A 72089-nucleotide genomic window follows, 5' to 3' on the forward strand; every position below is an offset into this window, starting at 1 on the left:
AGTAACTAAGAAAATTACAATTGACATGAAACACAATGGACAGTTTAAGTGGTCTCTCAGACATATGTACAGAAAGAATTGTGAACTGGAAGGTAGCTTGTAATGAAACTACACAAAACCAAGAGACAAGATATGAAAAATATAGAAGAAATATTATGAGATAGGAGAAAGGAATGGAAATGACAAACAACTAATTGGGCTCCCAGAATGAAAGAATAGGGAGAATATGAGAAAGGTAATATTCGAATAACAGATTTCCAAATAAATTCTCAGATTCATGAAGCACAAGAAAATCTCCAGCAAAATAAGTAAAAAGAAAATCTATGTCTACACAAAATCTAGTGAAGTTGCAAAACAACAAAGACAGAAAAAGAAGTGCATAAAAGTAATTCAGTTTCATTTTTTCAAAAGATAATAAGGAAAGAAAAGAGTATAAATTTTTTTAAATGGTGGTTACCCTGGCTAGAGTCCTGTACCTTCATGTCGCTTCCCTTTGCCCTCTTTTTGAAAAACCTGCTCTCAGGAACGTTATGACAAACCACTTTCAATAGTTTGGAATTTATCCTTTAACATATTTGTATGCAAGAGAAAGTAAGCAAGCAAGAAACACAAAAGCAAGTACTTAATTATGACCGACAGGTAATAGTATGTGATTTTAAAGGAAGAATGTTTTTTCCTCATTCTGAATTTACTTTTTTCCCATAGTTGATTTAAAATTGTATTTCATATATTTTCCCATAATTGATTTAAAATTGTATTTCATTGTTAGGAGAAAACACATTTGAATCTATATTATATCAATAATTAAATTGCATCTATAAACCCCAGCATAAACCAGTTCAGTTTTATGCCTCTCCTTTACGCTATATTATTTCTCAAGTCTAAAATAAATTGGAACCCATAATTGGACACAGGGAAAGCCCTACATGCTGGGGTTAATGGACCCTACTTTCAAGAGTAACAATATGTGTTAACATTGATTTCCATATGCCAGGCATCATGCTATGTGATTTACATAGACGATGCATTTGATCCTCATGACAATTCTCTGAGGTAGTTGCTATCTTTTTACACCATATCACAGATAAGATGATTGAGGCTTAATTCAATATTTTGCCCCAAATGCACTGCTCGTAAGGAAAGGATTCACAACCAGGTGTCTTGTTCCAAAAGACATGCAGTCAACCATTCTACTTCATGTCTTTTCCTTATTTAAACTGTAGGTTGTTTTCTATTTTTACCTCAAATTGTGTTTTCTTCTATAATCCATATATACACCTGTAATGAATACAAGTGACAAAAATGGGCATCCTTGGGTTGTCCCTGATTTTAGAGGAAAACTTGCAGCTTTTCATCATTGACTATGATGTTCGCTGTGATCTTTATTTTGTTGAAGTGCCTTCCTTGTATATCCAATTTGCTAAGAGTTTTTAACATGAAACGATGTTGAATTTTGTCAAACGCTTTTTCTGCATCTGTTGAACTGATCATATGATTTTTTTCTTTTTCTTTTTTTTTTGTTAGTGTGGCATATCATATTTATTGATTTGTCTGTGATGAACCATCCTTGCATCCTAGGAGTAAATCCTACTTGATCATGGTTTATTACCTTTTAATGTCCAGTTGAATTCGGTTTGCTAATATTTTGTTGAGGATTCAATTCTTACCCTTTAAATAGTTCAGTTTATTGTATATTGATTTTACTTCAATAAAGCTGTTAGAGATAAAAAGGGATCTACCTTTTTAGTAGCTTCAGTGGTTTTCTCAATTTAAAATAGGCACAATTATGTTGCCTCCTTCCTAATTTTAAAGAATGCATGAAAAGTGTCGAGAACATGCTGAGTGGTCAATGAACATTTGCTTTTGTTTTAAAGTATTTTGAAGTTTCTATTACGTTGACTTCTCTGTTCATTTGTACACTACTACTTCAATTTTTAAATGTATTTTAGTTTTTTAAATTACAAATGTATTTCTTAGGTGTCCTCTATTATGGCTGATCTCAAAAATGTATTTTCTATTCTTGCTTAAGGAATTTTTCTTCACCATCACAATAACGATAACTTGGCCATTTCCATTGGTGGCTATTTTCATTAAAATCGCATTACACTTTAAATTATTCTGAAGAATGTATATTATCACTATAAATGCATTTTCGTAATTATCATTGTAGTTATTTTTAACCAAAAATAATTTTAATGAAATTATAGAACAATTCCGTATTGATACGCCAAATAATTGGCTTCACTTAATTTTTGAAATTTAAATCTATTACTCAAAATTCCTATGCTACTTCGGATTTAATATGCCGCTTAAATATGTTCAGCAGAATTACCGCTTTTGAATTTAAAATTTCTTCTGTTATTGTTCACCATTTTATAGATTCTGCCATTTTAGAATGCTTTGGAAACACCCTATGCTGGATGACAAGCATCACTGCATTTAGTTATTAGAAAAACATTTTTTTTCCCTCCAGATTCACACAGAAGTCAAACAAAAGACCCAGCATAAATCATGGGAAGTCGCTCCTCAAAAAACGTAACAGTCTCTGCTGATCTTTTTTAGCATAGTTTATAGATGGGAATTAACACATCAAAACGAGTTCTTAATGAAGTTCTTTTTGTCACTATAAAATTACAAAGACACTGAGATTGTAAATGTGTTCCTGCAACAAAATGATCCGAATGCGTGGACTCAGCTTATTATGGTACCTGCTGTGAATATGGCTGAAGTCAAGAGGCTGATAGATGAGCTTTGCCTATTCGGGTCTTAAGGGCCTTGAAGTCACTTAGATGAATGACTGCTTAACGAGAGCAACATAACATTTTTGTACAGGACAAGAAATCTAGCTTGGCGCCAATAGACTGTGATGCTTGCCGAAACTCAATATTCACATCATGACTATTTAATTTATCTGTCAGTGACTTGCTTCTGATTTGCATTACTCCTATTTGGCATCTCTATGCAGGCAGCAGTTTTGTATTCAAGGTGATGTAGAAGGAGTGTTCTGAGCATTAGAAAAAATATTTTTTTCTAATCCTATTTTTATTTTATTGAGACATTTATATTTTAATTGATGTGGCTAGAAATTAGATATGGTGACATGTGAAAGAAAACCCATAAATATTCATTTCAGCAACTTGGCAATCTCAAGGTGGTTTAAATTAAGGTGTGGGATTCAAGTGTTAAATCAGCACATCAAACAAAAGAGGGTAAGAAAAAGAGATTATTGCAAACAAGTCTAATATTATACAGAAGAATACATTTTAAATTCTTATTTAATAGAATTCCATTTGCAATTAAACAGAATATAAATGCCATATTCCTATAAACTTTTTGAAATAGTACGCTCCTTTTAAGTTACTATAGAACTATATTAAATCATGCATTTATTATATCAAATATTTTTTGGCAGTGGTCTTGATATATAAGAGCACGTTTGATTTCATTCCATTCTAATAATCTATGTTTAAGATAGATCATGATTAACTTGTTTCCTATTGATACCATAGGTATGTTTAAACTTTGAGAAAACTGAGAACTGGCATACAAAATGATAGTTACAATAATACACCGTGATAAATATAACGTATTAGTTAGCTTAGGATGCCATAACAACATACCACAGACTGGGTAACTTAACAGAAATTTGTCACAGTTCTGGAGGCTGAGAAGTTCAAGGACAAGGTGCTGATAAGTTAGGTTTCATTCTGAGATTTCTTCTCTTAGTTGATAGATGGCCACGATCTATGTGTATGCTCAAATTACTTCTTCTTTGTCTGTTCAAGGACAGAGACCTCTAGGGCATCTCTCCTTATATAGACACTAATCTCATCAGACCAGCATCCCACCCTCATGACATCCTCTAATCTGATTTACCTCCAAAAGCACCATCTCCAAATAGCATCACATGGGCAGGGAGCGGGGATCGGGGGAGGGGGTTAGGGCTTCAACTTGTTAATGTATTAATTAATATAATACTTGAAGGGATGCAAACATTCAGTCTATAATGTGTAAGAAGAGATTGACTAAACCATTCTAAACATACAAGTTTGTAATAAACAATACACTGTTTTATCAATTATTATAGGAGGTTTCTGTAAGGAGTATGAAGATGTACTTGATATAATTCTTGCTCTGAGGGAATTTATAGTGGAGTGAAGAAGGAAAATAAGTATGGATCCAATTTTCTTATGAGTTGAATTAAATGCTATACTAGAAATACAAACTACATGTTTTCACTGCTCAGAAGAGGGAAAGATTGGGTTTGCCTAAGTCAGTCAGGAAAGGTTTACTGGTAGTGACACTACTTCTGCTTGCCCCTAAACATTGAGTGAAAATGTAACAGTACCCTTACGTGAGAGGATAGACCTTTGTGATTGAGATTAAACCCAGTTTCAAAAAGAAAAAAGCACTGCATGTTAATTCCATTTTCAGTATGACTCGTTACTTTTGCTGTTCTGCAAATTAATCACCGTACATACATATAGACAGCCGTAGGTAGGTTGTGATTGAAAATAAATCATTTTATTATTTGTGCTTTTATTCTCTTCTTAATACATATGTGATGGATTTTTTTTACTGAAATGTGTTAATACATTGATAAATAAAGTAAGGTTGTATGAGTTATGTAATAGGTAGCCATGTATCTATCCTCCTCTACTGTACGCGTGCGTGGCCTTGACAAATAGTATTGAGAAGGCTTTAAACTAGGATTATGAGCATGTTATTATACAATGTATAATCCCTAAATTTGAAACTCTAAAATTAGTGCTATCCTGGTTTGAGAAGACAGTCTGTTCTTAAAATTCCCACTTACCTCCTCGTTTACATATTTCTTTAAGATGAGAATTGAGGGACAAACAGAGTAGCTTTCTTGACTAACCAGTCCAGAATATATGCTGTGAATTTTAATTTTTCCCTCCTTGAAAAAAAAATGCATCATCATCCTTGCAAAACTGTCTTTATAAAATGATGCCAAACAAAAAGCAGAAAATTGTAATGTCACTAATTCCCCTCAGAGTTATTATTGTGTACTCTCTCAGTCATTTTCTTGACTGTGTATGTTTAACACAGCAAACATACAGTTTTGTGACCAGATCTTAATATTTGTGTTAACACCTTTTGCCATCAACATTCATTTACTATGTAGTCACACTATTTCATTGTGTCTATGTACTTTAAATTACTTGATTAATTGTATAACAGTAGGACATTGAAGTTATTTCTGTTTTTTTCTGTTATAAACAATCCTGTGCTCAACATTTCTATAATTAACTCTTTCACACAATTTGGCTTAACTCCATAAAATTGATTTCTGCAAGTGAAATTGCTGGACAAATATTAAGCACATTTTAGAAATGTTTATATAGTTCACAATTGGCCAACAAAAAGATTGTGTAAACCAGCAGATGAGTCCATATTGCTGGGAGCCCTCACTGGCTTACAGCATACTTCAGGTGACATATGTCTGTTGAAAGGTTTAGATGCCAGTCTTACAACAAATCTGATGAGTCAAGCATTCGTTGAGCTCAGTTTGGTTTGGTTTGCTCTCCCTGAATCTGTCTCTGCCTTTCCAACACCAAAACATTTAGTCAGTTTATAAAATTCAATAAACACATCAAACGTATTATTTATTCGCTGTATGGAAACAGATGTACTTGATATGATTATGAAGACATATTTGCAAAATTTCAAGTTTCAAACCTGAGTTATTCTAAATCATGGCAGATAACTTACTATTTCATCATTAAGTACCACTTCTTTCCTAATCAAAAAAGTCTTTCCCTGCTACTGTAATCTTACTCCCGGTAGACATGGCTAGAAACTGAAAAATGGCTGTATTCACTTCTAATGTGAGACTACCTGTGATGGCAAACAAAGCATCCGGTGGTGATATGAAGCCCTACTCTGAATCTTGCTTGACTTCTGTATGCTCAGTCGAAATTATTGTGTCTGTAGAAATTAATAGAACAATAATGATAGGGGTAAATTGAAAAATGTCCAGCTGCCTCCTATATAAAAGTCAGAGTTGAAACATCTACTAATTTAATCAGGCTTTAAATTTATTATTTAAAACATCTTGAAAAAAGAAATGTTTAGTATCCTATAGAATATATGGCAATATTTGCAGCATTTGAATCTTTGTGATGATTCTTCCAGGATTGGCTTAATATGATTTGAAGTGGTCAATTAAATAAGCTCTTCCATTGTTCTGGCTGAATAATGATTTGATTTTCCAAGCCTACTAATCCATTATTTTAATTAGCATTAAATTCGTAAAAAAAAAAAAATCCTAAATAGGCTTTAACGGATCTTCAAAAGCCTGAAATAAATACCACAAATGCAATTATCAGAAGGAAAGACAATAATAACTCTCATTTGGGTAATAAAGTAGAACTGCTTTCACAGAAAATAATTAGAGCAATAAACCAACACTTTACACGTAATATTTGGAAGTGTTTGAATGCCACTTAGATTCCTGTCACCCTTAGGAAGATACTTGGAAACATAGTTGACAAGGAGACATTTATTGATTTATTCAATCCATTCTATGGAGCACACAGAAACAGCAATGTAGTGTGAATTAGAAACCACCAAAAGGCTTTTGGAGACAAACCAAAAAAACAAAAACTAAATGTCCATCTATATTTTCAGAATGGCACTCAGAGCTCTTAATTCAAAGAAAATTGTACATATTCTGATATAGGAGGAATATAAGGCAGCAACAGGACAGGGGTGGTGAAATGGTTTATTAATATGTTTAACTACAAGTTATTGTACCTATTTAATATCACGGAAATCATCAGAATATGGAGAATTTGGGAAAGGAGACCTGCATTAATAGAGAAGTGATAATTACATAAAATAATAAAAGTATTAATACTTTTAAATGTGTTGTCCACATTTATTGTTTCCATTTTCTCATCACCTATTGACTTTTGACTCATCTCAACCCCCTTATTCTAAAATCTTTTTACTTTATCTTGACTTTTTCCTATTATCAACAGTATATAAACAGTAGTTTAGCTAAGCTGCTATGCATGTTTTAAATGGTTCTTTTATTGAAGATAAATTCTTAGAATGGTTGGGATGATACGTGCATCATGCAGGCACAGAATAGGCAGGTGAGCTTATAAGAAGCAGCAGACCTCGGTTTTCACTTTGAATATTTCAAAAGGATTCATTAGGAATCAAGAGATTGCTATAGGAAGGGTCCTCCAACGATTAGAACTACCTGAATCATCAGATTGGTACATAGTTATGTGGGAAGACCTCTGATTGGTCAGTTTGTCCACCAAAAGGAGGCTGAGCTGAAGACCCATGTGCATGAGATTTACTAAGGAGTGCTCTCAGCAGTTCCGGGCCTTGAGGGAGTGAGGCAAACAGGGTTCAGCAGGAAGAGAGGGTGAACTTTGTGAAGTTGCATGGAGGCCTCAGCTTATGTGATCGGCAGCTCTGCAGTTGGCACAGACATTTCTCGTTGTTCTGAGTTGAGGTAAGGTAGTTGAGCCTTTGTATGCCTGCACTGACTGGTATGGGAATGGGACATGACCTTGGGCAGGTCGCTCCTGTTGGCTGACAGCGCCAGCCAAAACATGGGCGGGGGGAGGTAAGCTGCTCGGTTCCCAGAAGGAGACCTGGGTGGCCTCAACCCCCACCATAAACATCTTCTTTCAACCCATATACCTTGAATGCTGATGTTCAATGTCCAGGCATGATTTTTTGTATGGAATACATTTTCATTCAACATTTTTTATCTTTATTAAATTTATTGGGGTGACATTGGTTAGTAATACATCATCTATATTATCTCATTGTGTGTTCACCTTCTGGAGTAAGTTCTCCTTCATTTCTAAATCATAAATTCTTATTATATCCCTTCCTTCCAATGGCCTCCTTCCCTCTCATTGACCATCTTTTTTCTTCTTCACTCTGTGTTGCTGAGGATTCAATATCTGAAGAGAGTTTGTTTCTAAATTTGGATTCTTCAACGTAAACAATGTAAAATAAATCAATTCCTAAGCATGATTAATATGCAAGTATTCCATTCGTAAGCATCATCTTTACTCTGAAATCACATCTCCTAGGACATCTCCAAAAAGAAAAAAAACAAAACAAAACATGAGACTTAGAGTACTTTGTGGTGTTACTTGTTGTAATTTTATTGTATTATTTTCTAAGAATCTTAGCACTAGAATTGTATTGCTGTTTTTTAACTCGTTAAGACACTTGTCCACAGCCTAGAGTTTCAGAAATTGCAGTGATGAAAATTGGACATTACTTGAAATTTTAACCCTTTCAAATATGCTTAGTGTGTAAAAACAAAACAAAGCAATACTTGTGAATACAGTACCATTTTCTCAATAGTCCCAAAAAGGGAACATAAAACTCAATAATCAAGCAGAAAACAAAAGAATTTCAAAGAGTAGTTAAATATAAATGTCAATTCATATTAGCATTCTGCTACACTTCAATAATTATTTCACAAATCTCTTCAAACACTTACTCAAAGGATTTCTAAATGAGGAGGTCATTAGTATATAACGGAATGTTTTAAATATCAGCATTCTGTATGAAGTCATGTCATATTATGGCACACTAATTTGTATAACAGGAGAAAAAATATCATATTACATTCATGACTTTGAACCTTACACATAAATATTAATGAAGAGCCTTTGTTTCCTTCCATTCAGAGAAAACCAATATTTACTTTAATGCTTCTTACTTAGAAAACAGGATACCATTTTGTCACCCTCATCAGCCAAAGCATTCATTAAACATGCATATAAGGCTTTTCTTTGGGGATCATCTGATATGGGGCTCAAATTCTCTCACCATGGTGGTATACGATGCAGGAAAAATTGCCAAAACAGAGCCTCCCATGCCCACAAGAGATACAGGGTTTAGGTACATGAACCCGTCACGTAATGGGACTATATATATTTCCGAGCCCAGATCAGGCTCTTCATTATCATTATTGTTTTAATAGCCAGTGGTTGTGAGAGTTACATATACTAAATAAGTCTCTGAATAGCATTGGCTAGAGAATTACTATTTCCTAGAATAAAATCGCTAAAGGGATTGACCAGAATCTGATGGAATTATACTAACTATGCCTACTGAATCAGACTTTTTCATTATTATTGAGATACAATCGACATATAACATATTAGTTTCAGGTATACAACATAATAATTATATTGCAAAATAATGACCACAATAAATCTAGTTAATCACCCATTGCGATACATAGATACATTTTATTTCTTTTGATGAGACCTTTTAAAATCTCTCCTAGCAACTTTTAAACATGCTATGTAGTATTAACTGTAGTCACCATGCTGTACATGACATCCCCAGAACTTGACTTATTTTATAACTGGAAGTTATAGCTTTTGACCACCTTTGCTCATTTGGCCCACCCCCTACCCCTCACTTCTGGCAACCACCCACAATAAAGTCTAGAATTCTTATCCAGTGATCACATCAACTTCTCATTATCTTACATCCCTCCAGGTATCACTACCCTTCTTATTTTAAGATTTCAGTCTATCATTACCTTCACTTTGTTTTAAATACTATCAATTTGTCTCCTCTTCGCTCTCATTATTTTCAATGGAGTAAATTCTATCCAGGAACAGTTCTACCAACCAACTTTTTCCAGCATCACAGACTTGTTGGAGAAAAATCACACAGCCAGCTCTCTAGTTGCTTTCTCATAAGATCACATACCACCAATGGGCATTCAATAGTCTTTTCCATATTTCTAAATGTTCGCAAACATAAAATCCCCAAGTCCCTTTCCCCTCTTTTCTTAAACCACCCGCCCATTCTTCACTCTCACTTTTAACTAATGATCAGTTCTACTTTATAGTTCATAGAGAAATAGCAAACCCCAAATGTGAATTCCCTCATCTTCTTACCACTGAACTGAGAAATCTAATTGCATTTCCAAACGTTTTTCTCCCATTTCCTGTTAGAATGGAGGTGATGTCCACCTTCCTCGCACCAAATGCCAGTCCTTTGTCTTGTGCTCAGAGCCATCTTTTTCCACCCAAGGATTTCTTTTCCTGAAAACATGACTTCTCCTGTTATTATGGAGGTGATGTCCACCTTCCTCGCACCAAATGCCAGTCCTTTGTCTTGTGCTCAGAGCCATCTTTTTCCACCCAAGGATTTCTTTTCCTGAAAACATGACTTCTCCTGTTATCCGTCTTTCACTCTCTACTGGTTCATTCCTTTTGTTCCCCTAAGCAACTACTATTCCATAACTAATCATGTTTATTAACAAAACAGCAAGAAAACTGTCACTTTACCCACAGTCTCCTTTTAAATACCGTTGTATTTTTTAGCTCTCTCTCGGTAAAACTTCTTAAAAAGTGTTCTTAGATGTGTTGCCTTGCTTCACTGACACAATTTCCTTCACCTTCTATTGACTTTTTGACTCAATCCAATCTAGTTTCCTTACCTATCGCATCATCATTTTTTTTGAAATACTAGTATCTTCTGTTACCAAAATGAAAGGGAACTTTCTATCTTAAACTTACTAAATCTCCTATGAAAAGTTACATGTTGACTACTCTGCTTTTTCTGTCTTTCCCTGGTTTCTATCAGCTCATAGATGATTATATTTCTATGGACATGGACCTGGGTCCTTTACTTTTTTTTTTTTTCCTATACTTTCTTCCTGATTATCTCATCTAATTCCATAATTTTAAATGCCACTCTATGGTGACAGTTCATTCATAGATTTACATTTCTACCCAAGATCTTTCTTCTGAGTTCGAGATTAATATATTCAATGTACTTTTTAACATTTCCAATGGGAAATCTCATAGATAACCTCAAACCTGTCCTGTTCAAAATGAAATACTTGATTCACAACACTGTTCCACCGTCAATCCACATGACTCCGCCATCTTAGAAAATGGAGCACATTATAATCTTTCCAATTGTTGAAGTCAGAAACCTAGCAGTCACACTTTCTCATAATTCACATACCCAGATAACCAACGTATCTCCAAATCTGCCTTCTACATATGCCCTGAATCCATGCACTTCTTTCCATCTAGTCTGCCTCAATCCATGTGTGGTCAACATCATGACTTGCTTCCCTTCATAAGAGTTATCATTTTGCCATATAAATTGGACCGTGATGCTACCCAACATAAAACCCTTCAACAATTCCCATTGTGTTTTTAATAAAACCTGAATATTTCATGGCTTTTTATGAATCTATACTCCCACTTTGAGGGAATTTCAGTCTCACCACACCCTGCAAATGGCCTTCACGATCCACCTCCATCTTGATTTTCACTATGCTCTCTAGGGTCACTGTCCTCCAACCACACTGACTCATTTCCTTCATCCTCTTCCCCATCTTAGGGGATTTTCAAACTGTACTAAGAACATCCCCACCCCCTCAGCCTGAATTTTACATAGTTTACTCCATTTTATGCATCAGATCTTGGTTTAAATATCATCTTCCTATATACACTACCTAAAACATAATCCCTCTGTTTATTATTATATAAAAATTATTTCATTAAAAGATTATCAAATTTGTAATTTATTTTGTTTACTTGTTCTTTCTAATTTTATTTTTTATATTAGTTTCAGGTATACAAAACAACATAATGATTAGACATTTATGCCTCTCACAAAGTGATAACCATTCCTCCAAGCCTACTGCCCCTCTGACATCATATACGAGTGTGTGTGTGTGTGTGTGTGTGTGTGTGTGTGTGTGTGTGTGTGTAACATTCAATATTAGTCTACTTCAGCTTCAGGTGTACAGCCCAGTGGTCATACAGTGATCTACACAAGCTATGAAGTTATCCCCCTGAGAAATTTGTTTATTTGCTTTTGTTTTATTCACTTTTTTATCACTTCTCCGCAAACCTATAAGTACTAAGTGTAGCAGTTAGGTCAATATTTTGCAACACAGTAATCCCAATCCCCTGGTTTCTTACCTTATATGCGCTAGGCACTTAATATTGGTTAAATGAATGACTATTATATGACTATTATAATCGTATATATTATGATAGACTATATGCTATATGTTTTAGTCTGTTCTGGATGTTACAACAAAATACCATAAACTAGGTGGCTTATAAACAACAGAAATTATTTTCTACAGTTCTGGAGGCTGAGAAGTTCAAGATCAAGGCACTGGCAGATTCAGTGTCTGGTGAGAGCTCCTTCCTGGTTCACAGATGGCCATGAGAGCACTGTGTGCTCATAGGGCAGAAGAGGGCAGGTAACAGTCGGGGTCTCTTTTATAAGAGCCAATCTCATTCATGAAGTCTCTGCCCTCATGATGTAGTAATCACCTCCCAAAGTCCCATATCTAAATACCATCATATTGGGAATTAGGTTTCAACATATGAATTTTGGGGAGACAAACTTTCAGTCTATAGTAATATGTATAGTAATATATATATTACTATAGACTGAAAGTTTATATAGTGTGTACATATATTATATATTAGTATATATACTATAGTAATATATGCTATATATATATATACATATATATGTATACACACACACACACACACACACACACACTATGTACTACATGTCACTAGTGTTTCCAGAGAGTGGAATGTTTTTACAGTAGATATATGATATGATGTTAGGTAGCACATGAATAACCATTTTTTTCTTATTCTAATAAATAAATATAAAACATTTTACATAATCTGTTTTATGTAATTATATATATTATATGGCAAATTATATATTATATAAATAAATTATATAATGAATAAAAAAATTAATCCTTTACTATGCTTAGAAACATATAGATGGCTTCTGAAGCCCAGGATTTTCTAGATAATGTCATGAGATTATTATTATTTTTTACTTTGAGGGAATATGTTACATAAGTTATAATGTAGGTGCAATGTAGTTCAGGTGCAAAATTTAAGAGTAGCATAGACTTTGGAAGTGTGGAGAACACTGGTCTAAGATAATGTGAAAGCATGAGGCTATGCGAAATCCACTTGGCTGAGCAGAAAGCGGGTAATTGAAGGTCTAGTGCATAGGTCAGTAACATGCTTTGGTAGATTCTATTATTATACGCAAGTGTGTACCGCCTATCCCATTCCGATCAGGCTCAGCCATGTGACTTGCTTAGAAGAATGAGAGGTGAGTTTAAGTTATGCTTTAAAAGAAACCAAACCAGAACATCACCATGACGTTCTCTTTACTGTCTGCCACAAGAACCAATGATGTTCCAGATGGAGACTGCTCTCTCAACCTGAGTCTCAAAATGAAGTGAACATGGAAGAATGCTGTTCCTTGTGAAGCATCTGAAATGTTTCTCTCCTTGCAAGCTGACACATCAGCCGGCCACAGTGTCATGGATGCTGGAGAAAAATCCCAAGGCTGTTGGATCAGAGACAAAGGAATTTATTAATCACGGTCGGAACAAAGCAAGGCTATCGTCATTTGCTCTACTTCCCTGAGCCTCCATTCTCACCGGTGACACCAAGAATTCCAGGGATGCCAGCCTACCCCGTGGGGTATTTGACAGGAGAGGAGCCACTAGTTCAGGGAACCCAAATCTTTTTAATGGCCTAACATTTGCTGTAGAGAAAGATATTACCTTCATTGTACTGGACATTAAACAAAGCTGCCATTTTCTCTGGAGGAGATGTATATCTCTGTCTTTCAAGGTTGTTAGCTATACATTCTTGAAAAGATAGTTCAATCAGTGCCTGTTGCAAGACATGCAAAAAATGCAAGAGACCTGTAGAGAACTGTCACGCAATACAGTCAAACAATTGATATGTAGTATGAGTGAGAATTAAATCTTTATTGTTGTAAACCCCTGAAATTTGGGCAGTCATTTGTAACTATAGAATAATCTAGACTATCCTGAATAGTATACCTAGATGTTTTGATTTCATAGGGATCAATTCCTAAAATTTATGAATCACGCAAGCCTCCAGAAATTAGAAAAAAAAATGTGTATAACTATATATAGATTCTTATTTTTTGCTAGGTAAAAAGTTTATAGCATTTATCAGATTTTGAATGTTATGCCTTCCCAAAAATTTTAAAATAGACTGAAAATATATTTGATAATCCCCAAGTGTAGACATTTTGACTTTTCATTGGTATCTAATCAGAAAAGAGGTGCATTAAAAAAATGTAAAAGGAAATATACATATGTGTGCTATGAAGATGGAAAGTCCACTTGGAAACTGGTAATTTTCCTATTAATACACTTATTTTCTGATTAATTTGTACTAATATTTTATTATATCCAAGAGTCCATAAAAAAGTTTAAGTGTTATGTTTGGAATATGAATGTTTCTTCAACCAATCTCATAATGTTCATTTGGGTTGTATTTTTCCCTTTCTAAAGTATTTGAGATCACACACACTGCTTATAAAATAAAATGACTGAAACAGGAAAATACAAGCCAACCATTTTTTTAGGTGCCTATAAGACAACCAATTCTCCCTTAAATTTCTTCGAATTATAGTCAGATTTCTCAGTAAAATGGTCCTGAGTAGAAGGATTTTTCTTTAAATCTAGAAGTATTTTAATCAAATTAAAAAGTCAAATAATAGTACCCGTAAGTAAATATATAGAGATGACATACATTTTTCCTACTGACCTTTGATTTAGAATATAGATGAGTGTGTGAGAGTGTGTGTGTGTGTGTGTGTGTGAGAGAGAGAGAGAGAGAGAGAGAGAGAGAGAGAGAGAGAGAGAGAGAGAGAGAGAGAGAGAATTCAACTCAAAAGCAGGAAAGGGAAATTTGTGTATTAGTACCTTGGGCTTTGGTGGCAGCCAAGTAATCCAAATCAGAGATCGAGTTTAGAGGACTTAGAATTAGTAAAGGGGCAGCGAGCAGAGTGAATCTCCAGTGAGAGGGACAAGTGAAGTCCAAGTCCATTAGGAAATGTGGAGATTGAAATTCCAGAGAGACGTGCATTAAGTGAGTGCAAAGGGCCTGAGGGAAGCCTGCCATCAAGGTAATGAGGCTGAGCCTGGCTCTCAGGTGGACAGGACCTGGGGCAGTGAGCTCCTCGGTGAGCAGTCAGTGGGCAGTTTTCTGAAACAGCGCTGGGCTCTCTGGCTCTGAACCCACCTTGTGAGAAGGTTTGGCCCTGGTGCAGAAGCACCAAAGATGGGGAAAAGAGTGTAGAGCAGGGCATCTTAAGATGGAGTTCCGCAATTTGGAGCAAATTATTATTTTATGTTTACGAGCTTCTAACTGAAGTTGAGCATTTTACTCAAAACGAATGTAAGCAAAAAACTACAAAAGTATTAATATTAGCAGTGCTTTTATCACTAATAGAAATCAGATATTTTTACTCGTATGTCACAATACAGTTGTATCTATCTTGAAAAATCTTTTATATTCACACTACTTTGATATTATGGCAGCTATCAAGCCCACCACTCGGTATTATTTAAAGTTAATAAACAAGTACATATGTTATTTCATCAAAACAGTTTCATAAATAACAAAATATGAAGTATTTACAATTTTAGGCATTGGATTGTTTTTACCTACTACATTCATAAGAGAAATATTCTGAATTTGTGTGAAAAGTTTAAAACTGACAAGTGCCTTGTGGAAAAAGTTGAAAATTCACAATTTGTTTTTTGTCAAAAGAACATGCTCTTCTTGCACATACACAACCTTATCAGTAATGAATATTTTCAAAATCACTGACAATATGCGAAGTACTCACGATTTCATCACTATCCTGTGTGGAAAGAATCCTGGACGAGGAACTCAATATTCAGCTGTCCCACTTCTGCCTCTAATAAATTCATTCCCTGAGCCTCAGGCTCTTCACCTGAGCAGACTGAGCTGGGTGATCTCCCAAGAGTCTTCCAATTCTATGATTTCATAATTTGAGTATTTTCTAAAAATAGTTATTTCTGGTTTAAATTTCATAGCATGATTGGTTTAAAAGAATTAAAAAATTTCAACTTGATATAAAATAACCACTTTGATTCAAATAGGGGAAATATATGTATGTATATATATGCATAGCTTTTGGAGTTAACACAAATTTGGAACTGCAAAGACTCATCTTCTTTGATGATATATGCAACCTACAGGCTACGTTAGTGTCGTCTCATGTTAATTCACAAAGACCAACAGCTTTGCAAGAACCTGCCTTTGCTCTCAGAGATGGACAATCTTTTTAAGAGAGAACTGTTCCGAGCTTAATGCTTCATGGGCTAAGTATCATGGCTCATGTGTGTCAAATAGATGTTTCCGAGAGTTGCAAGACCCATTTGACATTGTAATTAAATAACCCCTAAAAAAAATAAATTAAATTAAACAAATGCACCTAAGCTCCATGGGCTGAAACTGATTAGAGAGTAGCACTAAATTGTACCTATTACCTGAGCTTTAAGATATACATGTTAACGAAATACTGCAACTCAAGCAGTAAGTCAGATCTCTGCCCTGCCTTGTTCTCCATATTGTTAAATTAAAAAAAAATAATAATTGCCCCCCAGAAATGCCATGATCAGAGTATTTCAGACTGACCTACATGGACAATCTGAAAATCATCAAAGTAAGGATGGAAAAAGAATTTTAAGAAAGCATTTGAAACAGTTTCCTTCTAAAATGGACAAGAATCAGTGTTATCCAAATGAAAGGCCTTCAAACCCGTTAGCAAAGCAAGATGGAGTGAAATGCAGTTAATGTACCTAAAATTGTAAAATTGTTTTTCCAAGTGCCTTTCTTATTACATCTAAATGCAATTTCCAAGATAGAGGCATTGTAACACGACTCTGTGTGCTACGCTGTGTGTACAATAAAGCAGCAAAATTAATCCCTTCCCCTGATGACCTCTGGAAATGAAAACCCATTATAGTAATAATATTTGTACTTGGGTCTTGATGTTTTTTGTGCTGAATTTGAATGCCATGAAATGATTATATGCAGCGGTGGATGGGGACATATGTGCAGATAATTATATAAATGATCCTCTTTACATAGGGGCAGCATGACTTTTTAGATGGGGCAGAAACTAGCAGCAACCTAATAAAACTCATAATAATTTTCTTTACTGCTGAGGCGTGAATCTTCCTGTCCCAAAGGTTGATCAGTCATTTCACCTTTCACAGGGATGCAATAACAAAATTTGACTAGAAGCCCTGCAACTTTGGGACATGGCCGACCACACTGTATGCTTCTATCCTCACAATCTTAGCAATCCACTTGACCCGTAACAACCATCCTGGATAGGGTCAAGGATCTTACCGTGTAGCTTTGCCCGAAAAAGAAGATAACCTGCAAGATTATGAAGATGGGCTTCATATAATTGATGTGTAAAGCCAGGGTATGTTTCTCCCGTATCAGAGATTTCCCCGTGGAACCAAAACACTAAACTACCCTTGTGGACCCACCCAAGCCACTTCCCATGTTCCCTTAGTCAGGATAACTTCTTTTTTTAACCTGTGAAATGAAAGTTCCTTAGATTCTTCACACAATTTTGGGGAGGAAAAAATAAATAAATATACAATTTTTTCCTCCCCTGTTGCTTTCACTTTCTTAAATGTTTCCTCTTTTTAGCGTATTGCAAATTAGTTTTCACACCTTCTGCTGACCACAATACCTACGTTTAGTGTAACCAGTCATTTCCTAGAACAATACATTGCTTTTCCCAAGTCTTAGTCTACCTGGAAGCTTTTTAGTATTTTCTGTGTACCTCCCGTTTTCTTACAATTCTCTCCTCCTCTTTTTTCCATAGGCATTTGTTAAATGAATGAATGAATGAATGAATGAATGAATGAATGAATGAATGATTCAACTCTCCTGGTTGATCTTCTCTGTTTTTAAGTGTTTCTTCTGTGTTATCTGATGCGCCCCCATAGTTTTAATTTCTACCTTTATAGATAATGGTTAATTATCTTTTTCCACTCTGGGCCTATTTATCACATTCCATAACCTTAAGTCCAACTGCCTGTTAAAAATTCTCTGTGGAGAAACATCTATTCCAGTCCTCTGCCCATTTTTTAATTGGATTGTTTGTTTTTTTGTTGTTGAGTTGTATGAGTTCCTTTATATTTTCGATATTAGCCCCTTACTGGAGGCGTTATTTGCTTTAATTTAAAAAAGCACCATATGAGATAATCAAAGAAGTATAAATTAAAACAACTTATTTTTATGTCACGTCTATTTAAAATAGGTGTAAGTAAAAAAAAAAAAAATCTCTATATGATTTCATCACCATTAGATTACGTTCAATATGTCGCCTGACCTTCACGGTCCTGAATAACTTCTAAATGATCTGTTTTTGTTAATGCCATTCACATCTCCTTAGTCGTTCAAGCTCAAAATCTTGGTTTTATTCTGAGCTCTCTCTTTTCATTCAGAATTTCAGTTTTAAAGATTCTGCCTCTGAATTTCTCTTGTATGTTTTCTCTTGCCAACGCTATAGTTCAGGTCAACAGTATCTTCTTTCTCAGCCTTCATCTAATCACATACTTAGTTACATCTCTGAACCTCTGGTGCAAAACACTGTAGCCAGGATGCTGTCATTGCTCAATAGAAAGTGTATGAAATTAATGATTTTTCTTGCATAGACTCACTCTTTGCCAAACATCCTCTAATAAATCTTTCTTCCTGCAAAAAACAGCTCTGATAATGTCATTCTCCAGCTAAAAACAAAATCAAACATTGCGATAGTTTCACGTTATTTAACGTAATCCAAACTATTTTGTCTAGTACTCCACAGTCTTTCCCAACACTAACCTTGTTTTCTGAACAGTAATCCCATTGACCTTGCTCTCTATTCCTGAATTATTGCTATTAACCTGTTTAATCGTTTGGTCCCCAGCAAGACTGGAACTCTTAGGTAAATCATGCCACTTTCTTTTCTAGAGATATAGAACTTTGACTCTGACTCTAAGGCTGTGAGTTTGAGTTTGTACAGTTTCTAAGAAAAATGTACTACGAGCATGCACTCCCTAACTAAAAATTGGAATTCCTAGCATGTCACTCATTCTGTTTCTTTCTTTCTTTCTTTTTTTTCTGATTGTTATTTGTTCTAAATTAAACTTATTGGGGTGACAATGGTTAGTAAAATTACATAGGTTTCAAGTGTACAATTCCATAATACATCATCTGTATATCACATTGTGTGCTTACCACCCAGAGTCAGTTCTCCTTTCATCACCATATATTAACCCACTTTACACTCTATTTCTATACATTTATCACAGTACGTGTCTTTCTATTCATATACATCATGACCAGAAATTGCCATAAAATTTGAACACCAAAGTATACTTGTCCACCAAATGGAACTTGGCTTTCAGCACAAGAAATAAGTTAGCTTCCCCCAAGAGGGCGAATCCAATATACCAGGTCTTCCCTCTACCCTGCTTGCATAGCCTACTGTAATTGACTATGTCTGTAGATATCTTTCTTCTGCTAAATTATCTAGGACATGTTTTATTTCATTCTTATAACAAAGATAACAAGCCTCCATGGGACTAGAAACCCATGAAACTATAAACTTATTAAAGACAAAGTATGATTTGGTCTTTATTGTGTTATTTACTGTAATTTGTACATTATGTCCTACATGGAAGATACTCAGGTATTTATCCAATGAGCCTTATACCCCTTTCCTCATCTTTTTTTACCCTTACCCTTTACCCTAGATTGGACCTGCCTTTTTGTTCTTGACTTAGAGAGGAACTTGGTACAGCTACCATGGTTATGTTTAGTCCCTGATTGAAAATGTGTTCTAAGATAACTTTGGTATTAAGAAATGAAGGATCTCTTGAAGCTGACAGAGAAGATTGAGAATTATTAATGAATCTGAACATTTTGATGAACTTTGAGAATAAATTTGTCTTTCATAGGACATTGTGAAGTTGCTCAATAGTGCATTTTAAATTAGGGACATTCTTAGGCATGTGTAAAATTATTTTGTGTCTGTACAGTTAAATTCTCTGTTTCTTTTATGAGAACTTGAAAGACAAGGAGAATCACAGAATTTTAGGGGCACAATAACATCTTTCCATCAGCTAGTTCAAACCTTTCAATTTGCTAAAGAGAAAAAGTAACACAGGGAAATAGAGTGACTTCAAGGCCCAAGAAAACCAGAATTTGAACAACTGTAAGAAGAAAGTAGTAGGATTCATGGGTCACAAATGAGAAAGCACTCCAAGAGAAGTCCTCAAAATAGATAGTGTTAATTTCCCCTTGCTTTCCATTTCCTCCTTCCTAGTTGTCTCACATGCTCACCCATGTAAAGACTACATTTTGAAGGGTCCTTTGTAATAGGTGTGGTCACGTGATGGAAAATGCTTGGGTTTCCTTTCTTCTTTTCACACCTTTCTACCAATTGGAATACAGACGTGGCTCAAACTGAAACGTTAGAGCAACAAGATAGAAAAAAACAGGGAGCTCTGTTCAGAGCTGCCCACTGACCCCAGGTTGCCTCCTTTTATCAACTGTTCCATGAGGAATGATCTTGTGAATGTTCGAACCACTCTGTTTTGGATCTCTTTATTACTGTAGCTGAACATATACTGTAATACAGTCTTCAGGAAATCTGTGGAGACAAATAGAACAAAAGTTTAGGGGTGAGTGGGACCTTAAAAAAGTTAGGCAGAGTGTTTCCTTGAGTACTTGCAGTTCAAGGGCAATATCTCATCAACTGATTGTCTCGAAGTTGAGTTGTCATGTTTTCCTCCATTGAAACATCGTGCTAAAATTTTATGACAATGGGAGCAGCAAACTAAAATGTCAGAGATATTTATGCTTTCACACTACCTGCTCTTCTTCTGAAGCATATTAACTTTTCTTCCAAAATTAACTTATTCATTCGGTGCTCAGAACTGTTCATTCATTTAAACATGGGCTCACAAATAGTTAATGAATAATTACCACATAGCAGGAACTGTGCTGAGTGAATGAGACCACACCCTAATGTCCTCACATTTGATTAACAAAACGCAGTCATTAAAAATAATTAAAGTAGCAAGTCCAGGATCCATTTTTGGGAAGGGCAGTGCTGGAGTTGAGAATACGCAACATTTTGTTTTGAATTTGTTTCGTACAGAATCTGTTGTGACAGGGAAGTTCTCTTATGTTTCCCTTTATTTGGGAAAATCAATTAAATTTCTTGAAGCCATGGAAGGAGTGTAAAGACAAGACATCACCTTTCATGGTATGGTGAAAAGAATCACAGGTATGGAGAAAAACAGCAAGAGGATTTCGCGCACCCCTTTATCTGTAGGGCAGGGTGGGGAGGGGATGGAGAATAAATGAAGCCAAAACCAGAAGAGGAAGAGGAAAACACAGAAAGGATGTTTTAGGCTGTCTGCCCACAGAATAATGCCTGGTTTCCAACTGCCCTTTCTAGGTTAAGTAAGCATGTTATGTAATTGTCTGAGAGCATGATTGTCATAACGTTGAGTTTTAGAGCTATTGGAAAAATTAAATATGACGTGTGCGTGAATGGATCTTATGCAGGATATAGCCATTATAATAGAATAAAATGATGAATTTTATAGTTTAAAACTTGACTTCAATAATTCATATTAACTTAATGATGAGTTTTATATTCCTTGATGTGAAAATTCAGGAAAGACACCGAGTTAAAATGTGATTAAAGGCATATATTGTCTAAATATTGCTTTGTGCTTTTGAACTCTACTTATTATTCCTAAATCAATAATGATAATTATAATAACAATAATAATAGTAATGGAGAGGAGAGAGAAAGTAGAAGCCAATAGTCCTTCACACTCACCCCCTTTAAATTCATTACTATATCTGTACTGTAGGATGGTCTGTAAAACTGAAAGAAAAAAAAAAAGAGGATGGTAAAACACAACCCAACATAAGCTTGAGTAGTATCCACTGAGAGGAAAGTGCTTTGTAATTGGTAAACACCATAATGAAATATATGTTAATTCATATCGCAATGATTTAGGAGTCAAGGCCCATCTGTGTGAAACAAATATTACCAATAAAATGTTTTCCCACTTGCATCATCAAAGGATCAAATAGTGATTTCGATCACATTTCAGAAACGTGCCATGTGTTGAAAAGTCTCTCACTTCTCAAGGGCAGTGGCAGGTTATGTAGACATAGTTTCAGAAAGAATGGAGAGGATACTTTCAGGCAGCTCTTATTGGCTGATATTTTATTTTCAAACTCTTTTCGCTGATTTTTGTGGGTTGTTCTGTCTTCTAGCTCAGCATAGTTTAAAAAATGCTGTTGAATCTCTCTAGAATGTTATAGTGATTTCATAGTTTCTGATTTTAAAAGGCTGCTAATGGGACTGCTAGTTGCCAGTTCTCATATCAGCCTCACCCCTCCTTTCCTTTCCTTTAAAACATTTTTGGAAGGCTGGGATATCTACAGCTACTTCTTTGGGGGCACTTTGCGTCACAACTAAAAGTATATTATGAAGTACATCACTGCTCATGCAAAGATTGTTATTCATCATGCAAAAAAGTCTGCTTGTTAAAGCGCACATTTTCTGCAGAAAAATGCGATGGTAGGTGGACCATGTTCTCTATTGATGGAAAATATGTACCAGCTTACAGCTATGAGTCCAAAGGCCCAATTTACTAAAAATTAGCGATCCATCAGATTGATGGGCATAAAGCAATCTGCACTGTTGGCGCCTCGAAATTTCTTGCATCAGTCACCAGATCATGATTTACTAATAGGGTTTCAGGGCTTGCAAAATAGCACAACTCTAACCACGTATTAATATTTAATCTGGCATTTTAAGTGCACCTAACAAAAGACCCCAGAGCTGCTGACAGAACCCTAAATGGTGAATTTCTTGAAAGGGAATTGAACAGGTCCACAGTGATTTCGTGAAAAAGAGAAAAAGGAAAATAAATGGGTTCCAGTGTTTCTTATGTAGACCTCACAAGCCAGGGCTCCCATTTTTCTTAAAAGTATTTATCATGCATTTTAGATGCTTTATTAGAGAATCACAAGGCTGTTTCTGACAGCTGGCTGCAAAATCCACAATTAGATGACAGTAGATGCATTTTGGCTAATAAATTTTATATTAGACAATTTGCTTCTAAAATAATTCATTGACACTTCTAAAATGTTGCTAAATGAGAGAAGATTTAGCCTATAAATCACTTGAATCACCTTATTACATGCTTTTAAGCAACTGTATCTGTTCTGAAGCAGTAAATTGAAGGAGGTACTCAGCAGGCAAGTGGGTTTGCTTTGAAACCCTATTTTCAGGGCTTGGGGTAACCGTTAGTGCCAAATTCCAGAGCTAGCCAGACCAACTTCAAATGAGAGTGGCTGACTTTACCTGCTGATGCTATTGAATACGTATAATTATTACATCTAATGTATATGATGAGCATACGAAATAGACGTTGAATTGCTTCCATTTGTGACAAAAATATACCACACATTATGAAAGATGTTCCTGTAATAACAGGATGTTTATTCGTATACAAATGAGGGTTATAAGTGATGTTTCTTATCTATGGAACAAAACACAAAAGACAACTTATTAGCGAAAGATAAATTGCTTAGCGAGATCTCAATGAGATGCTAGGTTTGTCAAGAAAAATAATAATAATAAGAGCTTTTTATTTGCACAGACCAATGCCTTTATAATCCATTTAAAATAATATACTTGCCACTAGGTGGCTATTTCTGATCAGGTCATTTTACCATTTTAATTACATTTTTAATATCCTGGCTGCATAAACAAAGATAAATTACAAACCCTGCACAATCTGGCTGCTAGCTCAGGCATACTCAGTAATAATATCAGCTTTTGTTTGTGCCTCGTCTAATTAGATTCTGAAATCTCGGCTTTGTCAATCAATAATTTTAATTTTAGAATCGCCTTTTGATCTTGCATTTCATGTTTGTTTGGGAAAATGATCAGTAGGACAAAGCTGATAATTTATGCAGAAACAATCTCTCCGCGAAGCTACACCCTGCACATTCCTCCCCATCAACAGAAGCCTGCAGACTAAGCTTGACACCGGCCTAATTAGCATGCAGATATGTGTCGCCTCATTGGCAATTCAAATTGCTTTTTCATAATGTACCTCAAATTGTGCTACTCAAACATTGTATTTGATTTCCAAAGCCCCCTGGGCATCTCATAATGTCTGCCTTCATCCTGGGTACGAAGCTGTTATTGAACAATCTGCTGAGACGGACTGTCTTTTCAAAAACACCCAAACATCGTGTTTCTGGGACCAGCTTTTCTTCTTGTCAGAGAGCAACTTGTTCTTCTGCGGAAATCCTTGTGCCCATTTGTAGGTTGAGCGATGCTATGTGACCTCGTGAGTGGCTTCTCCCACGTGGTTGGTCTACAGAGGGCTGCACTCCTGTGCCAGTCATTTTGCAAGTGAGGGCGGATGTCTGGGGCACACGCATTAATATGCGGCGTGTAGCTACCTCTCTGAATACCAGTCTTCCATTCTTCATTAAACAAAAATGGCTGGGTTGCAAGAATAGTCTTCCCTTTCTCCCACACGCACACGCACACCCCTTCACGGTTGCTTTCTCGGGCACACATTCATGCACACAATCTTCTCCTGCACCCACACACCCACCCAAGACACCCAGAGCATGTCATTGTCAGGATTGAGTTGTGTGTGAAAGTTGTCTGCTGCACACATGACAAATAAGGAGATTCCAGCATACACTGGGGCTTTTTTTCCTTTTTTTTTTTTTTTGCCATGCAGCAACAAGTGGCAGAATCAATGGTGTACAGTTATTCAGCAATGTAATTCATTTCACTGGCTTTGGCTCCTAGCCAGATCCGCCATCTGTCTCTAGCTCTCCCTCTCCCCCTCTCTCCCTCTCCCTCTCTTTCGCTTGAATTTGTCCTACATTTCGTAATATTACGTGCCTGCCATCCTTATCCTATGCCAGAGGTACAACACCACTCTCACCCCCATTCCGGCGTGGACTTCTCTGAGTTCGCTGGCACTTGGGATATTCCATTTCAGTGCCATGGGAGGAAAAGCAGAAGCAAAAAGCAAAAGGATTAATGCAAAAATATATGTAATATATATAACGTTGTGGTATCCAACTGCTCCTGCTTCAGCCTTTTATCCAAAGCCTTGAGATGGATTTGCCTCATCCAGGAACTTTTCCTGCTTCGTTAGAGCATCTTCGTTCTCTTTATCAGATGCTGGCACGCCACACCAGTGCAGGCTCCATGGAATGCATGCCTGCTGTTGGATACTCGCAGAGCTCGGCCACCCAACACCCTCCTGCACTGGAAATCGGGGGACTCCTCCAGGATCTTATGCGTGCTTGCTGTTTGAAGCTGCAGAAAAGTGAATAATCAATTAAGTATTGATTTCTTGTAAGATTTGGTAAATTTCAAAGGCAAGACAAAGAGGATGGCTTAAGGAAACACTGCAGGGACTTGGCGTAAATTAGACGACTAACGGAAGCGCAGAATAAAATAACACCTCAACTGAAGATTTCCTTGGAAGAATTAGCACTAGCTATTGGAAGACAATGGTGGATTTAATCAAAACAGCAGGCATGCACAAATTTTACCCGTGAACCAGAAAAAGGAGCTAATTATAACCACCTTTTTAATGGAGCTAATTTGACCGAATGGATGCAAATGTGGTTTATTTATGGATGAAGAAGCAAGCCTTACTGCAATGATCTTGGGATCATCGTATCTGCTAACCTTTCCAGCTCCTGCTACCTTCAGTATATTTTTATTTCCAGAGAAGGTATTTATGTGTAAACAACAGCTAACCATGCAAAAGATTCATCGGAACAATATACTATGGATATAATTTTGCAGCCTCTCAGGATTTCCCCTAACTTGGGGGTTTTGCAACCTTTGCGTGCAATGGGTTATGGTAAACAATAAATGAATGATGTTAAACTGTTGTGATTTTTTTCATGTGTAGTTTATTCATTTTAGCTTTCTCAACATGTTGATTCAGAATTATTTGGCAATTAATCCATAATGAAAGGAAGGGAATTGTTGGGTGGGGTTTTGTAAATGCTTTTGCAGTCTTCTTAGAGATCGGAATGTGTAGGTCCCACCAGCCCATAAGCTCTATAATTATAAAAGAATGGTAAAAATTTTTGACGATTTGAAAAATTGGCTTTATAATGGGAACAATGTGTTATAATCAGGGAAAGGAGAATTGTTGTGTTTTCTCTCTGGGTAGAATGTTCTTGAGTGGTTAACTCCTCTGTTGCTGATGAGAAGTAAATATCTTCTCACTGGCAAGATGGAGAGGTGGTAATGACAGTGCTTTGTTCCTATTCATCCTCACATTTCAGACTAAAGTGCATTTTAAACATTTCCTTCTCCTTCCATTATTTTCTTTCTCTATTTCCTTTCTTTTCATCATTTTTTTTTTTGCTGTCTTACAATCTACGTTCCCTGAGCAACCATAGGAACCAAGTTACATTAAAGCTTCAACACAAAGACCTTGTAAGAATAATGAATCCTCATTTGCATTGACATTTGTATTCAGATTTGCCAGGCTATAAACTTGGCAGATCAAGCGGAATATTAAGTAGAGGCTTCCATGGTAAATTGTGGCTCTTGAAATTGCTAAGGCTCCCCCCAACCCCCCCACACACACTCTTTTCCTCTCTATCTGTGGTAGCAGGTGAAGTCTCATGACTAGTTGCTTCTTAAGAAGTGTATTGGCCTCTTCGTCTCGCAGGGTATGATGTCAGTTTCAAGCACGATAGAGAAAAGCCAGTAGTAGGTGTGCTAGCTGATGGTACCCTATGACGTGTGACTGGAGCGTAAACTCTGGAGGCTGGAGACCATGAGAGAGGCGTCCGTATGTGATTGAACGGTGTGGGAAAATTAATGATCACGTCTGGGCTAAGGTTTGATTTTCCTGGTATATTCAAAGCATACTAATCTCATCAAAATTCCCACTCATTTCTTAGAGTTTGTAAAGGTGATAGGAGGACCAAAGTAGCTCTTTACTCACAAAATAATTCAATTATGTCGTTCTGAGTCATTGGCACTGGTTTGCTCAGGCCCGTTCTTGAAATAGTTAAAATACCTTCTTTTAATAAGTCACTGTGGATTGTCTGATTCAATCCTTAGCTTTGCTTGATTCTGAAATGAAGGAATAATCATAGTTACTTCTGTGTAAGTTCAGAATTATGACCTCTCAGGTCATATCTACAATACAGTAAACAATGGGATGAAAACTGTAGACTTTAATTTCCACGTTTCGTCCCGTCCATATCATTTGTGCCAGACAAAGGAGTAACTGAAAACATTTGTGTGTGACTTAGTTAGCCCAGTGTCTCAGAATCTTGTCAACAGAGCCTAAATCTATAACCTAGTAACAAATCCTCACTTCTCGCCATCTTTTTTTTTTTTTCTCTCAAGAACCCTTCACTAGTAGGGAGCTATAAACGGTATTAGATCAGCCTCGCAATGCACTTACAATGGGCATCTTAACAGTGGCTTTCCTTTTCCATTTTTTTTCTTTAATTTAAATAGTGTAAATGATGAAATGCAGAGTGGGTCTACTAGGGACATTCCTTAATGATGTATCATAAGGAGTTGGGAACTTTTAGTAACTACTATAAGCAACTGACGTAAGTAACTCTTACTTTAGGTTGAGATAAAGGTTAATTGTGTTGGAGAAGTGAGAGGATGTTTCACAAAAGACGCTGGACTTATTTTAAATAATGTACTGTAAATATGTAGACTGAAGGATAGTAGTTCATAAGCTTTCAAAACTTGTAAAAATATTTATAAGAATCTTACAAAAAATGTATATTAGAATGATTTCTATGGATATATTACAGTACAATATATTCTAAAGTAGATATTAGCTATTCTTAATACTAAGTAACTGGATTTTAGAATCTAAAATGTAAAATGTAAATCATGACTTTTTGAGAATTACATGTTTGCATTCCACAATCTCATCTTTTCTAAGGGAAATAAACTATTAGATAATTTGATACTGACCACAACTATACTGAAAAAATGAGTATTATCATTATCTGGCAAAATTTAACTTCTGTATTTACTCTTTAGTGTGAAAAAGGTGGAAACATGGTAACTATCGTAGCATTACCTAGATCTAGAGCAGGCAGCGATAAACATTTTAAAAGAATAGTTGTCCTAAGAGGACTTCCTGTTAACACCTTATGGTGCAGTACATCCATCAACTTTATAACACAATGCGAGCAAAGGTTAGAGGCTGAGCAAAGACATCAGTACATCTTCTTAAACATACTTGCTATTTCACATGAATCTGAAACTCAGGTGACTAGGCTTCAAGTGGTATTTTTAGCAATGTGGATTGCAGGGGTAGGGGTAAGTTATGTATAGACAGCCTTTCCGTCGAAAAAGTAAAAATACGTTTGATTGTATCCAAAAATGCATTCGGTTATATATTCAAATAGGACTGAGACAGGAAGAGATTTATATTTATACCTTTCTTCAACACTGCCCATCAATTTGAAACTGTCTTCTTTAATAAATGCTAATGATTTGGTTGATTACATTTGTGCATGTACTTACCATGCAGTTTTGGGAATCAACTGCTGATGAATCTTATCAGGAAGAGAAATTATAGCATTAGCTCATTTGCTTTCTAAACAGCAGGAGTGAGAATTCTATCCAAAGTGACATGAGTGATACTGTTTTAACGTCCACACGGAAAAGTAGGTACTATTTCTTCCCTGCCTTCTCAGTGCTTCTTAGACCAGGCTTGCAATCCCGAGCTGTAGCGTCTCTCGTTTCTGTATAGGAATACACTTGGCTGCATATTCCAAACCAGAAAATCAGAACCAAAACCAAAAACAAATTCAAACACATATTTCAATTGAAGTACCTCAGCCAAGTTTGAGAAGGGAGCAAGTGGAATTGTACAGCTTTTAGCTCTTTTTGCCCTACGGTGGAAAAACAGCAAAATTACATGGGCGCAGAGCAATTTCACTATTTTTGTTTCTGTTTATACGAGAGGATTTTTTTACTAACGTAAAAGTTTGCATTACTGTAGGGTTCCCTCGCCCCATCACTTATTCAGCCCCTGTTATACTAACGGGCAAGGGTGACTGGCACAGGCACGATGCCCAGAGCCCAGGGCTGGCCTCCCACGGCCTGTCATCCCTGTCCTGCGCAGAGTAGCAGAGCCCTGCATGTGTTAGCCTGAGAAATTGGGCTTCTCTGAATTTAACATCAACACGTGTCGTTGGTCTCTTGTAGCAGGTTGGCTGAGGGCTCTTCCTTGTCTGTGAGGCACATAGCGTTGGGAGCCTGAGGCCACACCACACAATACACCTGTGCTCATGCTTTGACCTTGAAAGTCAGTGCAAGGTTTTCACTTCTGCCTTTGAGGGAAACAATCAGCAGTCCAGTCTTCACTGCATTTTCTTCATCTCCTTCTAGCCAATAATGAAGGGCACATGGCTAGAACCATAGATATAGACATAGATACAGAGATGTATCTTCCTATAGTTGAGAGGAAAGCTTTTACCCTGTCTCCCTGAAAATAAGACCTAGCCAAACAATCAGCTCTAATGCATCTTTTGGAGCAACAATTAATAGAAGATCCAGTATATTATATTATATTATATTATATTATATTATATTATATTATATTATATTATATTATATTATATTAATTATACTGGGTCTTCTATTAATTTTTGCTCCAAAAGACGCATTAGAGCTGATAATCCAGCTAGGTCTTATTTTCAGGGAAACACAGTAGATAGATCAGTAGATGATACATAGACAGACAGACTGACATGTATGTATAGTATGTGTACATGTATGTAAGATATATATCACTTTCCTCTAATCTTAAAGTAAATGCATCATTGCTGCTTAGGGAAATAGTAATAGTTCAATAACCACAAACTCAGTTACGAATGGAGAGTGTGTGTGTACACATACGGCCTATGTATTTGTGTACATGTACACAGCAAAAGTAGGTTTTGATAGTGTGAGTGCACAATGGACGTATGTATATAGATGACATAAAATTAAGAGATAGGAGAAGATAGAAAACAACCCAAATGCACAGGATCCATGAACAATTATTCTCACCTATAGTATGATTGACAGTCTCTATACTTAATTAAAAACCTGGGTTTAATCTTTATATCTAAATACTTGGTCTGCTCTTTTTATAGATGATTCACAGGACAGGCCATTCCAAGAGAGAATAGAGACACTGACTAATATTTCATTGATTTTTTTTTTTTAGCTTATTTGGAGGATTTTGTTTTAATCATGAAATGATACATGATATTTTGTGATGATTAAAATGACATCAGTGAATTAAATCAAGGTGCATTTCATTCTCTGCCTTAAGAGTTCCTTTTCATACTTACCAATAAACTGGACTGAGATTTTACACAAATGTTACCTGCTTTATGTTACCAAGTGTTAATGTAAAACATTTTAAACAATAATTTAAATAGTCCTTTTTTTTTTTTTTATAATATCCCTGGGCCGGACTTACTAAAACCTTGCTAAGCATAATAACACTCACAAAGGTCCCTTAAGGAAACAGCTAAAACATGCAATTTTTATTTCAGATTTATTATTTTGTTCAAATTGGACTACAGATATTCTTTCCCAACTACCTCAGGTATAAGATCAAATATCTCTGCTGCTTGGCTCTGCATAATAACTCACCTAAATCCAGTTCCATGAAATAATCGTGGATTTGCTTCTCTCTTACCTGTTGGATATGGTGATGTCAGTAGGAGACCCTCAATTTCAGGACCCAAGTTGAGATTGACTCCCTCTCAGAAAACAAATTTCCTAATTTTCTTATTCTGATTCATCTCTACGATAGTAAACTAGGTTAGTCAGCTATGATTTCGATTTCAGGGGTGTGTACCTAAATTTTAAAATGCCATGCAGCCACCTCATAGATTCCTCGGGAATGCTACAGACTTCCCTGTTTCTACAAGTATTGTTGCTGGGCTGGCTCAGTGTTCCATCTTTGACCAACAGCTGTGCTCTGCATTCCGTAGTCCTCTCCCTAAATGAATTCACCTTTTCCTTCTTCAAAAAACTACTTCCTGTTTGGAATATAATTTCACACTGCCCTTTAGCCTTCTATTCTTCTTACCATGGTTCATGCCTAAGAATATCCTGTTTTACTTTGAAAATGCTAACACTTTTATGAAGTGTTTACTAATCAAGTGGGTAGATAGGTGACATGATTTCCTCCACTTTCAAACAGCAAAACTTAACAGAAACCATGAGCTACGTGTCCGTGATACATGTATTCATTTGCATGCCCCCAGGTCATTATGGGAGCTGTGAGATGTTCATAGATATCAATCAAAATACCCCCAGGTGAATGTTTATGTTCATTTAGGTATTCTCCCCACCAACACAGATTCATTGAGGCCCTCTTGTGTAGCATGCATTTTTGTAGAAACTATCTGACTGTAAAGGTGAATGAGACAGGTAGGGTACACCAACTCTGAAAGTAGCAAGCATTAGGAAAATCTGTCTGGGAAGATACACAAAAACTTGCAGTCAGGCATTCTGTCCGTTCTTATGGATAGATGAAGGGCCTTTTGGGCTTCGAATTACAATTTGAAACGTTTCCTAAGTACAATATGAACTTCCCATTCCACTTTGATTTGGTAATCATATTGTAGCTTCACCATCCTTAGCAATGACAGCTTAGAACAGATGTTCTAAACCTTTTTGATCTCAGAACCACTTTACACTATTAAAAATTACCACGGTGACAACAGCTTTTATTTATGTCTGTTATAGTTATTGATAGTTACCATATTAGAAAGTAAAATAGAAATTATATTTCCAAATGACTTATTAATTGGTTAAAAGTAACAACTACAAATCCAGCGATTGTCAACATAAATAATATAGTACACTAAGATAATCATATTTCCCAAAATTAAAAAGCAAGGAAAATGACATTTTATTATTCTTTTATAAATCTCTTTAATATGGGGCTTAACAGAAGTTGCTGAATTTGCATGTCTGCTTTTACACTCAGTCTTGCAATATGCTATTTGGGTTGAGGACCAGGGGAAAATCAACCCTCTCACAAATCTGTAACTGGAAAACAGAACATTTGAGTAGCCTTTTCAGACAATTGTGGATATTTTTCTTTCATATACATACCAAATATCAACAAGTAATAATTTCTTCAAAGTGTGTTGCAATGTGGAATCTGAAACCATATCAATGAACTTTCTCATTCTTTTATATGTTAAAATTAATTATTTATCTTACATTCTTAATAGTTAAACATTTTCCAAGATTCTAATTTCTTGACAGCTAAAATTTTCTCAAGAGCAAATCATATAAATTGTTTTTCTTGGTGTTACACACTTACTTAGTTTATTTGACAGTAGATGTGTTTCTAGACCCAGTCTGAATAACTGATAGTTTGTAGGCCATGAAAAATGGGGTTACTGCAGCTCAAACTCAGACTCAATCACATTAGTGCTAGATAACCATTATAATTTGTACTTCAGTATGCAGCAGACATTCTGCACAGGTGCTTTCCATTGTTTTTTCACGCAGAGTGTTAAAAAAGACATGTAAATAACAGGGGATATTTAATGAGAACAATTGCTTTATCAAGGATCAAGGACTTTGTTTGTTTGTTTGGTTCACGTATATGACCCTGAAGAATACAAGACTTTCAACACAGTTTGGTGCTGCTTGATTCATGCTAAGAAGCCAGGACTGCTGAGGCTTCAGCACTGTGTGCAATTTCAACCCACATGAAAAAAGAAAACAGGAAAGGTATCACTGTAAAAATAGTGCTGACTTCAAGGACTCCCTGAAAATATCTCAGCATTTCTCAGAGGTCCGGGGGCATGCTTTGAAAACCACTGACCTCAAAAATTTAAAACAGAGCTATAGAAATTCATTAATCAGTATCTGATATTCAGTATCATGTAAGGATTTACTAGGATTCATTTGGAAAAGTCAGTAGCAACAGCTGACTTTTCCAAATTGCTTTGAAAATCATGTGCGTGTGTGTGTGTATATATATATATATATTATATATATATACATATATATGTGTGTGTGTGTGTTTAATCCTTTCAATAAGCTATTATTATATATTTGTTTAAATTGCAACAGCATTTAACAATTTTTTCAAGGTCACAAAACCTGTATTGACAGAATCCAGATTTATATCCAGGTTTTATGAAGTCCAGCGTTCTCATTTTACCATAGCTGTTCAATATAACTTTTCATACCTCCTTTAAGTTAAGGATAGTGGATAAGTCTTGTGCCATCAGCTCGATAGCAAATCCAAGCACAATGAGAACATTATATGTAAATGTATAGATCTGATTCTCATTCCAAATTCTTTATGGCATGGAAGTCCAATTTTGCTTCTATTTCATCATAAGGCAAAACTATACTATAGTTATGTGGTGCTTGTCAACATACCTAGTGAGTTTTCGTTAACTGCTATAGTAATTGATTGCTGATTTGGTCATGATATTGAGTAAAATAATCACTGACCATCATTTCATGGAATCTTTGACCAGTTATTCCAACCTTCAAGATGAGTATATCAAATCTGCCTTGTAATCTAACCCACTACGTACAGAGCAGCTGCAAAATGTTGACCAAAAAGAACTTACCTAAAGCTTAGGGGGCCACAGAAATACAGAGAACAGAAGCTAACAAAATAATTCCTGAAACTTATGAAGGCTCTTACATAAGACTTTTAATTAGCTATTTAAGAAAATATTAACATCAGTATGTCTTGCTTCCATCATCCATTTGATGATAGGAAATGACCTCTTGTGTCACGTATAATTTTAATATTATGTGATTTTTATATGGAAATAAAAGTGTTTCGCTTTTCGGGAGTCATCATTTTCTTAGTTCATAATCTCTCTTCTTACCTGCCAGTCTGTTTTCATATTCTGTGCCAAAATCTTCAAAATCCAGTTCATTGCTGAAATGTATACATAAAAATGTTCTAGAAGCTAGTTTATCAGCCATTTAAATACATTAAGTAAGATATTTCATAAAATCTACTCAAACTCTTTGTGTTTTCTTCCACTATGCAAAAATGAAATTGTATTTATGTTATGATAAATTTGGGGTGGGGTTTATAGAGATTGATTTCCTCCTCTAAAGATTAATTGTAATCCATCCTGCAATATTAATAAGAAACCCACAGAGCTATGTTGGGGGAGGGAGGGAAGAGAAGGAAGTTATATTCATTTGCAATTATTGAAATTATAGAGCAGAGGTCTTTCAGAAGCAGAAATATAATCACAATTTTCTGCCCTGGAAAGAAACTGTTTTTATTTCTGCAGCCAAGCAATAGCGAATTAGTGGTATCTGGAGCCCTTTTTATGAAGAATCCTATTTTGCATAGTTACAATATTTTGTTATTTACTTTGGAACATTTATCCCATTCTATCTAATATTGAAATTTGAGACATCCCATTATCACCGAGACTGTGTTTTAAATCAACTCTGCTCTGGAACCTGGGTTTTGCAGCTGCACACCACCTGAGTGTGGTCAGATGACTCGTCCTTTCTAAGACTCTATGGAAGAGAACGGACCAGGTGTCTCCAGGCTGCAGAGGACCATGGGGACAGTATGTGCACGCACGGCCAGGTCACTGCTGTGCCTCTAGCACTGCCTAATCCACCTCTGGATAAATGTGAAGTGGGAGCACAAGACAGGGGAGGGCACACAGTAGGCAATAGATACCCGTTGCTTCCCTGGAGTGTTCACATCTATCCCTAAAACTAAACTGCAAAGTGTTTAAAAATGGAAGTAGCATTTTCACTTATGGAGTAATGGGGAAGCATGTTATGAAAGACATTAAATAGTGATAGCAAATAACAGCTTTACAGCTTTTCTTTCAACCATATACATAAAACAAAATACACAGTGAAGGGAAGCTATTGAATGGCCATCATTTGGGGGACTGCTCAAACAAATTAAAGTGCCTCAATACAATAGAAAACTATGTAGCAATTAAAATAATAATATAAAGCCATAGTGTGTTCATATGGAGTGACTTCCAAGGTATGTCAAATGAAAAAAGCAAGGTGCAGAATGGGTATAATATGCTTCCATGTGTGTAAATACATGTACATGCATACATTTAAATATACAGATGACAGAAGTATCACAAACTGATAAAAACAGTTGAATCTGGGGGAGACATTTTTTCACAGAATATATTTTTACAGTTTGCTTTTTTGAAACTCATGTTTGCACTAGTGACACTAGTTTTAAGATAAATGATAGTTAAAATTTAATGGAAAATTGAGATGACATATATTTATAAGGCAAATATTTTATATGTTCTCCACCCAAAAAACAAACAAAAATTGACAAAAGATAAGTTTTATCATGATAGCTGCTTAGCATCGTAAATAAGAAACCCAACAAAGGCTATTTTTAAATATTCCAATTCATGAATACATTAATTCAGGGCAGAACTATTAACACAGAACAGGCAGAGCCAAAATAGCTGATAGGATTGCCAGATAAAATATATTTTTATTTGCTAAATCTGGTAACTCTAATTGTTGAAAAGGAGGAAAAAAGTGTTCTGAATTCTTTGGATACTATGTATAGTCAGTGTGAAACATGACAAGTTTCCAGGTCATCAATTTTCTCTTACTGTTTAGGTAAAAACAGATTGCCCTTTTAATTGAATTTTTAAATAATATTTTTGAAAATAGACAAAAATACTAAAGGATTTTCCCAAGTTTAAGGTATAAAAGTTCGTACAACAGGTAATGTCACTCCGATCTATCTTTTCAAATTTACATTCCAGTACTTTCTCATCATACCATTACATTACTCCTACCTATATTTCCGTGAACATGCCTTATTCCTGAATACTCACTCCAGCTCTGACTCTTCTAACTTCCAGCCATGCCCATGCTGTCCAGACATCTGAAATGTCCTCATGAGGTCTATTCTAATCGCTCCAATTGAAAGATTCTTTTCATTCTCTGATCCTATTTGCATGGCACTTGCTTTATGATATCTTCTGTCACTGTAATATGTGTACATATTAATGTCCCTAATAGATAAATTGCAGCACCGTGACAGTAAGAAGTAACCACTTCATCCACCTTTTAATGTTTAATGACTACACGTGCTCCATCAGCCTGACCTCAAGTCTTACACAGAGGATACATCCAACAAAGTCCAGTTGGTGTGTGGGTGAATGGCAGTAAGTCATTTGGACCCTCTGAAGATTGAACCCCCTTCAACTTGGAATCTCATAAAATAATCCCTCTTTGTAGTAGAAATTAATTCCTGCAATGGTCCTCAGCCATATTCTTTTTTTATTTTAATGTTCTTTTTTGGGAGGTCGGGGGATGGGAAAGGGAACAGGACTTTCTTGGACAACAGAGTGTACTTCCAGGACTTTTTCAAAATGAAAATCTTAAGTAAAAGACATAGAATTTACTTTTTTTCTTTTTTCAAGCCTGGAAAAAATATGGCGCCCTCCACAATTCAGCCATATTCTTTCCAAGCAAAAAAAAAAAAAAAAAAAAAAAAAAAAAAGTAAATTCCATGTCTTTTACTTAAGATTTTCATGTGTTTTCATATTCCTTAATTATTCATTCATTGCTCATTTGAACCCTTAAGTTCTTTGATTGCTTTTTACATTGTGGAGTACAGAGCAGGACGTTACATTCTAGTGAATCAGACCAGTGCTGAAGGATTTCCTGCTACAGGTTAAATTCCTTTGGATTTTTTTCTGTATATATATATATATTTTTTTTTTTTTACAAAATGGCATATTAATTACTCTTTAGACCTATACATAATCAATTCCTATATTATAATTGAGCAATTTGTTTTTTAAGTGGTCCTTAATAAATGATCCTCCCAGATTTATTTAGTCCTTTTTGTTTGTTTGTTTTTTGCAAAGACATTTTGATTTCTAGGTCTGAACTACAAGGGGCTATTTCTCTATTCCCTTGCTGCTATTGTAAAACACCCTGGGGGTGCCACTGGTCTTGCCTTTCAGTCAATGATGTTTAAAACAGTGATTCTAAAACCCCAGACTCTTACTATTTCCTGATGAAGTTTCTACTGCTCCGTAGTGAAAGAGGATAATAAAAATATGGCAATGGGTTTTTTATAAAGTCACCTCTGTTTTTCATACCTACCTTTGAGGGAAGGTGCTGCACCAGCAGAGTCATTTGACACCAGCTGCCACCTGTCAGTTCATCTGCCACACTAACATCTAGGCTGTTCTATGTATGTCCTGTCCCCAAGCATTACCGAGCACAGCAGACGGAGGACCTGAAGCAGTTCACGTCTGCCCAAGGCAGGACTAATGGGTCACCTTTGCTGTGGGGCATCCCATCAGCCTGGCCAAGATTTCATGAACCGCGCTATAGACTGAGGCTCACTCTACCTAATCCTTCTGCCCCTCTCTCTTCTCTGGGGTGTCAGACATGCACTGAGGTCTGAGGGTTCTCTCTTTTTGCCTTTCCCTGTTCCCTCTTCTTTTATTCTTCTCAGGAATTTCCACCAGTCTTTTTCATGTCTAATTCTGTCTTAGAATCTGCCCTCCTCTTGGAGGAATCAAACTAACATATCCAGGCAAGAGGGTGGACGCTGAGTAGGACCCTGCATCTGAAAGCACAGTGTCATGAATAACTGGACATGTCAGGGGGGAACTCCTGCCTTACTCCCTTAAGTCTAGGAGAGCTGAGACATCATTTACACAACAGTTTACCTGGGCTAAGGTAAACTGCTTATTTACTTGCTTATTACTTACATACTTTCATACTTACATACTTACATTCTTTCTTAGTCATTTTGTCCTGTACTTTGGGAAGGGGGTTGTTTCAGTAAGAACCTTATGCCTATTTCCCATCTATTTTCCCCTGGAGCCCATGGTGATAAGCTATATGACTTGAACACTCTCATAATGGTCAGACAGTTACGTTCGCCAACTTTCCACTCTGTAAGCTAGAACGTTTGCGAACTTAATTGCCTGACCTTTCATATACTGACATCCTTTTCATTCATGAAGATTAGGGAGACTGGTCAAATCTTCTGGACCATTCCAACTCTTGCCATTCCCTGGTGAAATCATCATATTTGTGAGTCATGCGTAGAACACACTAGCCTCTGAATTTCATGCCTCTTATCTCCACTGTGATGCGGTCACTTAGTATTGTAGCTCCATCTGGACCGTACACTATCCCTGATGCTTTCAATCCAAGTTTTCCGTTTCTGAACTCAAGCTATTATGCCTCCAGCTGCTAAGATCATTATGTCACTGCACCTGTTTTTGTCTTTTTTTTTTTTTGGTACCTCCAGCCATACAGCCTTCTCTATTCTATGCATTGATCATTATGTCTAATGTCTATTCTATGCATTAGTACGTTGTTATGTTCACATCCTCCTGTACCCAGCCTGTATTTTGTGGTGACTTATTACAATCATTTTTATGTTTTGGATTTTTTGTGTGCTTGAAACATACAGTAAACAACAAATTGAGTAACAATACAATAACAGAATATTGATGGCATGTTTTTTCTCTGTTTTGTTTTGTTTTTTCCTTATTGCAATGAGAGCCAGCATCTTGAGAGTTTAGTGAGACGTAAGGATCACTGGCCCAGGTCACGTGCTCTATGCAAAAACATGATTTTTTTTTCTGTCGTCTCTATCCAAAGGAATATAATGCCACTGCATGTCAGTTGCATGCATCTTTATCGAAAAGCTATTGTAGATTATACATCAAAATTTAGAGTCTCATGAAATGTCCCATGGACAAAAATCTCTTCCGAATCTTTTTAAGTTCTAAATTGCTTAAATCTTTTCTTTTAATTAAGGTGTATTGGGTTGACAATGGTTAGTAAAGTTACACAGGTTTCAAGTGTACATCTCTGTATTACATCATCTATATCTCACATTGTGTATTCACCCCCCAGAGTCAGTTCTCCTTCCATCACCGTATATTTGATCCCATTTACCTTCATCTACCACCCCCCTCCCTCTTTACCCTCTGGTAACCACTAAACTATTGTCTGTGTCTATGAGTTTTGCTTAAATATTTTTTCCATTTGCTTTTTTCAACTTTTAGTTTTCTGTGTACCATGTGCACAAGATGTCACGTTTAGTTTTGAGCACTTAACTCAATCTTTAGTAAAGACAGAATTAGTTAAAATAAATCACTGAAAATCTCAGCATTTTTATTTGTTTTGAATCCTCTTTGTTTCATGCACTTTGTGAAAATGCCAAAAGTTCCATTGACGTTTTTATAGTTATGTTTCTCTCTTGTGTATTGCTGGGGCCACAAGAATTGAAACTGTGAGTAAAGATCTCTCTTGTACTATTACTTATATGACGATGATAAAAACATTGTCTAAAATAATTCAGTCAATTTCTGAACATTTTAAATTAATTCAGAAAACATTGGGAAGCCGTTAAAAATTTGTGGTCTAAATTTGCTTATGTTCACTAACTTCTTTGAGATTACTCCATTTCATATGGAAGGAAGCACGTATCTGTTGGGGTTATTTATGAAAAGTTTAGTTTGCTAAGGTCAGGATAACCTAACAATGAAATATTTTTAGAAACATAAATTATCCAGAATTCATGAACTATTCAAATAACTCTTTCTGCTCCGCCTTTTCGGACTCTCATAAGGAGTATTTATTGCCTCATCCCTTTATGTCTACTGCCCACGATAAAATAGCTGCCCGTGAATTAGAAGACTGTTTATTTTATATCAATGTCATAACTTTAAAATTTTTTTCTACAAATTATAAAGTCTTGTAACCTCCATAAAGGTATTTTTGTATCCATAATACATACATGCATGGGAGCTTTTTATTTTCTTTAAAACTAATTATGTTCTTGTAAATATAAGGGAAAGTAACCATTGTGGCATTTGTTCTGGGGATAAAGTCAACGATAGATTTTTCTGCACATCTTCCTTTAATAGAATATCACAGCCTTGTTAAATATAATAAAATAAAGCTAAGGTGCATAATCAAAGGTAAAAATCTCTAGGTAAAGACTATTACACAATAAACACTTAAAAGGCAGTCTTGTTCCAAGTTGTTCGGCCAAGACACATGTGGGAGCCAGACTCTTATTCATAAATTACTTCACGTTAGCCTTTGACTCCTATGCCTAAAATCACCCATTTTTAAGAGGACAAATTATACATTTTGCTACATCATCTCAGCCATATGATAGATTCCTAAAATACTGTGCTAATATAATAATGTACTGAAAACTTGCTTGAAATTCAGTTTCATGATGTGCACAACTAAAAGGAAAAAAAAATACCCCCTAATAACAATGTTTGGAGGCTAAGGGAACACACAAGACCTTTTTTCCCACTACATTTTTATATCCCAACACATAGATGAATGCCTGCTCAGAGAAGGCTCAGTCCACAGGACACAAAATCTAGATGCACTTACTACTTTAACGTCGTCCCTGACTCCAGATAAATTATGGTAAATCACACTAAATAAACTGAAAGATCCGTCTGCTGCAGCAGCCTTCCAGAGTCACGTACAAGGGTCTCAAAAACTTGTCACTGGATTAAAGAAAAGAAAGTGGTTAGATCATGCGGCCCGCGGTAAGTCTAAATCCCAAATTGCATACTTTTGCGGGAAATCCTCAGAAGCAGAACTTATAAAAGGAAAAGTGAAAAAATGTCATCACGGGCAGATGCGTGTCTAGAATAATTACAACTTCTATTTATAGGAAAATCTAAACTTATGTGACCCACGTTAATAATAGGTTTAAGGGAGTTTTTTTGGGTTTGTTGGTGTTTTTTAAAAATTTTATAAGGAAAAATTGGTGGGGCAATTCTTATACTTTTTATTGTGTAGGATAGCATGCTTCATTACTTTAACTCTTTTGGGAGTCACTGTCTTGTCATCTACAAAACAGGATAAATTGCATATTCATCCCATCTGGTACACGATTAATTTACCGTGTGTGTGTGTGTGTGTGTGTGTGTGTGTGTGTACTCGCATGCATGTACATACGCACACATTTATGTATAAACTTCCAGTTTATACACTTACCATGAATTACCTTTTACCTACTTCATAAAAATTATCTCAGACTGTATAGAATCATAACTAGAATGTCAGAAAGGGGTTTCAGTGACCACATAGGCTCAGAAGGACGCCACCCAGAGACAATGAGTAACTTTGTCCCAAGAATAGCACTTGGTCTACAGCTGGAGTCCATGAACACTCCCCCTGGCTACCAGTTCTTCCCAATCTTCCCCTTGCCACTTGTTTTCTTTACACTAAATGTGACTGTATTGGTGGATGAGTAAACTGCCACATTTAGTAGAGTAAATACAGACTTTGTGTTGTTGGCTAGGTGTGTGGGTTGCTGGTTAGCATAAAGGAAGGACAGGGGTATTGGATGAATAAGACTGGTGGTAGTTTCGGTTAAAGGCTGGTAAATGGTACTAGAATGTGCCATGTAAATATTTGCTTTCTGTCGGGTACTATTCTAAATGTTCTACAGATATCAACGAATTTAATACTCAGCCATGAGGCAGGTGTTATTACCCACATTTGCAGATGAGGAAACTGAAGAACATTGAGTAACTTGAGCAAGGTCGCACAGCCACTCAGTAGTGGGTCTTGGATTTGAACCTAGGCAGGCCAACTCTGGAGTCCAGGCTCTTAGCTTACATGAGGCTGCCTCTCGAAACCAGACATTCATGAGGTTTCAACACGAAGGTTTGCAGGGAAAATTCAAAGCCACAATATAAACATAGAATACATTAAGGAACATTTGAAATTAGCGTAAATTTAGACTTAGTTTATATAAGCAAATGTCAGAGAGCCTTAGCACCAAAATATGAGTAAAGAAAGAACTGAAAAGAGACGTGGGTACTTCAGTAAATAGAACAAACAATTCAGAGTTCTATTTATAAGTTGTTCAAATTCGCTGTCTTTGGGGAAATAAAATTGATCCTTCTATCTCTTTCCATCTCTCCCATCCCCACTTCTTTCTACCAAGCCTCCTTAGTCTAAAATTGATGAAATATTACTCTGTGAGCTCTGCCTCACACACACAATTTGAAGCTTCTAAACACACCCACAAAAAGAGAGAATTTTTAAAAAGTCTCAAATTAACTTAGCCAACCCTTTCATTTTTATAAGAAAAACAAAATCCAGGGAGGCTAATGGCTTGACGAATGTGGCACCCTAATTGGTAGAACAGCTGAGTCTAAACCCCAGGCTGCCTAACCTTCCACCCATGGAGGTTTCCACAGCCTGTGGCCAAGAATCATAGGACGTATTCAGCCAAGAAGGAAATTGAAAGAAGGAGGGATTCACAGCAGTGGCCATGTGGGACTGGGGAAGGAGAGGGAGGCAGTCTACTGCAGTGCTTCCCAGACTTTTAAATTTCATGGAGCAGTGAAATTTCAAATAAATATATAAGTTCTATCACTGGGTTGCCAACACTTTCATTTTGCCAAAAAAGGACATTCGAAAACAAACAAAGGCAAAACAAGTATAAACTACTTTCACCACCATTTCACACAAGAATAGACTCTGCCATAGCAAAGTTTTAAGACACTTCTTTAAATGAAATTGTCAGCTTTATGAAAAATTCACAGTCTTGTGGCTTTTCTTCATTTAGCTGAGGATGAAAGCATACTTCATCATGGACTAGCCCTAGGTTGATAGCCAATATTTAAGAACTACCAGAATATGGAATAAGTCGTACACTGAGAGCCAGAGAACTGAGCTTTCATCTGTCATTCAAAGAACCTGTGACGTGGGCCAAGTCATTCCACGGCTCTGGGTCTCAGACTTGCTCATTTAGAAAGTGAGGCCTTCTGACCAGCGCTGCAATGCTAGCATTCTAAGAACAGTTAACTGTCTGAATCAGACCAACGTTACAGGTACTCCTCCTGAGAACGTGGGTTCTCACAGAGCCTTTTTCCCACGTTTTCTCCCAGGAGAAAATTTTGGCAGGTGAGGGATGACCTAAAGCTACTCTCCCCTGAACGTGTCACCCAAGTCCACTGGTAGCTTTTAGAATGCCTTTTGTAAAAGAAAAGGTCAGACTGGCCAGGACGATTTGTTTTAAAGTTATCAATTACTCTACTTTTTATGGTAACTATTATTTGTGATGCCACTACAACTATCTTTGTGGTGGGGGAGGGGAGAGAAAGAGAAGAAGGAAGCAAAGGACAGGTGTAGAGGAAGGCCTGGAGAGAGGATGAGTTTGACGATATGAACCTTTTTTAAAAGTAAGCCACACCAGGCACTGCTCTTTACAAAATGACCCCAATCTCAGTGTCACTGCTAGTATATTCAACCCCTGGTGTGCCCATAAATGGAAATAATGTTAGCAGGAGCATAGAGTTTTTCTTTTCTCTCTCTCTTTCTCTCTCTCTCTTTCTCTCTTTTTCAAGTTTTGGGGTGACACTGGTTAGTAAAGTTACATAAGTTTCAGGTGTACAATTCTACAGTATGCCATCTGTATATCACATTGTGTGTTCACCACCCAGAGTCAGAGAGTAAGGGAGCAGGGGGCGGTAAATGAGGGTAAATGGAGTAGAGCTTTTCAATGTATCAACAGAAGGCGGCTATTGTGCTGGGGTTCACAGAAGGAAGCCTGAGAACCTGCACACTCAGCTAAACCTTAGTAAAGCCTTAAAGAGTTAAGTCGGACTTGTTGGATCCAATACAGTTTAAACGTTAAGAGAAAAAAACCACAGGAAACCTAGAAACAACAAGGTAGAAGCAGATTTCACTAAGTTTCCTTCCGTTGGTCTGTTGTCGTCACACCCATAATATAATTATAATCAAGCATTTGCATTTAATTACGGTGTTGAGAAACACTGGGTGTGTAGCAAGGACAGCTGAACCAAGGACAGAGCTTTATGGCCAATAGGTGTGGTACTTGTACTGTGAGGAATAAATTTCAGAGCAGGCAAATACACCTCTTGGCTAAATAAGACAGAATGAAGATGTTTATTGTTATGCCAAACATGGATGTATTTGCACAAAAAATGGCACAAATCACCAAATGTTGCAAATTGGTTTAGGCAAACAGTAAGCCCTCCATAAATGTCAGGTGTTATTATCGTTATCATATTTGCAAAAAAATGATTCAATATTTTTTTTTTTGCTTCCATGCCCATAAAATAAAATTGACAGAAGGGTTAGTGTCAGGTCTTCAAGCTACATTTTTACGGAAAACCCACAGCATTCAGTAGAGCCATATACACCTCCTTTGGTGTTATTCCACTTCCTTTTTTTATGTTCTAAACTCTAGAGGTGTTAAAAAAAAAAAAGGACCAAGTCCTTTCTTGGGGTGGATTTTGTGGTACCAACCACAGGAATTTCGCATGACTTTGGTGCATAAGTAATTGCGATCATGAAAATTCCTGATTTTTCAAAAATAAATGATTCATAAAAGGCACATAAAAGTTCAGTTAATAAGTCCCAATGCGTTCAAGAACATATCTTAGCTCAGCCAATGGAACTAGTTTTTTATTCAGTGGAGACCTCTTAAACGCATTGCCTCAGCGCACAGTAAATCTATTCTTTTAGCAGGTTTATTCCTTTATCTGGTAGTCAATTAAGTGGCCTCTCATGAAATGTAGCAATGACATACATTTGTGGAGAGAGGTATATTCTTATAACTTGTCTGATTATCTTCGGGTTTCAGCATGTATTATTTATGAGCATTATTTCTTAAGCAGGTTTATGCCTTCATCAAGTAATCATGAACACATTTTAAGTATAAATATGAGTCTATAGCAACTGGAAACCACCATGGTTTTAGCAAGGTTCATTCTTGCACAAATACCTCATTCAATTTCAAGGGAATTGTATTTTGAGAATAAAATGTATTTTGTCATTTTCCCAAATCGTAATACCTATACGACAAAGAAAAGCAGGCATCACTGTTGCATGTATCCGACTAAATATTTCTAGCAGTAGAAATGTCATCAGGTTGTTTCATACATCTGAAATGAACTGGGAAAAGCCTTTAAAATGCAACAGCAAGGATGATAATTCCTCTGTTTAAGAGGAACTTCCCAGGATAAATGTCAGAAAATGTATTGATACACATGTGGGAAACAGAGTGTAATCATATTTTTAATGTTCTGGATATTAGAGTTTTATTCTTGCTTATTTTTGTTAAAATTTCAATCTGACTGATGAATCACTTTTTCAATGCTGCAAAAGTAAAGAGCATTATAAAAGTAAATCATTATTCTATCTCCAGAGATCAAATCTTCAATTAAATTTTGCACAATTTATTTTGCACACCAACAAACAAATTTGAAATATTAGATGGATCAAAAATTGTATTTTTCCCTCTCTAATCTGGTCATTAAGGTACCATTTTAAGCAACCACCCTTTGTTTATTTAAATATTTCTTAAGTCACTATTATTTTGGAAATAATTAAAATAGCAATGTGTTTGGATAATTTTACAACCCAACCCTGCTGTTATCTGTTAAATGTAGACACCAGGCCCAATCTACAGATGAATTAGCTGTTCTTAAATTAAGGAATATTATGAGTCAGTAATGGTATGACATTCTTTTTTATGACTATGGCTTGGGTTATAATGTGACAAGAAAAAAAATGTAATGTTTCCAAAATGACAGTTTTTTAGATTTGTGTTGCCTGAGGTAGTTCAGCTGAACAATAAACTATAATTTGATTGATGGGAAATTGAAGTGGCTCATCTAATCTGCCAGTCTAGCCTACCGCAGCTTTGGGTTTGCATGTATGATGATGTGTCACAGTTTTAGAGATAATATTGTTAGTATTAGACAGGAGATTTTTTTCCTTCCCACATAAAAACGGAGAACTTTATTACATAGGAATGATCAGAATATGCCGTGGATTAGCATGGAATCAAATTTGTTGGGGTATAAATGTGTAAGTCCAACTGTAGAAACTGCATGATATAAATAAAACCTCAGAACACAGTTATTTGTTTGGGGTAAATTGGCCATGTCCTAACTGTAGAATTATTCAGTCTGAGCTGGAGTGACATCTGCACCTGAGAAAAGCAATCAGACTATAGCTATTTCACCTTTATTTTAAACAAATGCTGCCTCGATCAAGAGAAATTTTATAGACATCAATTATGTTAAGATTCCTAAACTCTAGAGAGAGAAATGCATTTGAAAAATAATGAAAAAGGAATAAACAAAACTAAACACCTTAACCATATGCAAATTCAAGTAACAAATTGGTAATCAAAGAACATGAGGCTATTTATAATTACCTGCTGAATATTGATGATTTCTCAGATTTAACCATGGCAAACTGAAATGAAGATTCCTGAGTTAATTTCAGAGTATAATTTTAAGCAGGATGGTTCTAGTTCATCTTCTAGTATTAGCAGACAGTTCAAACAACTTTTGAATATTAGGCATATAATTTAAAAATATCAAAAAGTGTCCAACGATTAATGTCTTTAAATTAATACAGAAAATTAAATGCATGAAATTGCTTCAAAGTTCCTACAAATTTTAGTAATAACATCCAGGAATGCTAAAGCAATGAATTTCAGAATATTTCAGAATATCTCACAGGAGTATATCTGCAAGCAGAAAAGGTAAATATTTTAAAAGGAAAATTGTAGGATTGGAATCGGAGATTTCATACATTTTCTTTCTTTAGAAATGAATAATGGTCATTGAGAAGGAAACCAATAAAAACTTGGAAGGTTTAGTGTCACGTCTGGCTTATGTGATGTATTCAAAGTAAATTAAATTAACAATGGAAGCATTTTCACCTACAATTAAATAAAACATCTTAAAAGTTTATTAACATGTAATCAGTTGGTTCTCGCCAGTTTATTGGGAGATGAACACTCATATAACACAGATGGAAGTATAAACTACTGCTACATTTCTGGAGAGTAATTTGAAAATACAAATATCATTTCTTTTTCGTTTTCTTTATTTGTTAAACTTATTGAGGTGACATTAGTTAATCAAATTATATAGGTTTCAAGTATACAATTCTATAATCTATCATCTATAAATCCCATTGTGTGCTCACCACCCACAGTCGGGTCTCCTTCCATCACCATATATTTGACCACCCTTTCCCCCCTACCCCCTTGCCCTCTGGTAACCACTAAACTGTTGCCTGTGTCTATAAGTTTTGTTTCTTTGTTTGTCTTATTCGTTTGCTGTTTTCAGTTTTATATCCCACATATCAGTGATGTCAGATGGTTCTTGACTTTTTCTGTCTGAGTTATTTTGCTTAACGTAGTAATCTCAAGGTCCATCCATGTGGTCACAAATGGCATTTCTTGAGTGCTTACAATACTACAGGTACTGTGCTATCCATGTATTTGTTTCAATATACATTTTATCAGTTTCTATCTAGAGCCATAAAAGTGTTCATAGCTTCTGACTCATTCATTCCAATTTCAAGAATAGATCTTAGGAAAATCAAAAATAATATGAGATATGTATATGTTCATTGCAACACTACTTACGTGGGGAAAATTGAAGATAACCATAATGTTCAGAAATTAGTTAATTATGCCATGTTCCTACATCCCTATAATCACATAGTATGATTATACAGCCATTGAAAATTATTTCATGTAGAATATTTTATAGCATGCAAATTGTTTATTGTAGGTTAGATGAGGAAAGCAAGAAACAAAATTGTATTTGTTATATATATTAAAAGAAAATGATGCAAAATTAGAATAGCAAAAGATTCTAAGGAAGTAGCTGCTAGAAATATAGTTTTTTTTTTCTTCTTTAAACTCTTCTATATTCCCGAATATTTGGGGGAAAGGCATGCACTTTCATGATTGGGACAGAAAAGTCATGCTCTGCATTCCTTTGACTTTATCCCGACCTGCATTGGGTATCCTGTACCGTACATTGGCACAGACGATCCCTCACAAGAAAGGGAAATAGTATAAGTGTTGATGTCAGGCAAATGTGTCTCAGACTACCAGCTCCACTTCTTAGTAGCTGTGTGGCCCTGAGTGTGGCATCTCACTTCTCTCGGCCTCAATTTTCTCATACGTAGAATAAATTCATCAATAAGCCTATCTATAAATTCATAGAGGAAAGACTAATCAACATTAACCTTAATGAAGAAGAGGCTCCTTTCAACTGGAAAAAAATGTTTAAGTGGGCCTACAGGATCAGCTGACTGCCTACGTATACACAACACCAGAAGAAAGGTGTTCCACGCAGAGGGTGCACAGTGAAAATGGGTAAAAGCAAGGGGTAGAATGATGTCATCTGGAACTGGCTGCCAGTCTCTTAGTATCGCAGCGAAACAGATACAAAAGAGGTACACAATGGAAAGAATATGATGCGCCATACCAAGACATTCAGGAAGTTTCCCCAAATGTAGATATCCCTGCATTCAGGCATCCATTTTCAGTTATTTCCGTCACTAAGTAAACTGACTTGTGTTATTCTGAACAGCTTAGTATTGATCTTTTTTCTCTCCTGGAAGTCATAAAATATACTTGAATTTTGGAAATTTAAAGATAGAAGAAACATCACAGTATCACCAAGACCACCATCACCTTCAAAAGATGAGGAAAATGAAACCTAGAGATTTAAGGTTTGCCACAATGCTTGATACTTTCATACGCATTTGCAACATGGTTTTGTTTCCGTTTGGCTCCTATAACAACCCAACTGATTTATGTCTTCCTAGAATTCAAAGTAATAATATATTATTCCTCCTTAGAAAATTCAACACCCGTTTCAATTAATCAGTTTTTGTTTTTATAACCAGCAAATTATTCTGGAATTCATGAGAGTTCACTGACCTCCTGTTCTAGTTGTTTCTTTTTGCGCAGTTTTACACTTTGCATCAGTTTTTTGTCAATTTTTCAGTCACTTATGATATTTTATATTTATATTTTCTTTGTATTTTTCCACCAATTCATCCTACCCAGCCTGCATTGATTTTAGTTCTACTGCTTAGATTTGGAAATCGAAGACTTTCGAAGGATGCCCAACTTGGTTTGGGTGTAAAATTGTGAAGTAATGTTTTCATGATAGAAGAGCAACATTCCATGCATATAATTGAGACAACATTGAAATATTCCTAGATTTTGAAAGTCATATGTTTTAATTAATATGAGGACTACGGTTTTTATGGTATATTTCCATAGTCCAAGTCAGGAGTGGACAAACCACTTGCTAGCCAAATACGGTCCGTTGCCTCTTTTGTAATAAAGTTTAATTGGGACACAGCCATGCCCTTTTTGTTTCATCTCATATATCTGCTTTCTCACTACAATGACAGAGTTGAGTGCTTGTGACAGAGATCACATGGCCCACAAAGCTGAAAATATTTATGATTTGGCCCTTTGCAGAAAGAGTGTTCCAGCCTTTGATCTAAGTAATCAATACTGTCTCATTATATCTGAATAGATATAAAGGTTATCTTTGGAGACATTAATTTCAACTTCAGTAAGTGTTTCACTGCCAAAGCACTAAGTAATCAGTAAAAGCATTACCTTTTATAGAGTTAAAACTTAGGAATTCTTTGTCTCTGAAATTTTTCATTTACTATTTTTGGGTTCCAGTTGACCTCAGGTAACTAAAAGCTCAGAAACCACAAATAAAGGGGAACTACTGTGTGTGTGTGTGTGTGTGTGTGTGTGTGTGTGTGTGTGTGTGCGCGCGCGCGCGCTCACAGAGAGAGAGAGAGAGCACTTCTCTGATGATACATGAGGCAGAAAGTCCAAGATCCTACCTGCCCCACCTGCCTTTCATTCCTAGGCACAGGTTTTGGCATATGGCAATGGAACTCAGCGCTCTAGAGATGATAACGTGACACTCATTGGCACAGAGAGACAGTCTCACTATAAGAGTTTACTGTCAATTTGGTCCTCGGAATACTTTGCACCAGACAATCAGACAGTTTATTAATTTGATTTTCATTGTCTCCGATGCCTGTACCCCTATTTCCTCTACCCGGCCACTCTTTCCCTACCTGTATATCTTCAGTCTGCTCTAATATACAAAAGCATTTAAGAATAACAGATCTGTTTAATCTCCTTTTATTAATACCTTCTAACTACCCCTCTTATAATTCAGCCTAAAGAATGGGCCCAAGTCTTCCTCTCTGTTTAGATTCTCTGCCATTACAGAAGTAAATCGCATAAAAATCTGTCACAACTTTGAAAATTTATAACGCCCATAACATATTGACCAAGAGTTAAGCACTAAAGTTTCAAATTAAGTTTACAATTATTCAAGATGGTTATCTGTGACAAATCTATTCTTAGATGTAGTTAACCAATCTGCATCATTTCATTCTCCTACCATGTTTTAAAAATAAAATGTTATTGACGATTTTCTGGAACACTCTAGGCTGGCATGATGGTCTTAAAATACGACTCTCATTGTTTCCTTCAGTGGCTGTACCCTGAGGACACAAAGATGGGTATTGTGAGTAGGTGAAGCCATGATGTAGGAGAAGTGACAGGTGTAAGGCATATCTTCTTGGATATGACTTTTACTTCTTGGTAATGACTTTTACTTAAAAAGGTTTTTTTTTTAGAAAAACATTCAAAGAAAAGCAGTGCCCTTTTACATGTATAACAATTTGGGGGAATACAATTAGAAATTCACCATGCTTTTTAAGAACACACAGGATAAAAATAGGCTTCATGGACTGTGCTTTTAGATTTCTGCTGAACTTCTCACTGACCCACCCCTCCCCACCCCCACTAAGAGTCCACCCTCTGCCTCAGGACGCACTTCAATGGAAATTTTGCAAAAAACATTCATGTTAAAGGAATTTTGTACATGATATCATAATACATTCTGCATGTCCAGATATGTCGAGTGAACCTGATCAAATCATTTAGATTTTTTACCTTCAGCAACCTCATTTTCTAAATGAGATAATAGTATGGGTCACAAAATAAACAAATTACTAAACTGTTATTAAAAATTATGTTAAAAAAAAAAAAACAACAACACCAACTACCATCTTGGCAGCCGACTGATGTCCTATAAAGAAATACAAATTAGAAAGAGATTCAGAGAATGCATTTTTGGAGCCCAATAAGCAGAGACTATTGAAACAAACTGAATGAAAGGGAAAAACAGACCATGAATAGCATGTGGCCAGTTAGTTTCTCTATCGGGTTTACACTGTGTGCTCCTATCTTTCTATTAGAAGCGCTGATGACTATATGTACATGTTGTGAACATTTAATTTCTAAAAAGCCAATAACATACTTGTTATTGGCCTCATATAAAACTCATTTAGACATAACCTTGTACACTTTGTAATGCATCTAAAGTCTACTTATCGTGTGAGGAAATCAGTGGGTGGTGTTAGACTTTGGCCCAGATATTTAGATACAGAATCACACCAGTGGTTTTAATATTTTCAGTACAGAGACTAAGTTATCATCTGGAAGTTGCACAGGGTAGGTATTGAAAGTTGCTGAGTTGAAGAAGGGAGCTTCTTATTATTCAGCGCAAAATAAGCCCAACACAGTAACATTTGGATAAGCCTTATTTGCTGTTGTTAATTTTAAAAAAAAGAAAAGAAAGGAAAAAAACTTAAGCTCCAAAGCAATTTAGGGTTTCTGTGTTTGTTGACATTACCTTTTAATGTGACAACCATGACACCATTTTCCACAACAGATGGATTAATGTCATTTAAAAAAAAATTACTTCACCTAGACAGGTGTTTCCTGTGTATGTTTGACATGAAATTAAACATAGCTCCAGATGTTCTGTTTGTAGCAAAGCCAGTTAATTTTATTAGAACGTTTAATCACAGATCAACAGTGTAATAGAAGGGTAGTGGACGTGAAGCAGAGATTTCACAGAACTTCCTAATGAATTGTGAATTAGTTTATGCAAGGAGATCTAGAGAAATCCAGTGCTGCGTATGCAGATCCCATACATTGCACTGATGGGCGCTTGTTGTGTTTCCTGAACTTGGACACTGTTCATATTTAGAAGTGTCACTAGAATTGTAAAGGGGTGTGTGTGTGTGTGTGTGTGTGTGCTGGCAATAAAATAATTCAGCCACTTATTGTGAGTAGATTCCTTTTTTCAAGCTCCACATGCATGGGGTTTCATGTACACTGCTCCTTGGGAGTAAGTGACCTGGGAATTCTCCTGGGTGGCGGCAAGTACATTCGGGGTCCCTGCTGTTCACAATGACAGCTCTGCCTGCACTGAGCATGCTCCAGGGACAGCCGCCCCGAGTCCGGCAGTGCCAGGCTTAAGCATCATTAGATGCCTAGTTATTTTTCCTCTAAGATTAGCTATAGATTTCCCATTAATTATAACATCAGGTTGATTCATCATTAATAAAATAAATCTCAGCGAACTGTCACTGATTTCTTGACTAAAATGAAAACAAATGAAGAAAAATCAGTTCCTGTCTTTGTTATAGTCTTATCAAATTTGTCTTTGTAGCAGTATGGTTATTCCAGAGCCAAAGCAAAATATTCATAATTTTCTACTTTGAAATATTAGTGTGCCCATATGCACTAATAAAAACTTAAAGCCCTGCTATGATTGATGTTTTTTGTTGTCCCGTCACCTCATTGTATAGAAGTTTGTTTTAATGAGTTTCTCTAATGAATATTTTATATTGCTACTTGGATGAATGGCATATGGTAAATGCAAGGTAAATTACAGCTCTTTAAATAAATATTTTTCATAAATTATTTATTTTGTGATGCCTGTATTGGTAAGATGTCATGTCAGATGAAGATTGGAAAGTATTTACTGTAATACTTATTTGTAACTTGAAGAAGTAAAATTTTTTTAATTATTAACAAGCCTCCAATATACCCTTGAAACTCATGGCAAAATTAGCATAAACTCTATCATATTATGAATTTGTGAAGACAGCTTCCATTCTAAAATGCAAAAATAAGATAATATCTTATGTGTGTGAGAATTTTTATACAGTACTGTGCAAATAAGGAAAAAAAAACACTTCTATAAGGATAAAAACAAACTTGGTAAGAACCAAACTTAAAATGAGATTTAATATTGAGAGTTATTTAATCTCTGAATTACATTTTTTAAAGCATAATATCATTATTTTAATTGAGTAACGACACATGTCATGGCACTTTTTATTTTGGGGAAGGATATACTTGAGTGAATGGTTTTTACCATCTAATAAATATTAGCAACTGGTTTATTTGACTGCCTATATGAACATTAAATTCCCATGATAGTCATGAAAATGTGATATTATCATCCCTATTTCTACATGTAAGAAACTTGAGACTCACATGGTTGGGAAGTAACAAATTGTTGAACCCAGCATAGATTGCCCACCATGCATATTGCTTTCTAGCTAAACTGACAAGGCCCCAAAACACATCACCTCCTACAAAAAGAGTTTAGATACAGAAAAAGCAAGTATTCTGTATTGCTACACTATTTTATTATTACCCATAATAATACCAAAAATAATACCTGCTAATACTTACAGAGTTATTACCCCATGCCTGCTACTAAGTGTCTTCGTACATCAATTGACTGAGTCACCACAGCAGTGCTGAGATGGGTACTATCATGACATCCGCTCTACAGATAAAAACACGGAGGCACACAGTTTGTGACCCTGTGTGACCCTGCCCAAGGTCACACAGCTTGTACATACCGGAGCTGGCGGTGAAACTCAGACACGGGACCAACGTCTTTCCTCCAGATAATGGAGCATACCGTGTCACATCGCCACATGTCCATGTGTCCTCTCCCCGGAAACTACAAACATCCTGAAGTCATGAGTGTGTCTTCTTCATTTGTGTACATCCAGCATGTATAACATCACTTGGAAAATAGTAGATGCTCAGTAACTGTTTGGTGAACGGTGCCGATTCACGTGTCTACTGTTTATACATATGTTCAAAATTGAACTTCTTTCAATTCTTGAATTCCAAAAAGAGGCAAAATAAGCAAATGCTAACAGCTGTGTGCTGAAATTCAACCATCTAGGGTTCCACCCTTGCGCATTCCAAATGTAACAATAATAATAATACTACTACTAATAATAACTAATATATCAGTAGTAGGAGTAGCAGTAGTAGTAGTGTGTATAGATACAACAACGGGGGCAAAAAGAAGAACACAGGATTTATACCTACTTGCATTTTAGCTACACTCATGTCTCTAGTTTATTTATACATTTGTCCATCTAGACTCATTATGTTCATGCTGTCATTGGTCCATGCATGAACATTTAGGTTCTCCATCAAATGTGTCAAACGCGTTAAGTCAGAAGACGTATAAAACCTGTGCTCATGATTATGTTAAGATAAGAAGTCACATATGGTCCCCTGGTATCGTATGCTAACACATAATAAGCATTTGGAGTAATCGAATATAAAATCATTTCCTGAAAGTGGCCCATAAGCCGAAGCATCGTTCTTAATTGAGGCAGAGCCACATGAAATAGCTCATATTCAGTCATTTTTACCTAGAAAAATGGCATTTTTCATGTGGTTCCACCTAGTAGGCAACTGAGTGTCAACTTTACACCAACCTGGATTACCGATGTTAGAATACAGCAGAGCGTTCACGTTATATTAATCTATACAAGGTGCAGCTTCATCCTTTTTCAGGAATTCAAGAGTTGCATCAAGATTTTATAGTAGTTTTAGGGATATCTTTACCAAAACGTCCATTTTTTTAAACCATTGTAAGCATACAATCCAAGATTTGTAGACAGCGTTTACTCTAACATTGTCTTGATTTTAGAAAATGGCAATTAACTTTATTATACAAAAATATTTTAGTGTTTAACACATAGACTACTTCCTGCATAGTTAAAATTTTGCCTTTTATTCTGTGCAACTTAATTCAGAGACCCCCCCGTATAAGCACCGGGGATCAAAACCATCATGTAGTTTGGCAACACATTTTGGAACATATTGATTCCAAAATATCTAGATAAATGAACAGAATTCATCCATATGTTGTTTTTTTCTTTTTTTCCTTTCTGACAGATGGCATGTTGGAGAATAAATAAAAACAAATGCCTTATATCAGAAGAGTTCTTATATTTATATCTCATTCCAGCCAACATTATGAATGTAAAATATTATTTAATTTATTTAGATTTAAAGTAAAATGCAAGAAAAAACACAACAGATTGTAAATGCTTATAAAAAGGGGAAAGGAAGTGAAGTGGAGGTGGCAGCATATCAGGACCTGCTTTTCCCTCCTTGTTCGAAGGAAAGCATGTCAGTTGTCTTGTGATGGACTCAATCCGCAGCCCGGTGGGCATGTCATGTTTGAAAAGCCACATTGAGATACCACCTTCAGTTCTCTGGAGACAACTTTGCAAAATAGTTCAGTCTTCACTGCAATATACTACAAGAGAGGTCTGAGATTTTTATTATCCGATTTTTATTTAATGTGATTTTTCTTATTTTGCCAGTGATCAGGTACCAGGGGAATATACACATGAATATAGTGATTAGCAAAGCAATTGACGTTTGCATATTATGTGAGCTGTGCTTGAGAGGCAGACCATTTTCCGGATGACTCGAGGATGTTTTAAAGTGGTTATTTCTGATAACTGGTTGGAAAGTATTGGGACCGTTATTTATCAGTAGATAAGAATGAAGACCCGAAATAGCAGCTTGGAAAACAAATACAGCGCTATAGGCTCGTGAGAGCAGAAAGGAAGGATAGAGAGGGCAGAGCACGGGAATCACCAGGGCCGAGATCTCACCCTGGCGTCCCGTTCCTCCTTCCCAGCTCCACAACCAGCCCTTTCTTTCTTGCCACATTTGAGACCTGCAGGGCAAAGGCTGGCAGACTGCAGAGAATACAAGCGCTAGGCTGCAGCGCTGCCATTGTGGAGGGTCATCATGGCATGCCCAGTCTGCTGTAGGGATGGTGGCAGCATGATGGGAATGAGTACTCTTTGTACGAACTACAGTGACTACATGAGTGCTAAGGGAACAAGACTCAAATGTTAGAAATGAAAAGGATAGCTTATCCTACATAATCACAGATTGGGGCTCTCAAAGGAAGTACTTAAATAAAAGTGATTAACACCACATAAAGCCAACTTTCTGAGTCACCCACATTTACAAAGGAAAGATGATTTGTCCAAATACCTGAGGTAGTATCATAGAAGGAATTCATAGATAAGATATATATATTTTTTTAATTTCTCAGAAAAACTACATCCTATTTTGGCCAAATTCACTACACAATAAAGGATACTCTACTTTAGAAATAAAAAAAATCCTCACTTATAAAACATTTTATATCTTGCAAAAGCAGCCGTAGACATTCAAGTGGTAAACCTTAGGGAGGGGGAAAAATGGGAAAGGATATAAATCAAAATACTTTGACAATAGCTGTCTTCAGACCTTCTAAATTACAGTGGTAATGCGTTTGATGGGAGGAGGAAGTAGTGTCAAAATCACCTGGGAGCTCTTTCCAAATTATAGGCATGCCATCACTGTCCCCACCCTCCCACACCATTCCAGTAGGAAACTATTATTAGTAAAAAGTATGTTACTTCACTCAGGTGTTTGGAGTGTGTGTGTGTGTGAGCAGGGTTAAGTGTTGAGAAACCCGGGCAACTCATACTGAAATTCCAAACACTGTTGATTTGCAGGTAGAGGCCATCTGACGACTTAGACTCGAAAGTATGGTTTCTCAGCTGTGGCACTACTGACATTTTAGATGAATAGTCCTTTGTCAGGGTTGGCTGTTCTGTGTGTTGTAAGACATTTTTCAGCATCCCAATCCTCTACCCACTAGATGCCAGTAGCTACCCAGCCCCTCCCCACCCAGTCAATACAATAAAAAATGTCTCCAGATATTGTCAAATGTGCCCTGGCCAGGTGGTGTGGGTCAAACCCATTAAGAACCACTGAGCTAAAGGTGGGTGTGTGAGAATTAAATAGGGAGAGGAATGCTGCCTTGAATTAAGCAGTAGACACCTTAATAAAATCTACATAATCACAATTGGAAAGCAAGATAACAGTTGGGATGTCAGATTCAGGAACGAAGTGCTCCTTCTACCAGTAACTGTGTATTTTGTCAGTAATAGAAAAAAAAAAAATCAAGCACACTTAGTTGCTTTAGTTCTACGCTGAGAGGAAAGTGCTAATTCTAGGAAGCAAAGATTGCCTTTCGCCAAAGAAAGGAACGCCTACTTTTCCCTGAAGAATGTGCTCATTGTCCACTTAAAAACAAAAATTTTAAAAGTCCTTTTCCCAGCAAGATAGGCATTGTGGAGATGTACATAACCTTTTGTGTGGGAACAGATTCCCTTACTGATAACAGACTTGCCCTAACGAGAACTGGGTCATGATACATTTTTGATGTACCAGTTTCCTAAGCATTGTCCACCAAACACTGCCACTGAGCAGTCTGCACCCTTTGTATGCTTTCCTTAGGTTTACTACTACCAAATGAATTGATTGTGAACAGACAATTTATACAAGAAAAATTACATCTGGAAACTATAAATTTGAAACAATGCACACCTTTATTAGAAATTAACACAATAAAACATAAGCAGCATTAAGATCTGTTATTCGCCACCTAGTAGACTGGAAAATGCCATGTCATTGAAATTAAGGTACTATCAATAACAAAATACTATCATGATTTTATGTATCATGAAGAAAGTAACAATGCTACTGATTCAACTATTACATGTCATTGATTATAAAACATACTCAAATTTCAGAGCTGCTAAAAATGAGAAAAAAAAGATAATCTAAGAATCACTGAAACCTATGCTTATAAAAATTGATATGGTCCGATTTGGCAAAGGTATGGAAAATAGACATCGTCTACAATATTGATGACGCTATAAATTGGTACAGGTTTGGGAAAGAAATTTGGTGGAAGAATGAAAACAATAAATCCATTTACTTTTTGACCCAGCAATCTAATGTTCAGGAATCTAGCCTACAAAAATATCGGCATATGAGTATAAAGATATTATGTATGTTCAAATTTATTTAATGAAATATAATGAAAAAATTATTTTAAAAATCCTCACTTATAAAACATTTTGTATCTTGCAAAAGCGACCGTAGACATTCAAGTGGTAAACCTTAGGGAGGGGAAAAAAATGGGAAAGGATATAAATCAAAATACTTTGACAATAACAGAAATAAAAAGTTAGAAACAAGTTCAGAGTCCACCAGTAGGTGAGGGGGATACATAAATTTTAGCATAGAATTAGAATTCCAAAAAGCCATTACAAAAAATAAGGTGCTTCATATCTATTACTTTGGAAACCTGTCAACAATGTTAAATATAAACTAGGTGTAGAATGACTATATCACATAATCCCATTTTTTTTCTATAAAGACAATGTTTTAAGTCACATAATTCAACAATCATTTCCCAGCCATGTGACTTTGGGCAAGTCAATTCCGGTGTGCCAGATGCTGGTCTAAACATTTATGTGAAATTATGTTATATATTAACTTCTTTAATCCTCATTCCAGTGGATAGGATTGTTATTATTGCCATTTTAAAGATGAGGAAATAGAGGCAAGAGCAGAAATCAGAGCATCCTGTCCCATATTATAAAGAAGGTGGAGAGGTGAGATGAGGAAAGCAAGTACTCCTCCCAGCATAGCAGAGCTCACAGTCTGTGCAAAGGGGCTCATCTCAGCCTCTAAAGAAGAAATTCTGAGCCTTGGTGAATGGCAGGGATTCAGTAGGTGCGTTGAATGAGTGGTTGCCCAGTAGGTTCATTGAATGAGTGGTTGCCAAGGGCCTAGGTTCACTCCCCAAAGAAAGAACAAGATTTGGGAAAGTGGCTAGTATCTGAACAAGTAGACCCCATTTAGGTCTCAAGTTGAGTGTCGAGAATCGTCTCTGCACCTACTTTGGTACTGAGATTGGATGGAGGACCTCATCTGTGGAGACAGACGTCTCTTCAGGTACCTTGGAATGGCCCACAGCCCTGGGGCTGCAGGGCAGGGAGAAGTGGAAGAGTCAGTCCATTTACCTTCTTTTAAAAAATGTGTGTTAATTCAAGCTCCTGATTGTGCTGTTTTAAGCATTTCAGTTGTATCATTAGCACATAGCGACCCCTTGCATTTATTCAGCAGCTTCATTAATCTCCCAGTACTCCTTCAAGGTGTGATTTGTTATTCCCATGTAACTGGCCATAAAACGGAAGCTCAGAGAACTCAAATAATCTGCCAAAGACCACACAGCGATAAGATTTGCAGTAGCAAGACTCAAACCCGTGTCCGCCTGGCTCCAAAGTAACCTGACAGTACTAACCCAATGTTCAACATGCCTAACCTGGGTCCTGAATTACAGCTTGGTCAGCTTATATCTAGATCACCAAGGACCCATATTAATACAGATTTCAAGCCTCATTTCAGAACTGCTGAATCAATCTTCCTGGAAGAGAGGCCATAATCATTGTTTACAGCAAGCTGCTCAGGCATAAACATTTAAAACGGCAGAAACTTCCAGATGTTATCCTTTCCTTGTGGTTTACACACATTAACGATATATGCACACGTTTTATATACACACTTGAAATTATAACGATATATGCACACGTTTTATATACATACTTGAAATTTACCTAACTATGTACAGTAATCATAATTATAGGTATAGAAAAAATAAATCTAATTTCATTCTTTTTAAACCAGGTGCATAGAATCTATACATTTTTTACTTAATCAAAAAATTAGTTGCCACAATAATATGTCAGGAAAAGTAGAATTCATATTTTAATTGAAAATATTTGTATTTTATTTGGCACTGCTTTTGGGTATGCCAGCAATGGACCAGGAAAATACAGAGGTTATTTAACATATGACCAGAGCTTGGTCATTTAATTATCTGTATTTCCACCATTCAGTTAGAATATAATTAATAGATCACACAAACAATACTTTTCTAAATAATCTGTAATACGCTAAAATACATATGATTCTTTGACAAACACTGAATTCCCCCTTTCGAGTGCTGTCTGCCATGCTTTGCAAAGCACTGCATACCTCGCTATGAAAAGCTTTACATCAGTGTTGGAACAATCCTTCAAATCTATAGCTGAGCTTTGTGTGTATGAAATTGAAAGTATCGCTGAAAATTAGATAATTGCGTTAAGTGGCCATAAATTGTGCATTAAAAAAACAAAAAACAAAACAAAACAAACAAAAAAACACCCTATTTTAAAAAAAGTATTTTGAGTGCAGCAGCTCCCTTGAATGCCTCTGGACAGTATTTTCAGAACTCATTTGTTTGAGGGGTTTTTAATCTGAGGACATTGAAAAGTTACACCCGCTGTGCTGTCGTCAATCACGCCAGGAGGAAAAATAGTGGCATGATTTGTTATCTGTTATTCCCCTAGCTGTGGTGACTGTCTCCCAGTGCCAGCTCTGTCCTTAAGGCCATCACTTATAGGGACCACTGTCTGTCAAAACCACAGCCAACTTTCAGGGCTGCCTTTGTTGGAGCAGACAAATGAGTATGACCTTTAACAATAAAATAGGCACCTACTGAGAAAGATGAAACAGCAGCTGAAATTAAGAACACCATATAGCCATTTCAAACGCTTGGAAAAGTTAGAAGTTGAACTAAAACTTAATTATAAGAGTAAATGTGGGTAGACGTTGTCAATAATGAAACAGACATGGTCAGAAGTATCGATTTGCCACCTGAACTAAAACTTCATCCAGGAATCATCTACCTTTCATTAATAATGAATGGTATTGATGGGTTTATTTTAAAAAATGGGGGCGGGATTAAATTATTATGATAGCTGAAGGTTTATCAGATGGTGATATTTTCTCAGTGGATGCAGAGATATACAATTTGTTGATGAATATTCTAGAAGGGCAAACGGAGAAAAATAAGAACACACTAAAGCTTTGATTTTCACTAATAGCTACTTCAAACGGTCTGCAGTGAAGTACCTCCGCCTGGGTAGGTTTTATTGGCTGTGAACTGGCCATTGATATTTTGTAGTGTTTCAAAGCTTAGTGTAAGCTTTCCAGGCATTGCATTGTAAAGACCACAGCACAGTTTGTGGTTTGAAAGGCTCTTGTAACCCAACCTGGCAAGTGGTCAGTGGAGACTACATTTTACAGAGAACACAAATCAATCTTATTGAGCACTTTTCAAGTAATATAATATTCTGCCTGTGACAATAATGAAATTAGTCTATGGATTTTGTTTAAATATTGAAATGCCATTTGAATATTTAATGAAACAGAGTACTTCATAAGTATGCATATTCGTGTGGTTTTCCCAAAAATAATGTCATTGATTTTTATAGAGAAATCACTGAGAATGATTTCAGAAAATGCTTTCATTCAAAATCAGTTATATTTGTTAATTCAGCAATACCTGTTGGAGGTAATTAAAGAGTTCATGGATTTCCAACCTATAATTCCATCATCTCTTATGTGGTAGGCATTTGGGTTACTCTCTTTTTTTTTTTTTTTTTTTTTTTTTTTTATTAATTAATTTATTTATTAGTTTCAGGTGTACAAAACAAGGTAATACTTAGACGTTCATCATTTATATCCCTCATACTGTGAACCCCCCTCCCCCCATCCACTATCCCTCCGACCTCACACTGAACCATCACATTATATATATAAAATTATAGTTGGCATTCATTAATGTTTAGCTTCTGGTGTACAATGCCATGATCAGGTATCCACAGTATCCCTGAGGTGGTCTCCCAAATAGGACGCATGTCCATCGGATACCCAACAAAATCTTTACAACATTATAGAATACCTTCCCCAAATTAATTTTCAAAAGAAAAACCCTGAGGCCATCTTGTGGTTACCAGCTGCTTCCAAATCCCTTCACCTTTCCCCTTATCCCCAACCCCCTCCCACACACCCATCTAACCACTCTCGGTTTTTTCTCTGCGTCCCCAAAACTGACTCTGATTAGTTCATTCACATAGTCTTTTCTTTAGATTCCATATATAAGTGAGATCATATGGTACTTGTCTTTCTCTTTCTGACTTATTTCACTTAACATAATGTTCTCTAGATCCATCCATGTTGCTGCAAATGATAAGATTTCTTTCTTCTTTATGGCTGCGTAATACTCCATTGTATAAATGTACCACAGCTTCTTAATCCAGTCATCTACCGATGGGCATTTTGGTTGTTTCCATATCTTGGCTATTGTGTAAAGTGCTGCAATAAACATAGGAGTGCATACAGATTTTTGAATTGGAGTTTTGGATTTCTCCGGGTAGATGCCTAGGAGTGGAATTACTGGATCATAGGGTAGTTCCATTTTCAGATTCCTGAGATACCTCCATACTGTTTTCCATAGTGGCTGCACTAATCTGCAGTCCCACCAACAGTGCACTAGCGTTCCCTTTTCTCCACATCCGCGCCAGCATTTGTTGTTTGTTGATTTATTGATAATAGCCATTTTGACTGGAGTGAGGTGGTATCTCATTGTGGTTTTTATTTGCATTTCTCTGATGGTTAGTGAGGTTGAGCATTTCTTCATATGTCTTCTTGCCTTCTGTATGTCCTTTTTAGAGAAATGTCTCCCCAAGTCCTCTGCCCATTTTTTAATTGGGTTGTTTGTTTTTTTGGAGTTGAGTTGAGTAAGTTTTTTATAGATTTGTGATATTAATCCCTTATCAGATATATCATTGGCAAATATCTTTTCCCATAGAGTAGGATCCCTTTTTGTTTTATTGATGGTTTCCTTTGCTGTGAAAAAACTTTTTAGTTTGATGTAATCCCACATGTTTATTTTTTCTCTTACTTCGCTCGCGCGAGGGGATATATCAGTGAAAATCTTACTCCGGGTAATGTCCATGAAGTTTCTTCCTATATTTTCTTCTAGATATTTTATGGTTTCAGATCTTACATTTAAGTCTTTAAGCCATTTTGAATTTGTTTTTGTATATGGTGTAAGGAGGTGGTCCAGCTTCATTTTCTTGCATGTGTCCGTCCAGGTTTCCCAACACCACTTATTGAACAGACTATCTTTACCCCAGCGTACATTCTTGCTTCCATTGTCATAGATTAGATGGGCATATAGGCATGGATTTACGTCTGGACTCTCTATTCTGTTCCATTGATCTATGTATCTATTTTTATGCCAGTACCATGTTGTTTTGATTACTGTAGCCTTGTAGTATAGTTTGAAATCAGGTATCGTTATACCTCCCACTTTGCTCTTATTTCTCAAGATTGCTGAGGCTATCCGGGGTCTTTTATGGTCCCATATAAATTTTAGGATTATATGTTCTATTTCTGTGAAAAACGTCGTTGGTAGTTTGATAGGAATTGCGTTGAATATGTATATTGCCTTAGGCAGTATGGACATTTTAATTATATTAATTCTTCCTATCCATGAACATGGAATGTGTTTCCATCTATTTATGTCTTCTTTCATTTCTTTCTTCAGTGTTGTATAATTTTCTGAGTACAGATCCTTTACATCTTTGGTTAGATTTATTCCCAGATATTTTATAGTCTTTGGAGCAATTGTAAATGGAATTGTTTTTTTAATTTCTCCTTCTGCTATTTTATCATTGGTATATACAAATGCAACTGATTTCCGAATATTAATTTTATATCCTGCTACTTTACTAAATTCATCTATCAGTTCTAATAGTTTCTTGGTGGAGTCTTTAGGGTTCTCTATATATAGTATCATATCATCTGCATATAATGATAATTTTACTTCCTCCTTACCAATTTGGATGCCTTTTATTTCTCTCTCTTGTCTGATTGCTGTGGCTAGAACTTCCAGCACTATGTTGAATAGAAGTGGAGAAAGTGGGCAACCTTGTCTTGTTCCTGATCTTAGGGGGAATGGTTTTAGCTTTTCCCCATTGAGTATGATGTTAGCTGTGGGTTTGTCATATATGGCCTTTATTATGTTAAGATATGATCCCTCTATTCCCACTTTCTTAAGGGTTTTTATCATAAAAGGTTGCTGTATTTTATCAAATGCTTTTTCTGCATCTATTGATATGATCATGTGATTTTTATTTTTCATTTTGTTAATGTGGTGTATCACATTAATTGATTTGCGGATGTTGAACCACCCCTGCATACCAGGGATGAATCCCACTTGATCATGGTGTATGATCTTTTTAATGTATTGCTGAATTCTGTTTGCTAATAATTTGTTGAGAATTTTTGCATCTATGTTCATTAGAGATATCGGCCTGTAGTTTTCTTTCTTTGTGGTGTCTTTGTCTGCTTTTGGGATCAGGGTGATAGTGGCTTCGTAAAAAGTGTTTGGGAGTCTTCCTTCCTTCTGGATTTTTTGGAAGAGCTTGAGGAGAATAGGTGATAATTCTTTTTTGAACGTTTTGAAAAATTCACCTGTAAAGCCATCTGGTCCAGGGCTTTTGTTTGTTGGGAGATTATTGATTACTGATTCAATTTCCCTGGTGGTAATCAGACTGTTCAGGCTTTCTGTTTCTTCTTGAGTTAGCTTTGGAAGGTTGTGCGCCTCTAGAAAATTGTCCATTTCTTCAAGGTTGTCAAATTTGTTGGCATATAGTTGCTCATAGTAATTTCTTACAATTTTTTGTATTTCTGTGGTGTCTGTTGTCACTTCTCCTCTTTCATTTCTGATTTTATTAATTTGGGTCCTCTCTCTCCTTTTTTTAATGAGTCTGGCTAAAGGTTTGTCAATTTTGTTTATCTTCTCTAAGAACCAACTCTTGGATTCATTGATCTTTTGTATTGTTTTTCTGGTTTCTATTTCATTTATTTCTGCTCTGATCCTTATTATCTCCTTCCTTGTGCTCCCTTTGGGTTTATTTTGCTGTTCTTTTTCCAGATCCCTTAAGTGTGAAGATAAACTGTCAATTAGTGATGTTTCTTGTTTCTTTAGGTAGGCCTGCAGTGCTATGAACTTCCCTCTTAGGACTGCTTTCGCAGCATCCCATAGATTTTGGGTCGTCGTGTTCTCATTCTCATTTGTCTCAAGATATCTTTTGATTTCTTCTTTGATCTGCTGCTTGACCCATTCATTATTTAGCAACATGTTATTCAGCCTCCATGAATTGGTGTATCTTCCTGGTTTTTTTCCCCTGTAGTTCATTTCTAATTTCATAGCACTGTGGTCAGAGAAGACAATTGGTATGATTTCAATTTTCTTAAATTTATCGAGGCTTGTCTTGTGTCCTAACATATGATCTATTTTAGAAAATGTTCCATGAGCACTTGAGAAGAACGTGTATTCTGCAGCATTGGGGTGAAATGCTCTGAAAATATCAATTAAGTCCAACTGCTCCAAAGTATCATTTAAGGCTGTTGTTTCCATATTGATTTTCTGTCTGGAGGACCTGTCCCTTGTTGTCAGAGGTGTGTTGAAGTCCCCTACTATGATAGTGTTGCTGTTGATCTCTGTCTTTATGTCCATCAGTACCTGTTTTATATATTTAGGTGCTCCTATGTTAGGTGCATAGATGTTTACTAGGGTTATGTCCTCTTGTCGGATTGATCCCTTTATTATTATATAGTGCCCATCTTTGTCTTTTAATATTTTTTTCATTTTAAAGTCTATTTTGTCAGATATAAGTATTGCAACTCCAGCTTTTTTTTTTGCTTCCATTTGCATGAAATATGTTACTCCAACCCTTCACTTTCAGCCTGTGTGTGTCTTTTGATCTGAAATGAGTCTCTTGTATACAGCATATACAAGGGTCTTGTTTCCTTATCCACTCAGCCACCCTATGTCTCTTGATTGGAGCGTTTAATCCATTTACATTTAAAGTGATTATTGATAGGTACATAGTTATTGCCATTTTTAGATTTGTAGTAAATTGTTTTCATCTTTCTTCTATTTACAGAAGTCCTTTTAGTATTTCTTGCAATGCTGGCTTGGTTGTCATAAATTCTTTCAGTTTGTTCTTTTCTGGGAAGCTCTTTATCTCTCCATCAACTTTAAATGATAGCCTTGCTGGATAAAGCAATCTAGGTTGTAGGCCTTTGTGTTCCATCACTTTGAGTATCTCCTGCCACTCCCTCCTTGCCTTCAATGTTTCTGTAGAAAAGTCATTTGATAGTCTTATGGGAGTTCCCTTGTATGTAACCTTCTGCCTTTCTCTTGCTGCTTTCAAGATTCTCTCTTTGTCTTTAAGCTTTGCCATTTTAACTATAATGTGTCTTGGTGTGGGCCTGTTTGGGTTTATCCTGGTTGGAACTCTCTGCACTTCCTGGGCTTGTATGTTGGTTTCCTTCATCAGGTTAGGGAAGTTTTCGGACATTATTACCTCAAATATGTTCTCAATCCCTTGCTTCTTCTCTTCGCCTTCTGGTATTCCTATGATGCGCATGTTGTTGCGCTTGATGTTATCCCAGAGGTCTCTTAACCCATCTTCATTGTTTTTTATTCTTTTTTCTTTCTGTTGTTCAGTTTGAGTGATCTCTGCTAACTTGTCTTCTAAGTCGCTGATTCGATCCTCTGCTTCATCTAACCTGCTGGTCATTCCTTCAAGTGAGTTCTTAATTTCGGTAATTGTGTTTTTTAGTTCTAGCTGGTTGTTCGTTAAGATTTCTACATCCTTTTTTAGCTCTAACTGGTTGTTCTTTATGATTTCTATATCCTTCTTTATGTCTTCTCTAAGCTCCTTAAACATTCTTATCACCAGTGTTCTGAACTCTGTCTCTGACATGTTGGTTACCTCTGCTTCATTTGGTTCCAGTTGTGGAGGTTTCTTCTGTTCTTTTATTTGGGACATGTTTCTTTGTCTCCCCATTCTGACTGACTCTCTGTGTTTGCTTTGATGTATTAGGAAGATCCCCTAGAGCTCTTAGTTCTTGCTGGGTTATCTTATGTAGTATGTGTCTTTTATATTTGACTTGGACTACTTCGTTCTTCTCTGCATGTGCTCCACAGGAGGCTCGTGTATTTAGTATATCGTCCTGTTCAAGAAGAACTTTGATTGCTTTTTGCTTGTGAGTAGGTGGGCTTAACTCCTAGGCCGTCTAGTTGTGAAACTTGGCTCTGCTCACCACAGGGTGTTCTGCTGGGTGAGGGTTGGCCACTTAAATGAGGTTTGGCCTCTATGGGCTCTTGTGCCTTCAGAGAATTCCCTCTGGGTGTGTGACTTGTAGGTCAAACTCGGTAGTACTCTGGTTTGGTCCAGAGTTGGCTTCTGGAAAATGTTGAATCTTGTGCCTCTTAAGCTGGGCCCTGGTAGGGCAGTTTCAGCACAAATCAAGTTACCAAGTACAACAACAACAACAACAACAAAGAAAACAAATCAAGTACATTCACAAATAAAATACAACCGACAATCCCCCCTCAACATAGGCAAAGATATCAAAGCAATAATGACAGAACAAAGCAAATCACTACAAGCAGAAAAAAAAAAAAAAAAAAAAGGAAGTACCAAGCAAAGCAAAACAGAAAGCAGAACCAGTCTTGGCTTAAGCCCACCAGGTAATCTCCAGGTTGTCCTCTGCTGTGCCAAAGAGTTCCCTGCCTATTGCGCCGGCAGCGCTGGTCACCTGGTGCCCAGAGTGAATTTGGGAGTGTAGATTTAAATGCGAGGGGCTGAGGGGTCTGGATGACAGTTTTCAGAGAGACCATGCAGTTTCTGTCCTTTCCTGCACAAATGCACGCTGAGAGTAGCTCCACCAGCCCTGTGGTCAGTATTCCTGAGTCTTAGGGCCCTCCTTCCATGGGTGACTTGTAGGTCAAACCCGGTAGTACTCTGGTTTGGTCCAGAGTTGGCTTCTGGATATGTTGAATCTTGTGCCTCTTAATCTGGGCCCTGGTAGGGCAGTTTCAGCACAAATAAAGTTACCAAGTACAACAACAACAACAACAACAACAAGGAAAACAAATCAAGTACATTCACATGTAAAATACAACCGACAATCCCCACTCAACATAGGCAAAGATATCAAAGAAATAAAGACAGAACAAAGCAAATCACAACAAGCAAAGAAAAGAAAAAAAAAGAAGAGAAAGAAAGAAAAAAAAGAAAAAGAAAGGAAAAAAAAGAAGAACAAAGCAAAACAACACAAAACAAAACAAAAAAAAAAGCAAAAAAAACAAAAAAGCAAAACAAAACAAACAAACAAACAAACAAACAAAAAAAAAAATCACCAAGCAAAGCAAAACAGAAAGCAGCACCAGTCTTGGCTTAAGCCCACCAGGTAATCTCCGGGTTGTCCTCCGCTGTGCCAAAGAGTTCCCTGCCTAGTGCACAGGCAGCGCTAGTCACCTGGTGCCCAGAGTGAATTTGGGAGTGTAGATTTAAATGCGAGGGGCTGAGGGATCTGGATGACAGTTTTCAGAGAGACCATGCAGTTTCTGTTCTTTCCTGCACAAATGCACACTGAGAGTAGCTCCACCAGCCCTGTGCCCAGTACTCCTGAGTCTTAGGGCCCTCCTTCCGTGGGTGACTTGTAGGTCAAACCCGGTAGTACTCTGGTTTGGTCCAGAGTTGGCTTCTGGATATGTTGAATCTTGTGCCTCTTAAGCTGGGCCCTGGTAGGGCAGTTTCAGCACAAATAAAGTTAGCAAGTACAACAACAACAACAACAACAAAGAAAACAAATCAAGTACATTCACAAATAAAATACAACCGACAATCCCCACTCTACATAGGCAAAGATATCAAAGAAATAAAGACAGAACAAAGCAAATCACAACAAGCAGAAAAAAGAAAAAAAAAAAGAAGAGAAAGAAAGAAAAAAAAAATAAAATAAAATAAAAAAATAAAAAATAAAAAATAAAAAAAATAAAAAATAAAAATAAAGACCACCAAGCAAAGCAAAACAGAAAGCAGCACCAGTCTTGGCTTAAGCCCACCAGGTGATCTCTAGGTTGTCCTCCGCTGTGCCAAAGAGTTCCCTGCCTAGTGCGCAGGCATCGCTAGTCACCTGGTGCCCAGAGTGAATTTGGGAGTGTAGATTTAACTGCGAGGGGCTGAGGGGTCTGGATGACAGTTTTCAGAGAGACCATGCAGTTTCTGTCCTTTCCTGCACAAATGCACGCTGAGAGTAGCTCCAACAGCCCTGTGCCCAGTACTCCTGAGTCTTAGGGCCCTCCTTCCAAGGATGAGTGGGAGGGGGCGGGCGGGAGATCTCTAAGCTGCTGAAAGCCGGGAGCTGCGACTGCCGCTTACTGCTGAACTCAGGGATTGCTTCCGCGGTTGCCCTTGCCCCGCAGCAGGCCAGCCAGAAAGGGTGGGGCCTGGGGATGGAGGGGTCTCCTCCCTCCCAGGCCAGCCACTCACACTCCTCCCGCAGGCCTGAAAAGGTGGTGGCTAGGGGTGTGGGAGTCTCCTCTCTCCTCGTCCAGCGAAAATCCCCTCCTCCCAGCCTCTTCCGAAGGTCAGAGCCGGCTGCCAATCTTCCCAGCGCCTGAGCGCAGACGCCCCTCTGTAATCTGACACTGTTTCTCAGTTAGGGGTAGTTTAAGTCTCTGGAAGGGCGGGGGGAGGATTCGAAAAGCGCGGTGAGGGGCCCAGGTGTGGCGTCTCAGTTCTTTGTCTGCCCTAGGGCCCACGAGCTGCCCGCCCCGGCGGGAGCGATCAACTGTGGGACGCAGGGAAAGAGCTCACCTCCTGGACCCTACGCTCTCCGCCACACCCTGGGCTCCCGTGGGACTCTAGAGCCCCGGGTGCTGCCCTCCACTTTTTCTGTGGGCACGCTCCTCTCCCCCGCTCGCCCACCTAGTGCACCTCAAAGCAAACCTTCCACGAGCCTCCGTCCGACCTGGGAGCCGCGCAGCAATGCTGCACGGCCTGTGCTCCGCTTCCAGGAGTCTGCGCTCCGTAGTCCCGGCGCTGCCGGCCTCGGCTCCGCGGGGGTGGGGGTGGGGGGGCGTGCGCTTCCACTTCGCTGTCCCGCCTCCTCCCCTGCTTGTAATCCGCGCACACCTTCAGGCAAATTCCTCCACGAGTCTCCCCGCTGTTCTGCGTGTTCTATATCTCCCTGTGTCTTTAGAGCTGCAGTTTACCGCCGCAGCCGCCGCCGCCGGCTTGATTCCACCGCGCGACCGCGCGTTTCCTCTCCGCTCCCTTCTTTCTTCCCCTGCTCGCCCAATTTGCGCAGCTTCAAGTAATCCTTACACGAGTCTCTTAGGAATCTCTTAGCTGTTCTGCGTGATGAGCGAAGAGTTGTTTGATGGGTTATATGTCCCGTTTGTAATAAAATCCGGAGGAGAACTCACAAAATGTGCCCCGCTGCCGCCATTCCTCTGGGTTACTCTCTTTCTGATAGGTATGGGAGGGAGTGGTCATCTAACGTCCCTGCCCTCTTGATGTTCTTTGGCACACAAGTGCTAGTGATATGACATTTCCAAATGAATGCATTTATTTACTCATGTGAGACTCCAAGCAACTCTTCCCTTCCTATGAAAATAAAGGAGAAAACCTTATATTGAGATGCTGGGGAACTGGGATCAGGAAGAAGGAAAAACAGGTGCCTTCAGGGCCCCTGTGAGGGAGAAATATATAATGCCTGTTCAAATTCATTGAGACTTCTGGAGTTGTTTGTTACCACAGTCTCACCTAGCATATCCTGACTAATACATTCTAAGTAGGCTTTTATTTCCCAGTTATCAAAACACAATGTTACCCATGACTTCTTCTATCTGATCTATTCATGTATATGTATATAGGTAGGTATGGATGTTTTAGTGGGAGATATTTTAGATCCCGTGTATAACTTTTCTCCCTTCTCTGACTACAGTGTTCCTAGCACCATTTATCTGTGTACTTTATGAGTTTAACTTGAGTTGGTTTGCACCATAACTCTTCTAGCCCAAAATAAAATCACAATACCTTTCAAAAAAGAAAAGATCTAAGGTCTGGGTTCTAATCCCAGAATTGGCAATTGGCTGCACCAGTAATAAGTCGAGGGTTCACAGTTTCACCTCTAGTACAGAGGTGCACATCTTCAAAACTACACAGAATTTTTTTATAATCAAAAGCTTGCACCAATGTAAAGGCCCAAGTTTTTAATAGGTTTGGAGTTTCCATTGTAACCTCATTCTGAAGTGGTTATCCTTTCAGCGTAGGGTTAAAAAGCTTTGACAAAGCACCACAGGGGACATTGGATTGCCCTCACTTACATTGTACCTTTCTCAGGATGGATAAATACAGTCTCATTCTCTAATGTTCCCGACTGCCTCTAGGAACACTAAATTTTAAGAGAGAAAAACATGAATCCTGTATTTCAAGAGAGGTAGAACTAAGCCATTGTTAACTCCCCTTAAAAAGGATATTCAGTGGCCAGTTCAGCTTGCCCCTGAGACACCTAAAGTTGCATTAAGTACTTGTGAAAGTGAAAATCCACTGGGAACCCCAATTCCAGTGTTTAAAGCTCAGCATGAATAGTAGACTTCCTAGCATGGGGGCGCTTTTACATGTCCTTATAAGCAGATTCAAAACTAACTGTATGCAGTCCGGGTACACCGTTCCTATTAACCGATCACTAACCATCATCTTCCATTAGATGAGCAATCCAAATATCAAACGTTATATAATCTCTGTCCAATCAGAGGGAAAAAGCTGATGAGCATCTGAAAGTCAAAAGCCTGTATGTACATTGCATGTCACTTAGACAATGTTTAAACGACAAATAAGCATTTAAGCATTTAAAATCTGAAGGTTCTGTCTTCCTACCAAATGTGGCATGATATGAATTCTCCAAATTTATTTTAAAACATGTTGATGTTTGCTATTGATTAGATCATTGATTTCTAATAAATACTTCCTCTGATAGGTGCCTTCTAAACGTTATAAAAATAACGACTTAGTAGCACATGATAGTTCAGAATTTACTCTGTATGTGTTACACTGTTAGTGAAATTACTATTTTACATTACTATTATAAATAAAAAAATGCTTGTATATTTTTTAGGTTTAATGCATGTAAACTTAAAAATACATGCATTTTTATTTTTAAGAACACATGTCTAAATACATTTCAAAGACCTGAGTTATTTTGCATGAAAGGTAAAAAGATCCAAGTATCTGATGTGTTATGCATATTCTCCATATTTTAAGTTTCTATTTGCACAATCTAACAACTATTTTACTAGAAATTACTGGAAAGTCAGCATTTCATTCAGTATCACTTAGCAAATGTATTGTTATCCGGCTTTAAAGTAAGTTTTAAACATAGGAACTTG

This window comes from Rhinolophus hipposideros (assembly GCF_964194185.1).
Source record: "Rhinolophus hipposideros genome assembly, chromosome: 13".
NCBI lineage: Eukaryota > Metazoa > Chordata > Mammalia > Chiroptera > Rhinolophidae > Rhinolophus > Rhinolophus hipposideros.